Source organism: Vipera ursinii (assembly GCF_947247035.1).
Source record: "Vipera ursinii genome assembly, chromosome: 2".
Lineage (NCBI taxonomy): Eukaryota > Metazoa > Chordata > Lepidosauria > Squamata > Viperidae > Vipera > Vipera ursinii.
This window is the reverse complement of record NC_139513.1, coordinates 252687009-252759097: the sequence shown is the minus strand read 5'-3', so window position 1 is coordinate 252759097 and position 72089 is coordinate 252687009. Positions and strand designations below refer to the sequence as shown.

General features: G+C 37.5%; 1 protein-coding gene across 1 annotated transcript; it reads right to left on the bottom strand.

Annotated features, from left to right (window-relative positions):
• Positions 1 to 28307: 28307 nt before the first annotated feature.
• PCSK1 (proprotein convertase subtilisin/kexin type 1) lies at positions 28308 to 67018 on the bottom strand (the record flags this gene model as incomplete). The annotated part of the gene is made up of 14 exons (XM_083354561.1): positions 28308 to 28667; positions 29323 to 29484; positions 32020 to 32153; positions 34229 to 34386; positions 35043 to 35276; positions 36703 to 36803; positions 41262 to 41474; positions 47599 to 47771; positions 49339 to 49427; positions 51736 to 51812; positions 52276 to 52422; positions 53808 to 53918; positions 59584 to 59688; positions 66839 to 67018. 14 exons carry the CDS (start codon positions 67016 to 67018, stop codon positions 28308 to 28310), a joined length of 2244 nt encoding a protein of 747 aa, XP_083210687.1.
• Between the last annotated feature and the right edge of the window lie 5071 nt (positions 67019 to 72089).

The following is a 72089-nucleotide window of genomic DNA, read 5'->3' as shown; positions in this document are numbered from 1 at the left end:
TAATCATTTTTGTCTTCTAAATAGAAGAAACATTTGGGCAAGAATTAAGAACGCTTGCAATATAAGCCAAATATTTCCTCACCAAATGTACTCTAATTTAAGAATCTGCAATTAGTCTTGGGAACAGAGACTACCAGTTTTAACTGGCTTCTCAGTTAAAAAAAAGCAATCCAGAGTATCTGAAATGAAGTAGTGCACATGTCATGACTCAGCAAACTGGAAACAGTGACTCAGCATTCCACATCACTGTGCAATGCAGAGACACAGTCAGCTTGGTGTATAGATAATCACCACCCCACTCCCCAAAATACATTGCTGAAAATGGTATCAGGACCATAATTTAGGGGAAAAATTGCTAGCAAAACAGAAGGCCTACATTAGTTCAGTTAAATAAAGAAAGGGAGTGGCAAAATGGAGACTAAGGATTGCTATAAAAATAAATATTGAGTTTGAAAAGCCACACATTGAACTGTTCCTATTATAGAACAAGATTTCTGTAGATTTTAGATTTTTTTATTCCTTTTTAAAGGTGATTTGTTTTACATTTAAGTAGACCATAAGAAGAAAGTAAAAGCCTAAACCACATGACTGAAATTGTGTGAGGGTTACCACAATAACATAAAACTTGTATTACTTGAAGCTTTATTTATATAAACTTGTATTGTTGATGTAAAAGAAATGATAAAGATTAGGCATTTGTAATACAAGATTTATTACAAATGGCCAAGATTTATGTTTGCTTTATCAATCCATATATACAGATGTATTTAGTGTGTGTTTGTGTTATTATGCATGTGTGTATGAGTTACATGCATGTGTATATGTGGGGTCCTTCGTGCTGTTTGAGCTTGCTTCTTTTCTTGCAGACACTTCATTACCCAAACTAGATAACATCATGAGGTTATCTAATTTGGGTAATGAAATGTCTGAAAGAAAACAAACAAGCTCAGAGAATACCAAGGACCCCTCATTTCAACCCTGAGCTAGAAATATTCTCCTTTATGTGTATATGTGTTTGTATCTACAATATATCTTCATCTTCTGTTGGTTAAATGACTTACTTGCATTACCAGTTCAATTGGGGGGAAAAAACCCTCCAACCAACCTCATTTCAGGCCTTCTGTGTGTATATGTACACACGTCTTCACATCACATCTTTACATATTGTGCAGACCAGTCCTATAGGTTGATTCTTTGCCTACATGGCTCCTGAGTAATGATTTTGTTGAATTAAAAACATAAACACAGCTACTTACCTGGTCACATCTAGGCTGGTCTTTTTGCAGAAAAGGAACCACTGCTGTTCCTTTAAAAGGCAAGATATAAGCTTTCCTGTCAGCATCATGAGGTAAAGTTTATTTTCTCTTAGGGTGCTGTTCTCTATACAGTGACCTAACTCTTTGAATAGAGCAGGACTTGTTTCCAGATGAACTGGACTTGGAATGAATGGCAACAAAAAAGCTTTGCCTCTTTAGTTGGTTTTTGGCAACATTATGAAGTGGTAATAGACAATAGCCCTCCAAATATCTTTCTTGCCCCTTAGTTCCTGCCTCCGTTCCTGCCCTCCCACTCCCAGTTTGATTGAAACAGTGTGTGTCTGTGGGTCAGTGTCTTTGCATGTGTTTCTGTTATCTCAGTGGCTGCTCTCAGACAAGTGTAGAGGACGGGCCTTGATCAGTCTCCTCACCCAGCTGCAAGGTTCTGATAGGCACTCCCCACAAAGTCAAAGTTGGAGCAAAGCAAAAATATATTTTGCTTTGCTCCAGCTTTGGCACAATATCACAAGATGTATGGAAATACTAATGTAGAACTAATCATTCCTCAGCTATTAAAGCATTTGCTTTAAAGCTAACGAAGTCTAGAATGTTGCTGTTGACTGGTGTCATTACAATGTCAACTTGTCTGGGTGTGTAGGTGCTGTTTTGCATGGTTGAACTTAGAAGGAGAAATAAACACCCTTTAGCAGAATAAATGGGAAGGTAAATAGAATGGGTGTGAGGTAAGGAATGCAGAGCTCCTGGCACCTTTTGGGTCTTGCTCACTCACAGACACAAGTGATTTTATTGTGGAGGGCAGTTGTCTACTGACTGTGATTTCATTTAGGGATCACTTGGGTGCTGAAACAGGACTGTGGCAGGCCAACAGGTTAACCATTTTGTCCTCTCCCAGTGAGACTAGTGGAAAAATCCTTTGACAGTCCATGTGAGAAGAAGTTGGCCTCAAAGCCTAGAAAAAGAAAAGTGAACATAAAAGAACTGTTGAAATATGATTATTATTATTATTTGGATTTATATACCGCCCCTCTCTCGAAGGACTCGGGGCGGTGTACAGGGCAATGGAAACACTATATACAACACATAATATACAAAAATTAAAATAAATTAAACCAAGTAGCCCTAAACAATAAAACACGTTCTAAAATTTAAAATTTAAAATTTAAAATTTAAAATCTAAAATCCCAGTCCCTCAGTCCAGGCCGGCAAGTTCAAATAGCCAAGTCTTCAGGTCGCGGCGAAAAGAGTGAAGGTCGGGAGCCATCCGGAGCTCAACAGGGAGCTGATTCCAGAGGGCAGGCGCACCCACAGAGAATGCTCTCCTCCTGGGGGCCACTAGTCGACATTCCCTGACTGACGGCACCCTGAGGAGGCCCTCTCTGTGGGAGCGCACAGGACGATGGGAAGTTAACGCTGGCAAAAGGTACTCCTGTAAATAATCCGGGCCCATGCCCATGATCACTACATGGGGACATTTTAGAATGAGAAAAGAGGGAGCATTATTCCATAAGGGGATAGTTTCCTCAGGGACAAGTAATTTGGGGGTTTGGGGGATAGGGGTGCCAGCACATTTATTAAGATTTTCTACCAAGGTACTTGTTATGAATTCTTGCCAGTGTAAACAGTCATTAATTACAAAAATAAAAACAACTATAATTAAATCTCTCTCATATGAGTATGTGGTGTGTGTATGTGTGTGTTTGTGTGTGTGTGTATGTATGCATGAAAATGGTGTATCATAAGCCAAAACATTTTCAATGAAGATATTTCAAATGGACTTTTATTGTCATGACTTTTGTGCACAGTATTAATCTAAGCAACTATAGCTTCCCCTCCTTTAGAAATGCATGACAATAGAGAAGTTTCTAGGAAAAGCATCATTCTACCTAGCTTCTCTTTAACTGGGGAAATGGCTGTGAGGAAGATCTGTACCTTTTTCTACTATTGAAGTAGTGAGCTACTATTCCTTTCTGAACTAATATTTCAATTTATGACAAGCCCAGCTAAACTCTGCTTCTGTTTGTTGAGTTTTTCCTATCTTCTGTCCCATTCCAGAAGCTTTTTTATTAGCTTATGAATAATGGCAGGAAATGGCAGGAAGAACAGGCTACTAATGAGATAGAGACCAAATCTAGGGCATTTACAGGCCATCACCATTTGTATCCCTCAGTCATCAGAAAGCAGCATGAAGCCAATATGCAATCATTTTCATAACCATGGAATATTTATTTATTTATTTATTTATTTATTTATTTATTTATTTATTTATTTATTTATTTATTTATTTATTTGGTTTATATACCGCCCTATTTCCAAAGGACTCAGGGCAGTTTACAAGGCAAAATTTAAAAACAATCCAATATAAAATTAAAATAAATTAAATTAAGTCTAGCCACAAAAATTAAATCACAATTTAAAAACATTAAACCCCTCAGTCCAGACCAGATAGCTCAAAGAGCCAGGTTTTTAGGTCCTGGCGAAATGAAGGTCGGGGGCAGTCCGGAGTTCCGTTGGCAGTTGATTCCACAGGGCAGGCACGCCCACAGAGAACGCCCTCCCCCTGTGGATCGCCCGTCGGCAATCCTTGACCGGCGGTACCCTGAGGAGGCGCTCCCTGTGGGAGCACACAGGATGATGGGAAATTGACGCTGGCAGCAGGTGCTCCCTTAGATAATCCGGGCCCATGCCATTTAGGGCTTTATAGGTCATCACCAGCACCTTGAATCTCACCCGGAGGGCAACTGGAAGCCAATGCAGCTCGCGGAGAAGAGGTGTTACATGGGAGTATTGGGAGACTCCCATCACAACTCGCGCGGCTGCATTCTGCCCCAGCTGAAGCCTCCGAGTCGTCCTCAGGGGCAGCCCCATGTAGAGAGCATTGCAGTAGTCTAGCTGGGAGGTCACGAGCGCATGAGTGACTGTGCATAGGGCATCTTGGTCCAGATAGGGCCGTAACTGGCGCACCAGGCGAACCTGGGCAAAAGCCCCCCTGGCCATGGCTCCTATATGATCTTCCAAACTGAGCCGTGAATCCAGGAGGACACCCAGGTTGTGGGCCCTATCAACGGGGGGTAACACCTCACCCCCTATAGTTAACGATGGAAAAGATTGGTTAGTGTTGAGATGCCGGTATGCACAGCCACTCAGTCCTGGCAGGATTGAGACGAAGCCTGTTTCTCCCCATCCAAACCTGGACCACTTGCAGGCAATGGGACATATGAAACACTGAGGTTAAAAAAGACTGGGAAAGAAAGGAAAGTTCCTGAAAAAAGGGGAATCAAAGGCAAGTTGAAGTAAAACATCCAGAAGTGGTGAATGCTCCAACACTGGAAGTTTTTAAGAAGAGACTGGCTAGCCATTTGTCTGAAATGGTATAGGGTTTCCTGCCTGAGCAGGGGGTTGGACTAGATGACTTCCAAGGTCCCTTCCAACAACAACTACTACTACTTCTTCTTCTTCTTCTTCTTCTTATTATTATTATTATTATTATTATTATTATTATTATTATTATTATTATTATTATTATTATTATTATTATTCTGTTAAGGAAGAAATTAATTCCTCCAAAACTCTTCAAAGCTGCACCATTTCAAGAAAAAGACCAATTTAGAGCTGCAGGGAGATTATTATATGCACAGAGGTGGAAAGATCTGACATTACTCACAGTGGAGGAATGGATAATTAAGATGATGAAAATTAAAATTAAAATTAAAAATTAATAGGTGGTCAAATTTACATCTTCGATTAAAGAAAAGATATTAATTAAGTTTATCGTTGACTGGAAACCATTCATAGACTTTTTGCATAAAATGAAAAAGATAAACTTATGATTTTCATAATTAAAAAATATAGAAAAAATAGAAATCATGATATAACCATAGAGTAAGAGGTAAATTTATATTTATACTTGTAATTGCTGTAAAGAACATTGCAAGCTACTTCATTATTTTTTTTGTGTACTTTTAGCTTTGTTCCCTCTTTTCCCCCCTAGTTTCTTTTCCTCTTTCTTTGTTCTATGTATCAGTTTCTGTTAGTTTTTCTTTTTTTATAAACATTAATAAAGATATATTTTATATACATAAAAGAAAAAGACCAGCTTGGCTGTGGTTTCATCAATGCAACAGTGGAGCTAGTAATAAATCAGTTTTTGAATTCTGCTGACATCATGAGAATGGGCAGATCTGAAACAGATTCCAAGCTTCCACCAAAAGTTACAGACTTGGAATCCAGATGTGGAATCACAGGGATTTTGTTTTGACCACTTCCCCAGCTGAGGTTTGATTCTTGCTGGTAATTTCAATGCCCATTTGTTATTTTTGGAGAAATTTATTTGTAGGACACAGAATATATAATTCATATGGCTACCATTGCTTGGCTGCAGAAATCTGAATGACCAGTAGATGTCAGCCAAGAGATTCAGAAAATTTTTATTCTACAGTTTTATAGTTAATGACGGATAGTCCTACAGAAAATGCAGAAAAATGGATTAATTCAATAATTCATATTAAATGAAATGGAGCTAAAAAAAATGGTAAGCATTTCATGCCAGAAAGATCAATTTTCTGTTTGACTAGTGTGGCAGCTTGCTTTCTCATAATGAGAAAAAAAATCCTGTTGAAGAAAAACCTGATTACAATGAGTAAATTATTTTATAGAGAATTTTAAAAAGTAGAATATTCGATCAGATGAGCCCACTTACAAAATATGAAGGGCTGTAGCCCAAACTCCAGTTTGCCAGCTCATCATCTGTGAGAAATAGTCCAAGCCTTTTCTTTAATTTTATCCTTGAAGTACCCATGACTCAGCAATAGTTTGGTTGTCTTCAAAGTATAGCATAAAAATTTAAAAGATATATTTAGATACCAGTTGTACTGCCTTGTTTTAACCCAATGTGCCATTTAATCTAATCTTAAATGCCAAGGTTGATGCACTGAAGACGGGGAGTATTTTGGAGCATAAAAGTTTGTGGTTGATACTAGACTTTCATTTACCATGCAATCTGGCTTTTATGACTGTTGTCTGAAATGCCCAGGCTCTTTAATTATAGAACTTGGAGGGTGGGAATAGGCAAAGACATTCAGCCCAAAATCTGATAGCAAAAACTTTCTGTGACAAACCCAGAAGAAGCAATGACATTCTGCCTAGATCAAAAGATAAAGAAAAGCCTTTTTATTATTTAAGGAAAATCTATGCTGCTCTCCTGCAAACCATTTTGACTCTTGAAAGGGCAGCAAAAAAAGTTTTATTTAAGAAATACTGCCTGCATTTGGACTAAAGCAGGCATCTCCAAACTTGGCAACTTTAAGACTTGCTGGCTGATTAATTCTGGAGGTAGAAGTTCACAAGTCTTAAAGTTGCCAAGTTTGGAGACCCCCTGAACTAAAGTGTCAATAGGGAAACAAAGCTTGACATTTTTCCTTCTTGTCTCCAGGAGTCCATTTATTTGTCTCTTCCCCAGTTGCATTCTTCCTAGGTCAGGGGTAGGCAAGCTTGGCTCTCTTATGACTCGTGGACTTCAACTCCCAGAATTCCTGAGCCAGCATACTGTAGCTCAGCATGGAAACCTCTCCCTTCCCCTCAGCATGGCTGGCTCAGGAATTCTGGGAGTTGAAGTCCATGAGTCATAAAAGAGCCAAGGTTGCCTACCCCTGTCCTAGGTCCTGCTGAATTTCAGATACTCCTGGTAAATCAATACAGAATCCAAGTTTAGAGCTATCCTGGATTACTTTAACCATGTTTATTTGATTAATTAGCATGCAATGTCATACTGAGGCATAAAGTAACCAGAGTTGTTGTGGAACATATTAGAAAAAATAGTGGATAATTTGTGTTTCATTATGTCACATAAATTCATAGACAGTCAATATGTTGAGTATTATTTAGTACAAAGCTGTATTATAGGTGCTAGATATTTTTTAGAAGCCATGACAACATCATCTACACCATGACATCATGCAAATAATGAAAATGCAAATTACCTAATAATTAAAAATGCCTATTTTCCCTTTATTGATTATACAATGGCGTTTGATTGTAGATTTCAACTAATTGTAGAGAACAGTTCATTTCACTTGCATATACAGGAATTTATACAATTTAGTTTAGTTTAGTTTATTAATATTTCTATACCGCCCTTCTCCCGAAGGACTCAGGGCGGTGAACAGGGCAAGAATAAAAATGCAAAATTACAAATATTAAAAAAAAGATTAAATACATGCCCACTAAAAACAATCAATACAATACAATTAAAAAACCCCAATAAAACAGCAATAAAAAACCCCACCAATCCCCCATCAGGCCAGGCCGGCTTGTTCAAATAAAAATGTTTTTAGATCGCGGCGAAAGGAGCGAAGATCGGGCGCCATCCAGAGCTCTACCGGTAACTGATTCCATAGTTCCGGGGTGCCCACAGAGAAGGATATCCCCCTGGGGGCCACCAATCGACATTCTCTGATCGGTGGCACCCTGAGGAGGCCCTCTCTGTGGGAACGCACAGGGCGCAGGGAGGTTGATGCCAGCAGCAGGTGGTCCCTGAGGTACTCCGGACCCCTGCCATGTAGGGCTTTACTAGTACCTTGAATCTCACCCGGAAGACAACTGGTAACCAATGCAGCTCACGGAGCAGAGGTGTAACATGGGAGTATCGGAAGACTCCCAACACAACTCTCGCGGCTGCATTCTGTACCAGTTGGAGCCTCTGGGTGGTCCTCAAGGGCAGCCCCATGTAGAGAGCGTTGCAGTAGTCCAGACGAGAGGTCACGAGCGCGTGAGTGACCGTGCATAAGTCATCCCGGCCTAGATACGGCCGCAACTGGCGCACCAGGCGAACCTGGGCGAAAGCCCCCCTAGTCACAGCCACTATATGATCTTCCAGAGTGAGCTGTGAATCTAGGAGGACTCCCAAGTTGCGAGCCCTATCTACGGGGGGTAATAGTTCACCCCCCATAGAGAGAGATGGAATATCCGAGTTGACCCGGGATGAAGGTATGCAAAGCCACTCAGTCTTGTCGGGGTTGAGTTGAAGTCTGTTCCTCCCCATCCAGACCCTAACCGCCTCCAGGCAACGGGACATCACGTTGAGGGCATCACTGGGGTGGTTTGGGGTCGAAAGAAAAAGCTGGGTATCATCAGCGTACTGATGATACCCAACTCCTGTATAGCTTTCAGTGACATGAGTGGGGAATTTCTAAATGTTACTATTATTAGACAGTTATGAATTAAACATCCTCAGTGTTCCCAGTTTTCTACAATATATAATGTAGTTGAGATGTGTGCATTATTGTGAGAGTTAGTCTTCTCTCAGTTGTTTGTTGCTTTGCACATTTTAACATATTCTGTTTGCTTGTTATGCATGATTGCTCCTCTTTTGTTTTGTGCCATGTCTTTTGAATTGAGAAATTTTTGGGGGGATAAAAACAAGTAGTAATATTAAAAAATCATGATGATGATATGCTAGATTGTGGCTGGATTGGTAATACAAACCTTTAGCGAGAACATACCGTAATGTTGCATTGTGTGCTATGAGGACAAGATGACGACAAGCCACTGAAATCTGTCAAGAGACATCTGATTGCTGGAACAGATGTTGTTGCTGTTCTCCAAATGTCCTGCACTTCCATTTTTACTGAAACTGAATAATTCAGCATGCAGAGAATTTGGCAAGAGATAATTCACAGGATAATGGAAGTAACTGATGACTGAAGCCCCTTTCAATTACAGCACCATAGGCCAAGGTTTAGTCCTTTTCAGATGTGTAAAGCTGGTTTCTTGACATATTGACTCATTAAGAGTTTCTAAAGTTTCATTAAGAAGAGATATATGCTAAAGATCAAATATTAGTCACACTTGGATTAAGGTAAAACTAGATATTTTGACTGAATAGATCATCTGTATAACAATTAGGAAAATGATTACTAATGGAATGACTGCATTCTTCTAGCATCTAATTATTATTTTATTTTGTGTGTGTGTGTGTCTTTGTAACACCTGGTGATTGCCTGGACAAATACTTCAGAAAGGGTTTGCCATTGCCTCTTTCTTAGGGCTGAGGAAGTGACTGGCCGAAGTCACCCAGTTGGCTTCATGCATAAGACAGGACTAGGATTCCCCATCTCTGTTTATAGCGTGATGCCCTAAACACCACATATGATTAGAAAACTGGCGCTCTAATTAATATTAGCAAACTTAAAAAGCCTGCTAGTAATTAGTCCTGGGAACTGACAAAAAAAGCACAGAAAAACACAAGAGCTCTGCAATTAGATACAGTAAATATACTGAATTTCCCCCTCTTTTCATTTATTTAGTAAATTTGTATAGCTATCCATCTCAACAAGTAACTCTTGGTAGCGAGCAATATCAAAATACAAACAAAAACAAGTTTAACAAAAATTAAAATATATGGCAGCCAATAAAGTATCACAGTCCATGCTGCTAACAAAGTCAAGGGATGAATCTGTTTAAGAAAATAAAATGACCAGTTCTTTTTAGGGAAACTGTACCCATTTTCCAAGGGCAAAGGCTATAAACGATGTCTTACAGGACAGTCTAGTATGGGTGGCAGATACATTGTAAAAAGAATGTTCCCTTGGATGACATTTTGTGAGAATGCCCCACAAAGTTCTCAAAAGGTTTAGGAATTCCCTGATTGTTGAAAAATTCTAGACCGTTGTAATATTCTCTGCTGTTTGCTGTTGTTTTCGCAGCTGAGTTGGCTCCATTTCTTGGCCTTAGAAATTATTGATTTTGGACATTTACTTGTCACTTCATACCACAGTAGCATTATTAGTTTCGCTAGTACACTATATACTATACACAATATATATTGTTAGCTTGAAGTATTCTATCCGCATTTGGTGTGGACAGATTTTTTTTCTATTTGACACCCATGATTCAAATGGTGTGCTATTTACAGTTGTCATCATCTGGGGATAATTGCTTGTTAGCATGAATGACATGGCTCCTTTAATGAAAAAGGCACTTCATGTGTCTTCATATGCATTATGAAGCATTTCTTTCAAAGGCTTTGCAGTCCAGGATTAGACTATATGGAAAAACTATTACTATTCATGATTTAGAAACTAAAGTTTTCTTGATGCAATCTTCAACAGTATTTGTCTATTAGCAACATCATACTGCTGTCTTGCATTCAGCTTGTGAGAAATTGAAGTGTCATTTCTTTTTCAGGCTTACTGTTTCCAAGTTAGATATTCCCCCATTCTATAACTGTCAATTTGATTTAATGTTCAAGAACACAGCATTCATTTCTATATGATTTCATCCTGTGATTTTAGCCCATGTCTTCAGCTTATCCACTTATTTTGCTTCTGTCTTTCAGGAGTATTAGCTATCCCATTCAAGGAGATGAGCAAATTCAGGAAGTATTCTTCCCACCTCTTTATACAAGTAATTAATGACAATGTTGAAGGATAATGAGCCTAAGACTTAACTTTTTGGTGTTCATTTGATAATTCATTCCCATTTGATAAGGAAACATTGGTGAGTGATTTTCAACTGAACTCCAGCTTGCTAATCAAAATTCATGAAATACCATTTCAATTACTTTGCCAATATCAAGCTGTACTATGTACATATATTGTTATAATCTACTAAGTAGTTAGCTGAAAAAAATGCGATTAGCCCAATCAACCTAACTCTTGAAAAATCCTTGCAGAGTTGTGTAATTACCACAAAAATGTAAAGTTCAATTGTTTATGTAGTACTTTAGAATCTTCTCATTGTCCTTTTTTGCTTGTTTGTTTAAGAAATGGAGTCAGCTTTTGCTCTCCTCCAATCATCTAGTACTTCACTCATTTTTTCTGGATCTCTCAGAGATAATAGATAAAGGGTAGCATTCATGTATACTTCTGAGATAAACATGGCTAATGCTTTTTTTTCAAACGTACAATATAAGTTGAATAACTATTTTAACTAATTAGTAAAGGTAAAAGGTAAAGGTTCCCCCACACATGCCTGCTAGTAGTTTCCAACTCTAGGGGCAGGTGCTCATCTCCATTTCAAAGCCGAAGAGCCAGGGCTTGTCCGAGGACGTCTCCGTGGTCATGTGGCTGGCATGACTAGACACCAAAGGCACACAGAACGCTGTTACCTTCCCACCATAGTGGTCCCTATTTTTCTACTTCCATTTTTACGTGCTTTCGAACTGCTAGGTTGGGAGAAGCTGGGACGAGTAACAGGTGCTCACTCTGTTACACGCCACTCAGGATTCGACCTGCCAAACTGCCAACCTTCTGATCGACAAGCTCAGCGTCCTAACCCACTTAGCCACCGTGTCCCTTAATTTAACTAATTACTAGTGTACAAAAAGCTTAAATCATATGAAGAACTACTTTGGATAATAAATTGCTAGCAAAGTGCATGCTGAATTTATTTTGCATTATACAGAACCAAAGATAGTTATAAAATTTCCATCATTCCTCTGAGAGTCACAGTGACTCCCTCCATTACTTCCTTCAATGGAAGTAAATTAATTACAATGCTTCTATAGTATTGTTGGACATGTTTTGCTATATGAATTTGGGTAAGAAAACAACACAAAAAGTGAAATGCAGTTGCGACTATCTTTTGTATGGAAACAAGAGCAATAATTTCTAACAGAATTTGTTAAAAGGTCTTTCCCTCACTATAGATGGTCCTCACTTGATCAGCTATTTAATGATCATTCAAACTTATGACAGAACCTACAAAAGGTACATATACCCATACCTGAAGTTATGATAGTTGCACCCTGACCTGCGATCATGCGATCATATTTTGGATCTTGACAACTGGCTTACTTTTACACCTGGCTGCAGTATCCTGTGGTCACATGACTATGATTTGTTACTTTATATAGCAGAATATGTCCTACAAAACTGTAGAAGGGTTGTAATTAATTTACTTTCATTGAAGGAATTAATGGAGGGCTATTATATTAGCTCTCATTAGTAATCATCAGAGGATAGTAACAAGAAAATACTAACAATAGCCAAGGAAATTGAATAAAATCAGATGCTGTAATGCAGGGGTCCTCAACCTTGGCAATTTTAAGACTTGTGGACTTCAACTCCCAGAATTCCTCAGCCAGCAAAGCTTGAGGACCCCTGCTGTAATGCACAGTTTATTTTTCACTTCTCATATGCATCAAAACCCAACCAAATAGAAAAAGCTTACATTTTGACTTCATTTCAAGAGGGAAGCAATATACTGTAGCTACTGAGAAGTTTCTGATTATAGCTTTGCATGTATAAAAAGTCATGAAAAACATTTTCATAGGGCAGAAGTACTTCCACATTTTATTCTTGGAATTTCTGAGTAATATCTGCAGATCCTTTAATACTCATTAGCAAAGAGTATGATAGTCTCCTCCTTAGAATGTGGTCTATGAAAGCATATTCAAAAAAACAAAGCAGTAAGTATTGAGATGATAAGCATTATGATAACACTAATAATGATAGTTTGACATTGAAACACTAATTTTGGGCATAATCTACAATAAACTCTTCCAGGAATGGATTTATGTGGGGGATTTGCTTCTGTAATTGTCATTCTATGCTTCCTTTTTTCTTTTTTTCTTTTTAATGCAAGAGAAAACAAGGGAAATATTCAGATGATCATTTATTATTATTTTTTTCAATGTATGCTTTTAGAGCAGAGCAGGCTTTACCGTGGCTCAGATCATTTATCTATCCTACCTTTGGTTTAATTTTTGTTCTTGGTGCCTGATATTGACTAATGACCCACAAGGAACAACAATTTGGGTTGGCTATAGTAATGTATTTACTTAACCAAAGAGCAACAATAGGATTTGTAGAAAGAAAAGGAAATTACAACATGTTATGAGTGCACTTTCTTCATCGGTTGGAGAACCAGTTTGGCATAGTGGTTAAGGCACCAGCCTAGAAACTGAATGATTAAGAGTTCTAGTCCCTCCTAGATGACCTTGGGCCAATCAGTCTCTCTCAGCCCTGGAAAGAAGGCAATGGCAAAACACTTCTGAAATCTTGCCAATAAAACTGCAGAATTAAGACTGACTTGAAGCGTGTGCACACACACACACACACACACACACACACACACAAATTGTCAGATAGAATTACTCCTCACTGTACAGTATGTGTCTAGTTTGGCTATTAGTGTAATATAAAATGGCAATTACAAAAAAATAAAATATAAAATAACCAATGGGAACTAGGGCAATCATGGCCGGGGGCAGGAACAGTGAGGAAAACCAAGATGATAGCTGAGACTGTGATTGAAATCTCATCCTTTTTTATGGGAGTCATAGTGGAGGAGCTTCAATTGCACAGTCTCAGTGGCTAAACAGCAAGCAAATATTCCTGTATTTGAAGGAACGTCTGTCTATTTAGAAACTTATGTTTGACTTTCACAGTAACTTAAATAGATGCTGCCAAAATAAAAATAAAAAAGCATGCTTCCCCTCACATATGTGAAGCTAAGTTTCATTTTAGTTTTATTTTCAAAAAATGAACTCACACTTAGATTCTACAGTCTGAATAATTGTGGCTTATAAATTACATTATAGAGCAGAATATCTGAAATAAGCAAAATGTAACAGAGTACAGTAAATTACCACCCAAGCATTTTTTTATTAATAGTATTTTGGACGCACTGAATCAATTTTTAATATTGCCAGAGTTGAGTCAGATCACTGAAATTAGAACTGAACAACCATTATGCTTACATTAATCATACAGTGTACAAAGAATATGTCCTTGCCTGCTGAGAATCGACAGCACTCATGGTGGTGAATGAGAGGAAACTTCTGGGGAAACATAACATTTGGGAAAATGTTCCACTTTTACTGGGTCATGAGCCAGTAATTAAAGACAGTATTTAACTAAATATATGTCTTTAAGGTGACTATCTAGAACTAAAGGGCAGAGTTTGATCCTTTCATTCATCAAAGAGTTATGTCTCCAATTTCAATATTTGCTCTTACACTCACATTCGGCGGGCTTTCTGCTATAACTGTCCTATGCTGTTCTACCAAATATTCGTAACATTGGATTAAAGTGTGCCAAACTACCTCACCTAGTGACTACCAGATAGGTGGAACTTCCATTCCCAGCCAGCATGCTATGGGAGGGCACAATATCTATGAAGGTTGTCTACTACTTTCTCAATGATGACTTCAGGCTAATAAAGAAGTTACAACAGCCTCAAAGCCTTCAGTCAGTGACATCTAACAGGAGTTGGCAGTAGTATATATAGGACATTTTGGTAATGCTTCACCAGTTGCATTTTTGTTTCTGAGTGCAGTTCAGATGGTCTGTTCTTTACCAGTTTTTCTTGTGTGTTTCTTTGTGACTTTGTGCTCTAACAAATAAATTTTCTTTAAATCAGCTTATTTTGGCTAGAAGTACGTGATGTCCTAGGGCAGAATCCAGATATAATTGTTTGCTGTATCTGGCAACCAATAATCTTCATGCTTTTGTAATATTGAAGAATGGGTATGTGGTTAAAGCTTCAGAGAGCATATCTGATTTGTATTTCAATTTGTAAAATATATTTAACTGAACTCTGTATACTGTTTTGAGATGTCTTGGATATAGAAATAATATAAAAATATTCTGTATTCCCCCCCCCCCGTTGATATGTGTTTTCTTTTAAACCACCCAGATTTGCTGTGGAGGCCAGTGGCCTTGAAATTGAAATATTACAATTAAAATAAGACACAAATTACAAAATAATAATAACATTTTCTCCTGCCCCATTCTGAACAAAATATCTTTTTGCGGTATGATTTCAAAGGAATCTTGTGTATTTCTTAAACTTTTCTTTGGGCAATCAAAGAAATGAATTGATGCCATCTAGTGGATCATTAATTTAGCTACAATTTAGATTTCATCGATCTCTTGGTATAACTATTATTCCTAAGAAAATGGTGCCGTGCCAACATGAATGTTTTGGGAAATTAAGGAATATTTACTTCATCATCATAGTGAATGCTGGCATAAATATATTACATTACTGATGTCTCACTTTATCTCTTTCTATAGGGAAGTGTATATCATGTTTCATAATAGTTTGTTCCATTTTTCAGAGAAATATTGAATTTATAACATGATTTTCAGTGGTATAAGCTACTTCAATCATATAGCTATATACTAATAACCAAATTTCTCTGGGTAGATTACAATATTATTTATAATAAATGCAATTTTTTTTAAAAAAAATCAGCACAGGAAATAAAGATATAATACAATATTAACTAAAAATCTATGCAGTATCATTATGTATACTAAACTCTAAATCCCTGCCAGGGTCTAGGAAGATGTCCTTCTCTTTCATTGCCCTCGCACTGTGGAATATGGAGGTAAAGCAGCCCCCACCATTGGTCGTCTGGAAAGGGATTAAGGAGCACATAGCCATGGAGCTAGTTGGTGCCCTGAGAGACCTCCCTTCATTTTTTAAATTGATTTTTAACAGGGTTTAATTATTCTTGCTCCTTCTACAAATAATTAATTTCAAAAATTTAATTGTTTTTATATGTATGTGTGTGTATATATACAGGGCTTTTTTTTCTCATAGAACGCTCAGAACGCCATTCTGGCACCTTTTTTTGCAAAAAAAAAAAAAGAAGAAGAAGAAGAAGCTTCCTCCATTGGCTTTCCTAAGCCTATTGCAGGGCTAGGCAATCTTGGCTCTTTTGTATGACTCGTGGACTTCAATTCCCAGAAATCCTGAGCCAGCCATGCTGAGGGGAAAGGGAGATGTTTCCAAGCTGAGCCATGCTGGCTCAGGAATTCTGGGAGTTGAAGTCCTTGAGTCATAAAAGAGCCATGGTTGCCTACCCCTGCACTAGAGGAGGACATTAAAATTATTTACAGGGTTACTTCTTTAGGAACTAAACTTTTAGAATCTAAAGCAGCTAATTCAAATAAGCCAACAGGAAAGAACCTCACATTTTTCATCTGCTTCTGTCTTTTGGAAGGTAAAATTAGATAACAAAATAATCTATTTCCTATGTTAACATCTCTGCAATGATGATTTCATAAAGATAACAGGAAAGAAATGAGAAACATTTTTCTCAATGTAATATGTCTCATTTAGCTGATGCTAGGAAAAAATAGTATTGTTTGTACTATTTTGTAATATTGAAAACTATTTTGAATCTAACCATCTATTACAACTAAACCACTTTAAATTAAACAATTCTTAAGAATGAAATATTCTTAATTTGGACTTTACTTTTACTGTTTGGACTGTTGTATGTTTTGAAAAATAGATTATTTAGAATCTAGTTATGTTGCACTTCAGTCTTTAAATAATTAACCTAGTATATACATAACAATATGTGATGTTTTCCATGGTGAGCTTAACATCAATAAGAACATTTATTAAAAAGGCTAAAATAATTTCTGGTGGTATTATCTGTACATTAAAATTTTGTTTAGTCACAATCTTTCATTTTTCACATTCTGGAAAAACAGTGGTCATGTATTCTAGCAAAAGATGTTACATATGTGCATAAGTGTAGTCAGTAGCATATGCCTTTTTAAAAATATCAAACATGCAAAGAAACAAAAATAAGTCCAAAATATCTGTGTTACATCCAGAAATGCCAACTTTGCAACCAATATTTCTCATCCATAACTATGGCACCCTAAGGATACCTGCACACATGCAAATGCTTCTCTGGGATCAGTAACGCAGCAGGGATTGCTTTTTCCTTCCAGTAGCATATACCTAAAACCAGTTTATTGCATTTGGCAATTGTACTACACAAAAAAAATCTCATTGTCAACCAATATAATTCATTTAATTTGAAATCAAGTGAAAAATTGATTTAAATTATTTTATTAAAACAAATTTATGGCAATTCTTTTATAAGAAGTTGCCTCAAACAAAATGAGTTTGACATGCCTGCTCTAGATAGTTGAATGCTCCAAAATAAATTCTAGACCAGGCCTGTACATGCAGCCTGCCAAGCACCCTTGGACAGAGCACTGACTTTTTTTTAAAAAAAAAAGTAATAAAACCACCACCACTGCCCTAAAAGTCATGTTGCCTAGTGTCTCCATGGCTTACCATGACCACAAGCTCCAACACTGTAGATGCTCCTCTAGTCACCAAATCATTGATTAGCCCACCTGCATTCCTTTGCAGACCACAAAGATTTTTAATTTATCAGTGTGGGCCTTTCCCTTCTACAAGTTGCACAGACCTCTTCTAGATTTTTCTCTTGCCCTTCCGAGTTAACTCCTTGGTCTGTCATTGAGCAAGAATTGACTTTGTAGGGAAGCATATTATCATTTGATGTATATTTAACATATGTTATACCTTTATTTACCGATTATATAATATTTGTATGCAATCCACATGGCTAGGTTTGGGGCAACTTACAATAGAAAAAAATATTTTTTAAATCATAAGATTAAAACATAAAAGCAGGGCTTTTTTTCTCATTGAACGCTCTGAATGGCGTTCCGGCACCTTTTTTTGCACACAAAAAAAAGCTTTTGCACAAGCTATGCTACTCCCTCCCTTCCACAAGCTATGCTACTCAAAAGCCAATAGGAATTTCTGCTGAGCGCGCCAAAAGACCCGGCCGCCAAACATTGCACCGGCAAGTTGTCTGCAGTGAAGGTGAGTTGGCAGGAAGTTTGCATCCCTCCCTGCTGCCCAACTACACCATCTCAACTAGGTAAGTAAGAGAGGACAAGGAGTGGGAGGTGGGTTCTGCGGAGTCCATGTGCACTCCTTCCTTGTGCTCACCCGTGTCAGCCAGGCTGGTGGCCTACCCAGTGCTGGACCTGTGCCACTGTCGCCTTGCCCTGCGTGCCTAAGTGGCCGCCTTGCATTGCCTGGCCCGCCATGCCTCTGCCACCCGCCCCACGCAGCCCCACCATATAGAGCGGGCCCCGCTGCTCCCACTGCACCAGCCGCGCCGGCTCCAGCCCCAGCCCCAGTGGGCAGCCCGCCGCCAACACCCATTGACCCGTGACCACAGCAGCACTGCCCCTACCCCCCGCCGCCTGCGCCCGCCAAGATGAGAGTTCCGGCACCACCTTTTTTTAAAGAAAAAAAAACCCTGTGTGTGTGTGTGTATGTATGTATATGTATGTATATATATATATATATATATATATATATATATATATATATATATATATATATATATATATACATATATATACATACGTGTATATATATATATATATATACATACGTGTGTGTATATATATATATATATATATATATATATATATATATATATATATATATATGTGTGTGTGTGTGTGTGTGTGTGTAAATTACTAACAAAGAATTAAAGGGAAACTGAGATGCATTTCTGACTTGTTAGTCGTCATCAGAAATGCATCTCAGTCAAGTCAGAAATGCATCTCAGTTTCCCTTTAATTCTTTGTTAGTAATTTACACAAATATATGAATTGTCCGGTGTGACTACTGCCTGTTCGATAGCCTTCAAGATAGGCTGAAAACAGGAAATAAAGATTTGCCCCATGTTTGGGGCCTAGCAAGGTAATCTAAATAGTTAACATTTGAAACATATATATATATATATATATATATATATATATATATATATATATATATATATATATATATATATATATATATATACAGGTATGTATATATATATATACATACGTGTATATATATATATATGTGTGTGTGTGTGTGCACACATACATACACACACACACACACACACACCATTCTTGTTAGAAGAGGTGAATGGGCACAAATCAGTTATCAATAAGGGATTTTTTTCCATGTAAATGGGAGGGCTTAAAAACTCTTTTTATGAAGTAAGATTGACCAGTTTGAAAGGAAGTGAAATGCTTTGAGTGATCCAATCCTCAAAGAGAAAGAAATGATGTGAATATCATAACAGGCTGTATACCATGTAGAGCAGTTTATGAACATAACGGAAGCAAAGGGGGTTTACAAAGATAGAAGAGTATCGTGGGTTATAGTGAACAATTGTGGTAAAGAGCAGATTTATGCTTATTTCCTTCTCTTTTCTTATTGTCTTCAAGTACTTTGGCTTGCTATTTCTTACTATTTTTTTACACTTTGCAAACTTTGCTTTTCCTGAAAGGAATTGCTTGATGGGTACACATGTAGGACCATGTTGTAATCCACACAATTACAGCTTGTATATCTGGACTGGAAAAATCTAGATAAATAAATGACAGAAGCAAAATGACATGGAAAATTCTCTTTTTTATTGCCTGGTCATTCAGATTTCGTAGGTTGTTAAGAGAACTGCTATATACCATGAAAGCATTTATAGCCTGTTGAGTTTATCAGACTTTATGAAGCCCAGCCAGAATTAACATTTTACATGAATATACTATTTGCTCCACAACTCACATAATCTCTCTTTTGTTATAGTTGTAATAGTATTCCCTGGACTTGCATTTGTTGTTGTTGTTGTTAGTTGTGAAGTCGTGTCCGACCCATCGTGACCCCATGGACAACGTTCCCCCAGGCCTTCCTGTCCTCTACCATCTTCTGGAGTCCATTTAAGCTTGGAGTCCACTTAAGTCTATGGACTTGCATAGAAGTAGTGTAATAGCTCCTTCTACTGGTTAACTACTTATAGTGGAAAAACGAGAGTACAAACTGCAAGTTCTGCACAAGTAAATTCATGATTTAAGGATCCTAGTAAATGTAGATGGCAGCCTCAATTTGTTTTCCTAGATTTTAGGAAATAGAAGCCTAATGAGATTGGCACTATGGCTAGACACAAATATCCATGTGTTAGAAATTAGAATGGTCAATCCCTTCATTTCAAAGCTGTATAAAAATAGGAGATCCTTCAATGTTAGACGTTTCTCTTCTTTTGAACAGGAAACCCGTTTTAATAAGTAGTTTTTAGTCTGCTTTTCAGAGTTAGAAATATTCTTGTTGGAATAGATGGGCCAACTTCTAATTTTAGTCGCTAAAGATGCTGGTAACCTTTTACCACAATTCATTTCTTTCCATAGTTTCACTGACAAAGCACTGGCAATGTGAAAAGCAATTATGAATACTGGACCAACTCCTTGGGTGATCTAGAAAATAGTAGGCAGCAAAGGAAAATGGAATGGACACGATAAAAGCCTCTTTGTGTTCAATTTGCAATGCAGTAATTAAATATCTTTCTCTGGGGCCTGAACCTCACACCCTACTACACATTGCAGAAGTAGGTACATTTGCTCCTAGGCGGGAAAATTTTCAGTGCTGCTCTGGGCAAAATTGTTAACTTATTGTGGATATAAAATGCTGAATATTTTGAGTATGGATTTCTGGGGTGACTCCATGGACCTGAAATGATGCTCAAATTGGTTACAAAATTTGGCATGATTTTTCTGCTTCAACTTTTGAACCATGAAGAATTTGACTGAGGAGGCAAGGAAGGAGAATACTAAAAATCCTGTCTCCAATTTGTAATGTATTTTGGCTGTGTTAACACAAAGCCCTGATTTACTTAATATAGTTTACTCGATAAATTATAATTGTCTGCTTTGACACAACTCATTAACTTACAGACAAGGTACATTAGGCTTAACCGTTCTGGTGAACCCAGCAAAGACCAATGGAAACCATGGTTTTCACCTTTGTTTCTTTTTTCCAGCATTTCTTTCTTTCTTTTCTCCTTGTAGCATTTCTTACTTTAAGAAGGAGGTACATGGTAATTAAAGGACATGCATGTGGAGAATGTAATTCTGGACTAATTTCTCATAGGCAATTACAAATTCTAGTGGCAAAGGGATCCTGGTCAGTGTGAAACATGAGTGCAGATATGGGTGAGAAAATAGCCATGGAGAAAGTTGCTGGGAAGATTCATTCTTAGAAGTCTGGCCTGAAGGACACTCAGTCTAAACCAAGAGTACAAAATGGAAATAGTGCTTATCCTGAGATGAAGAACCAGTACCAAGGTGTTGCTGGACAGGGATAGGTTCAATATCCCTAACATTTCCAGCTATTATCTAACATCTGTTTTTTTTAATCTTTATCACTGAGCCACTTGCTATTTGATTTGCCATTTGAATTATAGATTATGGAACATTCCTTTCTTATCAACCAGAACATTTGCTAGGTCATGGGATATAGATATCCTGGTTTCCAAATGAAAGGATGTTAAACTGGTTCACCACTTTTAATGGGACTGGCATATGGCATAGACTTTATTAGAGTTGAGTTTTTATTGCTTTATTCCACGAAGAAACACAGACCTCATTAATAAACCTGCAGCTATTTTGTTCTAAGTGCATTTTCTTATCAGGCTACAGGAGCCTGCATTACTGCCTGTTTAGCATTCAGAGCATTTTATTGAAAGCAAGCATTATTTAAAAAAAACATTGAAAGATAATGTAAAAGCAAATCCATTTATACCTGACTACCAATATTAATCAGATTGGAGTTGTGGTGGGGGAGGGGGGAGAGCACGCTTCTTTACCAGCTGTATATTCCAAGTTAAAGAAATAGTTAAATCATATCAATATTAAAACAATTTTCCACATAATCTTCTCTTTCTAGTATCTTAAGTAAAGATAAGTTCTGCCTTATTTGCTCAACTGCAAATAACTTACCATTTCAGAATAACTGTCTTTACTTAATTTCCCCTCTTCCCATATCTTTCCCCCCTTTTCTGTTATCCTATCCTTGAATCTCTAGATCTGTTGAACTTAGCATCTCTCATAATTCTTTCAATAAGAAAAGGTCATGATGGTTGGAAATTGTCTGAAATATAGCTATTTCAGACGCTGATAGAGACAACTCAAAAGCTTGTAGGTGTATTCTCCAAAATTCCCCTTGTTCCTCCTTTTTCTCTCTCATCCACCTGATTGGAATGTCACATCAAAATGTCAGACTTTTCTATATTGAGGTCTTTAGATGTGATCACTTCTCTCTCTCACCCTCCATCAATTTGGGGTGTGCATATGTATGTTTGCCTCTCTGAGGAAATGTCAGAAAAGATGCCTAGAGCACATGTAATAACTGACATTAGGGATTGCATCATTGTGATAAGTTGGTAAAACAACAACCACAACCCTTTTTTGGGTGATCACTCTCTATTGGACAGGGATGAGTCTTAGGACCATTTATTGGGCAGCTATGTGAGATGTCTCAGGACTCAATGCAGTCACCTTTCCTGTTAAACAGTTGCATGAGTTTATTGGGGGAGGTCATCTGGCAGTTTGGAGTCAGGTATCATCAGTGTGTTGATGTTACTTAGTTGTACATCCTGACACCCTGACTAGTTAAACAAAGGATTGGGGTCTCGTCCTAGTGCCTAGAGGCTAATGAGGTCTGGATGGGGAGGAATAAAGTCAGGCTAAGTGCAGCAAGATCAAGTGGTATAGGTATTTGGTTCTTCCAGTGTTGGAGATATTACATGCTCTGAATGTGGTTGCATATGCTCATTCAGGACAGGTACATAATCTGGAGAATTCGTCCTGGACTCTAAGGACTGAAGGCTAAAACACATGAAGAATGGTTGCAGGTATTGGGTATGTCTAGTTTAATGAAAAGAAGGTTAAGGGGTGACATGATAGCAGTGTTCTAATATCTAAGGGGCTGCCACAAAGAAGAGGGAGTCAAGCTGTTCTCCAAGGTACCTGAAGGCAGAACAAGAAGCAACAGGTGGAAACTAATCAAAGAGAGAAGCAACCTAGAACTAAGGAGAATTTTCCTGACAGTTAGAACAATTAATCAGTGGAACAACTTCCCTCCAGAAGTTGCGGGTCCTCCAAAACTAGAGGTTATTAAGAGGAGATTGGACAACTATTTGTCTCAAATGGTATAGGGGTTCCTGCTTAAGCAAGGGGTTGGATTAGAAGACCTCTAATGTGCCTTACAAATCTGTTATTTTATTATTCTGATGTTTGAGTAGGTGGCAGTTATGACCAGGAAGATCTTTGCAAAGGTTCATCCTCATTTATGCTTGTTCCTGAATCAAGAGGCCATCCATACCTTAACCCATGTTCTGATCACTTCACAGTTGCTCTTAGATGCTTCACCTGGGCTGTCCTTGTAGACCACTCAGTAATCACAGCTAGTCTAGAATGCAGCAGCATGAGCAGCATAGGGTAAAGGTGCACTATGTAATACCCTTGCTAAATGAACTTACCAGTTGGCATCTGGGTACAGTTCAAGGTGATGGTTATTACCTATAAATAGCATTGGGCGTGGCTAATTAAAGGACTACCTGTTTTGTAGTTTCAAACTCTGCTGACCTGCTTCTGATCCTGTTGATTAAGCAATACCATTTAATATGACTGAAGAAGTGGGCCTTTTATGTAACAGCATTACAATATAGTCCTCACCTCATTTGCCTTTAGGTAAAGGTAAAGGTTCCCCCGCACATGCGTGCTAGTCATTTCCAACTCTAGGGGCCGGTGCTCATCTCCGTTTCAAAGCCAAAGAGCCAGCACTTGTCCGAGGACGTCTCCGTGGTCATGTGGCCGGCATGACTAGACACCAAAGGCACACGGAATGCTGTTACCTTCCCACCGTAGTGTTCCCTATTTTTCTACTTGCATTTTTACGTGCTTTTGAACTGCTAGGTTGGCAGAAGCTGGGACGAGTAACAGGCGCTCACTCTGTTACGCGGCACTCAGGATTCAACCCGCCAAACTGCCGACCAACTGATTGACAAGCTCAGCATCCTAACCCACTGAGCCACTGTGTCCCTTATTTGCCTTTAGGTGGCCTTTAAAAAGCTCCCCCACTACTCCAGGCCTTAAATTGGTATGTTGGTCTGTTCCCCTTTGAGAGTATATAATGTTATTCCTTTTCACTTGTGAAGCCATTCAGAGCCGCTTTGGACCTGGGTGGCCTAGAAATTCAACAAATATATCACAAAATTTGGAAGCTGATTCTTGTAACAATAGCTGGCATTTTTTTATTTATAAGAAAAATAAACATTAATTATCTCACCTCTCTAAGTATTGTAATACAAAACAAATTTTTTACTCTCCTGATTCTGTTCGTTAACACAGTATGCTCCCCCAAAAGCTAAATGTGCCTCTGATGCTGAAGAAAATAAGGTTATTGTACTTTTATAAGTCTTCTTTAGCTTATAGGTATTGGTGCCTGCATTTGGACAACCTGATTTTTTCACTATGATGAAGGTGAATTAATCTAAATATGTACCAGGAAGAAGCTATCCTTCAAGTTTCCTAAGAAATTCTAGACATTTATTATGAACAGCTCTGAAAAGAGTCCAGTTGGGAGAGACTCTAAGCAGTGCAGTAACAAATCACACACACACACACACACACACACACACACACACACCATATAACTGTACCAACTGTTGGCTTCTTGCATTATAGTAGAGAGCAAGATGGCCTACCTTATTATCAGCAAATTCATGTACTGAGAACAGGCACCAAAGTTGCTATAAATGCTGTCTCTATTATAATAGTTTCTGTAGTCTGTTTAGCTCTTCTGTAGTCTTTGTTCAGCAATTAAATTAATGTTCCTAATATCTCTCATTTAATTTGTCTTGGGAGTTGCTATGGTGTTGTGTTGCTTTACAAATGGTAAGACCACACAGGCTGGGCTCTGCTAACACATAATGTTGTATTATGTATAATGTACGATTAGACAAATGTAAATTTTAACATTACATCACATACATGTGGCTGTTGTAATTACAACATGCCATCCAAAAATCTTTATTGGACAAAACGGTTTTGCTCAAATAAAAAATTGTTTGTTATTTATTTTTAAAGTTTCTCATAATTTATTTTTCTTAAATTATATCTGATAAAAGCTTTAATACTTTATAAATACCTGTAAAGAAAATATAATGTTCATTTTCTTTGACATAAAACATTTTTGTCTTTCATTTTACATTTTACATTGTCACAAACACATACTGGCACCAAGAAAAGACTTAACCAAAATAGTTTAGCATTCTGGGGATTAAGTCTAGGTTGGAAACATTCACATTATCAGAATTTGCACAAGATTAATTTAGATTTCATTTAATTTTGGCTACAATATGGATACTCACTTAATCAAAGAATAAAGTATAATCCATATCTATAAAGGAGCATGACAATCTTATACTAACTATACTAATAACTGCTGACATTGAATGGCAATTTACACTATAATACTATTGCTGTTCCCTCTGGACAGAAATTTGTAAACTTCACAGGTTAAGTTAGAAATGAGAATTCAAATCTTGACTGGATCCACACATCACATTAAGAATTTTAGCAACATTTGGAATCATAGCATAAAACCAAACAAAAGCTATATTAAGGAGATGTATGAATCCAGCCAAAGTTATATGTGTAATATATGTTCCTTTTTTTGACTATTTAGTAAAGGAAATGCCCTGTAATTTGTTGTATGTTTTTCATAAAATCATAGGCTGGAAAGTTCCTTGCAAATCTTCTAATCCAACCTCTGCTTAAGGCAGGAAATCTTAGATTATAGCAGACAAATGATTGACCTTGTTTGAAGACTTCCAGGATCAGAGGCAACTTAACTATTCTCACACTCAGGACTTTCCTCCTAATTTTAAGTTTAAATGTCTTTCTCTATAAAACTTCCATCTATTGCTTCTTGTCCTACCCTTTTTCATTGTGGAGAATAAAACCACATCCTCTTCCTTGTGATAGCCTTGTAGTAATACGCAAATCTTGAAATCTATTAGTGCTTTCTATTTAGATGATTCTCTGTCTGAACTTTCTGCTGCTCTTATTGTAAATACAGAATAATGGTGAAAATACTAATGAAATTTATACAGCATAAAAATAATACCATGTTTAAATTAAGGGGAAAAGGGATAATTATAATTCTTTTATTATAATTCCATTCCGTTAATAGAATTTATCAGGACTGCAGCATCAAAACTACATTATCATAAAAACCTCTTCCCAAAATATCAAAATGTTAAAAAAATAAGATTTTTGCCTTCCTTGAAAGGAATCAGTAGCTGCAGCTAAGAAGTGTGTCTGATTTCATGCTGCTGATGGCTGCTGTCCTTTCCATGCTGATCATGCTGGACCACATAGACCATGATCAGAATGTATACTGGTGTCTTCCCATGCAATTGATGGAGAGATGACATCCCTGTTGCTCCACTTTTGTAGCACACAACTAGTAAAATAAATGGAGAATAAGCTTGTCCCCAAATGAGATAATCTTTTCCTCTGAGTTCTTAAGCCATGTATTGGCTAACTATGGACTGCGTGAACCCCCCAGCCCATTTTTGCAGCAACCAAAACCAGTAAGATCAACTTGCTAAAATTCAAGAAGCCTTGATTAATCTAAGGCATGGTGGTAACCTATGTGCCTAGTCTAATGTTTGTGGCCCCACATGTAATTCTGAGGCAAAAATAGAGCATTTTGTAATATGATTGTTTTGATTTCAATAACTTGACTGCATGTACTAAAGGCATGCACTCTGGGGGGTTAAAACCTGCATGATTTATATGTTATTTTGAATACTATTGATGATTTTTCTCATAGTTAAATAAGAAAGTGATTTTTCAAGTATAGCTTGAAATCTGTAATCTGCTTTACACCCCTTCTTTTTTTCTTCTGATCTTGCAGCCTTTTTGTGCCTATTTTTTCCTTCATTTGCTTCATGATTTCTTTTCCATATTTTTATCTATTTCAGTCTCTGACATTCAGTATTCAGTACAATAAGTATACAGCCTAATACATTCTCTGTAAATGCTGCCATGTCTAATGTAACAACTAAAAAAAGGAATATTTTATTACTTTAAAAAGCCTCTCTGCCCTTTGGTTATTGGCTTCTCATATCAGAAAAGTGTCATCAATGGCTGAAAAATAGAATATCAATAATAGTGCTATTCAGTGTTTTCACATTTATATTTAGAATTTCTTTCTTTTTTAAAAAACAAACAAACAAATCTCTCTCTCTTCTGAGAACTCTATTAATTGAAATGTGTGAATCTTGACAGCCTAACAGTGCTGATATTCATTCATACAAGTGAAGGAGAAGATCTAATGGTTTTCCATTAGGACCCAATTCCACTTGCCACAGACTGTTTTTGCTAGCAAACTCTTCTTGACTTATCCTCTGAAATAAACAGGACAGACATTTCCCAAAATCTGTGCCTGACTTGGCTGATGTAATAAGGAGTTTCCCTGATGAAAGGAACACGGTGAAGAGGTGCCCTTTTGTTGAAAATTTGTTGAAATTTACCAAACAAAAGGGGAAAGTATGTTTTTTAAAAGGAGCCTATGAGAGAAAAGGAACTAAAAGCTGGATATATGGTAAATTACATTTCAATATTTGGGCTGAAAGAAATTGGCAGGGTATTATGAGGACACTGCCTTGTTTTTTCTGCAAGTCTTCCCCATGAGTTCAATAGAGTTGTAATCCTATGCATATTTCTCTGAGTATCAGATCCACTGAAATCAATGGGATTTACTTAGTACTAGTAAACATGTATAGGATGGTGCACTCTAAATCAGTGGGAAGATATATATTTTCCAGTTTTTCTTCTACCTGAAATACTATTGATTGTACATTTAGCTTGGGGCCCTTTCAATCTCATCTGATCTATCTTTAAATATATGATATACCTAAAGCATGGGTGTGGCTTTCTAATTTAAAAATTGAGATGAGAGCCACCAAGGAGAGGGGCAATGCACTATGCTATTTTGTGCCCCGGGACCATATTAGAAAGACAAACGTCTCCTAGTATCTCCAAACAATGTCACATTTTGAGATAGGTGAGCAGAAATAAAATCTAAAATATTTATAGTTTCTACAGAAAAGATAATAAACACAACTGTTGCAGTGACATTGTGCTATTTCCTTGGGAAACTGATTTTATTCATTCCTGAAGGAGGCTGCCTATCTGAAAAGATTATAGATTGCTTTGAATAAACTAGTTGCCATTTCATATCTAACCAACTTTTTGTTTTGCTTATTCTTGAGGCAATTGATAAATATGGAATAATACCAATTGTATTCCTGGAAAGATGCCAATTACTTGAAATTAGGAGTGCAATGGAGATGTGAATATTTCCAATCTAGCTTTCTGTCAAGGACTGTTTTTAATTTTCCTCATTTAGAATATCAATCAAAGCTTGTAGTAGTCTGTCATCCCTGTGTTTATATGATTTTGAATTGTAAAAAAGGTCAACATAGTCACTATACAGAGACTCTTCTGAGTGTCTGAGCTCGGGGCCTTGGTTTAGTTTCTCGAGAGCTTGATAGAAATGTTCATATGGAATATCTCTGTTTTCATTTAGCATCTTCTTTGGTAAATTATTCCCAACCAACTGAGCATGGAATGCATTTTGAAGTAGACGGAGCATTGCATCAGAGAGAACCACATCTTGGTTTTGCTGTTTGCTGCTAGTGCTTCCTCTCACTTTGTATTTGTCACTTGGGTTTTCTTGGGTCGGATGGTCCTGAAAAATAGATGTGAGGGTACCAAACATCAGGAGCTATTGATTGTTATCAAAAGTAGGTCACAAATTTCCTGCAAAAGCTGTTTGAGCTGGAAATTCTGAGAACAAAATTACAGAATTCTTTGTGTGGTGTTAAACATGTGTAGCTAGTTATACATGTTTGAGATTCAGCACACTTAAGATGTTCTTGAGACCTGTGGAGAAATTTTGCAATGGCTTGGGGAATCAGCATATTCAGGAAGTTTATGTATTAATCCTACATGAACTAGAACATAAGGAGTTTTTTTCAACCATATGCATTACTAACTATTGACCAGATGAAGAGCTAATAAGCAGAGGAGTAAGGTAATAATAAATTTTCTAGTGTTGCTTCTCCAATTTTTTTGCAACTAGTGCTTTTGCATAGTATATTGGCACTACACCAGGAATTTCTTGAACTGCAACACCTTGCTATAGTTTTTATGCTAGTCTTTCATAAATTTCTCTTTAAAATCCATCTAATCAAGTAGTCATCATCATATGTAATGTTGGGAAATACCAATCCACCCGAGAGGGGAAAACAATGTTGATTTAGAACATGCTAATTTAGAATAAAAACCATTCTCACTTATTTCACATTTTATGATCATAGATCAGAATAGATTTAGAAGGGTACCTCCATGGAGTCTATCATCTTTTCCACCCCTCTCCTGTCATTTTGGACAGTGTTGTATGATGTATAGATGCGAGGTTGCTTCATATGTTCAGGTCGTGTGGAAGTGCCATGCAGAATCAATTTCCAATTCACAATTCTGCCTTCATTTTGCATTCTTTTAGACTGAAAAGAGTAATTGTCAATCTTTTATAGTCCATCAGTTGAAAAGATAAAAATACAAGCATATTACAAAAAAAATTAAATTTAAAACTATTTAAATCTGAAGATATTTATATACTCATATTGACTATGTATGTATATTTACTTCTATTAAATGTACAGAGATCAAACATATTTTATTTAAAAGAGTAACAACCATTTGTAATAAAGGGAGTGGGAATCTTATTAATGTGGTACTATCCCATTCACTTTCTGAATATATATGTAAATCAGAACACATTAATGTCTCCAAACATACTATATTATCAAATGTACAATAGAGCTTACAGCTCAAAAATTGGTACATAAGAATGCATATATGTTATAAATGCCTACTATATAATCTAGGGTGAAGTATGTACAAAACTGGATTATGTTCAGATAACATATTAAAGATCGGATAAAATGTACATTTTGAGAACCATAATTACGCATACAAATATTTATGCATAAATGAGCTGACCATAAGTTAGTTTTTTTTAAATATATATATACATTGAGCGGAATGAAATGGATACATCACCACATTCCTATCTTGGGAGCATCCCCATTCATTTCTATCTAAATTGAGTTATAGGTTGTGGGAATGGCCAGAATTTGGTCTCTCAAGAATTTGGTTTTTCACCTTTCAGCCTTTCCGTTCCTCTCTAGTTGGGCGTCTCTGTTAGCTTCAGTGAGGGCACACTCTCCTGGCTGGCAGGGAGCCTGGCATGTGGGAGGTTTGGGAAACGCTGTGATAAGGCCTTCACATACATCTTATGGTACCTTGTTTTGTGTGATCTCATAAGCACCTGAGTAATCCAATTATTTCTATGTATCCTATTTTGTGTGAGACTGATGTAACTTTTTGTAATGATGGAGGTGAATAAAAGTTCAGCGGGCAGTGCTCTCCAGAGTTCTTTTTGGAGACGAGGCTGCCTGGCTGGTTCAGGACAACTCTATCGACCCGGGTCTGAATTCCTTTCCCTTCGTCTGAATTTCTTTTCCCTTCAATAGGTGATGAGCCACTGAATAACATTCCTAAAGTATTTTAATTGTTATGCAATTCTCTATTTGAAGTTCACAATTTTCACACTTGGCATTTCAGGAGACAAATGTGATTTTAAAAAATAAAAATCATAGTTATTATGTTTCTTAAATAGGCCCCAAAAGTACCAGTTCACCTAAAAACTGTTATAAAATCCTAAGAATAAATTCTATTCATTATCAGCAGTGACTCTTAGTAAAAATCCCTTTGGTAGCAGTGATTAAAGTTAAGGCTCATTGGCGCAAGAATTGCTTTCTAGAGAAGCAAGATGCCGTGAATTCAGAAATGCTGCTTTATCTATTTGTCAATTTGCATTGAAATGCTATATTCTTTAATCTTTTAAGTCATCAGGGTATTCTGTTTTTAAATAAGTAAATAAATAAATTGTCCATATTGATAATTCTCTTATTCTATGGAATCACTAATACTAATACTCCCACCCACCAGTGATCAACTAACTAGATATTTTTCACTGTGAATGTTTGTTATCAACACATTCATTGGGATCACTTTTAGAATAATCAGTTCTAACATTATAAATCAAATTTGAGTTAAACACATTTTCAATAAAGGAAAAAAGCTAACACCACGAGGAAAACATTTTGACTCTGTGATTAATTTCTCAACAAAATATTTAATTTTTTCTGAAACAGTTAGCTGTAAGAAATATATTTACTAGTTGACCAAAACTGGCAAATAGAGCTATCCAGTATGAATTGCCATTCAAAGAAAATTTCTTTTTTGCCTGTAGTATGAGTACCAGGTAATTGCTGCAAAATTTTGTCTTACTCTAACTGATATACCAATCCACAATTGCAGTTCTTCCCTCTTAAAGATCTCAGGCAGTATTAAAATATTTGGCTGGAATTTTTCAAAGCTACGTAAGTCTCCAGTTCCTACTGAGGTATCAAGGAAAAGGCAAAAAAGAAGTTATTTAATTAGAGGAGCAAGCTGTCACATAATTTCAGTATCTGGCTTTAGTTGTGAAACATTTGATCATTTATTCATTGCTAATATTATTTTATGCCTATTCCATCCACAGCTCAATAAGGGTTTTTTTTTGTGGGAAACTAGTTTTATAGGTTAGTGCTAAGGGAGTAAGGGAAATTATAGTTCAATTCGAAGTCAGTACAAACTTTTCATCTTGAAATTAAAGGTCATGTTTTAGAATAAAATCAAAGGAAGGAAGGAAGGAAGGAAGGAAGGAAGGAAGGAAGGAAGGAAGGAAGGAAGGAAGGAAGGTTTTCCAACTGAAGCACTAATATTATTTGACAAGAGAATACACAAGTAGGAACATGATACATTTAATTTTATATTCAGTAGTTGACCGCAGATGCACCTATGCACTGAAGCTGCAAAAAAAAGTTTTCATTAACCTATTTCCTAACTACATTTACTTGAGCTAATCATGATTATGTTTTGCTCCATCTTACTTTAAGTTTGCATCCACACATACAATTTTTCCTACTCACCATATCAACTATTTTTAAAACCCAGGTTCCTGTTGGATCCTCGCCCCAGGTGTGAACAGACATAAAATCCCAGTCCTTAAAACCATAAGGTGATTTATCTCTTTGCCGTTCAGCCAGTAAGACTGTTTTGGTCCCTGAATCAGAGAAAAATGTGACATTCCAGTATGGGATAATATAAAATGCAACCTCAGGCAAAAGACACACAACCTCAGTTTCATCCTCTGTACCCTCAGAATCATCTTTGCGTGCTCATTGCTGCCATCTTCACAATGCTGAGAACTCACCATGAACCAGACAGGAATCTCTCTAGCTCAGAGGTCCCCAACCTTTTGGGCACCAGGGTCCGGTTCCATGGAGAGAGGTTCTTCTGCAGACCGGAAAGTGCGTGGTTTTGTGTGCTGCCTGAATCTCATGTATGGGGCTTTGCTTGTTTGTGCGGCCCAGTTGCTAGCAGGCTGTGGCCCGGTACTGGTGCATGGGCTGAGGATTGGGGGCCCCTGCTCTAGCTGACCAATAATGCGGTACTGTCCAGCAACAGCCACCTCTCTGTTCAGTTTAGGAAGCCTGAGAAAAAAGTGTCAAGGTATTGATTCTTGAGCTTGAGATGAGCCAGAAGTCAAACAGCTCAGCTGCAGAAAAAGTACTGAAAACCTGGGCACCTAGAAGCATGGGGTTGAACCAGATCAATGTGAAACACTAGCTGAAAAGGGCCATATATAAATCCCAAATAGATAATCTGGTGTACTTAGCACAAGATATCTCTTTATATTAAAATAAATGATGGGATTGACTTCAGGTTGATAGGAGTAGTACCTAAAATACTTGTTTCATATACAGAAATATGAATTTCAGTGAACATACTAAACTGCCAAAATTTTCAGGCAGGAGACTTTCCCATCTTTCTTCTACCTGGAGACACCACTAACAGAAACCTGCACGCAAAGTTTCTATGTGCAAAACAGTCATTCCTTTGCTAATCATCAACCTTCCTAATTTCAACTTATTTTGCAATTAGCAACCTATTTTCTTCAAAGCACTTCTGATCAGAACTGTAAGAACAAATAGAAGATGTTAAATGAAAAAGAAGGAAGAAAGGAGGAGGAGGAAAATTGCTGTTTGGCCATGTGTCATTCTAACTTTAACAGAGAAATGTTAAAGCAAAAATGCTATAATATGTGGCTTGCAACGTATGAAATTAAGAATGCTGTCTTATTCTAATAAGCTAAACAACAATGGCTGGATATCTATGTTCAGTGTCATTCCATAAGAGAGATGCATAGTTTTGTTAGAACTACTTTACAGTAACAGTATTGGCATTAGTATTTTAAGAGCATACTGAATCAAACTGCATGGAGACCAATTTAATAGGACCATTAAAAAAGTCAAATTATGGAATTTGCTGTTACCAGATAAAATAAGACCATCTGGTTAGGCTTCTAAAAAGATGAAACAAATCCCAGAGGAGAGGACTATCAATAGCCAATAATCTTCACCTCCAGCAATAAAAGAAATCTCAATTCTAATGAACTACAGTGTAAGAGAACTATCAGCCTCCTGTCTGATTTATGAAATGCATTGGGCTGGGACAAGGTAGATTCATTAATGCTGAACAGGTAATCTGAAACTTTAGAGAACCTATTAAAAAAGGTAAAGGTTCCCCTGCACATGCGTGCTAGTCGTTTCCGACTCTAGGGGCCGGTGTTCATCTCCGTTTCAAAGCCGAAGAGCCAGCGCTTGTCCGAGGACGTCTCCGTGGCGATGTGGCCGGCATGACTAGACACCAAAGGCGCACGGAACGCTGTTACCTTCCCACCGTAGTGGTCCCTATTTTTCTACTTGCATTTTTACGTGCTTTCGAACTGCTATAGAAACAGCTAAAGCACTCTTCTGAAATGCTACTGATTTGTTGCTCTCTCTCTTCCATTTTAATACAGCAAAGATGCATGATTTAGCTAGATAACACAAATGAAGTGCATGGTTTAGATAGCATCAGTTGCTATTTGACTGATTCACACTATCCAAAATGTTCTCATGAATAAATATTTTTATTTGAAATTTCAGGATATTATTTTCTTTATTTCCATTCTAATATGTTGGCAAGTATTCCTTTCCTCAATGTATTCTTCATTTTTGTATCTGTAAAGGTATTAAAACAAAACTGTGCCACAATTACTAGCTAGTACACAAATAGATAATGTTATGTTCTTACCTGATGGGGAAGTCAGGGTCACGTGAAGGTCACCCCTGCGGGAATATTCAATTGTTGCTTCAAACTGTACATGTTCCAAGGATTTAATGGCATTTTCTTGGCCTTCACAAGCTGTGGTAGGAATTTCAATGGTAACTTCACCACTAGCTTTTAATAACCTGCCAGCAAGATTAGAAACTTAATTTACTTCACGAAGTCCTGATGCAGTTTTAAAAATCTGCAAAGTTTATTTATTTACTTATTTCTCATATATAAGAACTGCCCATCTCTCTCACAGCGGGATTCTGGGCAGTGTACAATGACAACATTAAAAACAAAAAGAGTAAAACTTTGCTTTTAAAGAAAAGTTTACATAGTTGTTTTTTTTACTAATACAGAAGTCCTTCAAAGCAATTTTAAATTCCCATAAAGCTCTGAAGCGCAATTCAGGTTTACTGAGGAAAAATACCAAGATAATATATTGTTGCAGGGAAACACTGTTCAAAACAAATATAGATGGTGGTGGGCCCCAGCTCAAGGATGATTGGGCTGTCAGATTTTACATGCTACCTGTTGTTTGGGTAGACTGAAGCTGGTTCCTTTTGTATGCAAAGTGTATGCCATAGTCCCCATTCATTCCCTCCCCCATTCGTCTTGCAACTGTTGCTATAAGGATTTTTATTATTCAATTAGATAATAGAAACACTGCCAGATGGAAGCAGTCGCCTAGGGACAGTTGAAAAAATGTTATATGGGAAGGCTATGGGTTTCCATATGTTTCTGGATCAGAGTTCAGCTAAAAACTAAGCTAAAATACCAAAGTGTCAGCTCTTACCTCGGCTGAAAGTCATTGTCTTTAACTATGCATTCTTTCTTCTCTGGCACTCCTTTCCAGCTTTTGGGATCAGCCAAATCTACCAGTGCTTTAGCATTAAGTAATCCAAATCCAAATCGGCTGTTCACCATCAGTCCAGCTCCGTTCTTCTTCCATCCTGGATTGTTGGCCAGTGGATCGAATTCAGATGTCCAGACTACCAAATGTTGCATATCCCTCCAGGTAAGATTAGGACTGTCACAAACAAAATTCTGGTTAATTTTGATCTTAAGGCATTGTAGTCTTTGCCCATAATCCACTATTTTAATAGGCACAGAATATGTTTCACACACACACACCCAGTGAGTCAGTTAGTTAAAGCATAAGCGCTCAGTTAAGAAGCTCCAGTAATCAGCATCTCTCTACTGAATTTCCACCAGTATTTTGTTTTTAACGTCATAAAAGATTCATACTAAATGCAGAAACCTACTTAGAGTTAAAGGAACTCTGTTCTTTGCTGGGAAAATAGATCAGCTAATCGGGTTACCTTATACAATATTTATTATTCTATTCTATTTGAAGAGTCCTAGGTGATCTCTGAACTTGGTTGTTTTCTTGCAGACATTTCATTACCCAAACTAGATAACATCATCAGTGCTAGTAACATCATCATAGCATTGAGATTCAAGGTGCTGATGATGACCTATAAAGCCCTACATGGCTTGGGTCCGGGATATCTGAGGGAACACCTGCTGCCGGCATCAAGTTCCATTCGTCCAGTGCGCTCCCACAGGGAGGGTCTTCTCAGGGTGCCACCGGTAAGAGATTGCCGGCGGACGACACCCAGGGATAGGGCCTTCTCAGTGGGGGCGCCTGCCCTTTGGAACCAGCTGCCAGTGGAGCTGAGGACTGCCCCTGACCTCCGTTCATTCCGCCAGGACCTGAAGACCTGGCTCTTCGAGCTCTCTGGCCCAGGCTGAGGATTAATCTTTTTAACTGGGGTTTTACTTATACAGGGATAAATTTAATTCTTTTTTAAACTTGTTTTTAACTTTTGTATTTTGGTTTTTAATTACCCTGTAAACCGCCCTGAGTCCTTCGGGAAAGGGTGGTATATAAATGTAATAAAATAAATAAATAAATATAGAATTAGATTGAACATTCTCTTTACAATCCCATATCAGTTTGTCTGTGGTCGTTCAGGTATACGTATCCAAGAAGAAAATTTTACTTCAGGTTTTAATGTCTGTTTGAATATAGTTTTGTTATTCTGCTGCAGATGTTTATGCTAGTAATATGGAACAGGTCAGTTGCTTGAAATGTGAATTAAATCAAAGTTTCAAGCATGTCTTGGTGGAGCAGTGGGCTAATGCCTCCTTAAGTAACACCAGCTGCCTGCAATTAGTGCAGGTTCAAGTCCCACCAGGCTCAAGGTTGACTCAGCCTTCCATCCTTCCGAGGTAGGTAAAATGAGGACCCAGATTGTTGGGGGCAATTAAGCTGACTTTGTAATAATGCCGCTGGTGTGTGTGTGAAAGCCCTAATAAGCAGGCATATACATAGAATGAAGGCTACTGTTAAGCACATTGGTTTGTGCTTAAATTGTAAGCCGCCCTGAGTCTTCGGAGAAGGGCGGGATATAAATGGGATTAAAAAAAAAAGTCTAACTAGGAAGACTTACTTGGCTTCTAGAGCTAGAGCAAAAATCCCTGCGGCTAAAGGAGCAGAAGCAGAGGTCCCCGTGTGAGTGGCTGTACATTCATTGTGTAGATCCGCACTTATCTGAAGGAAATAAACATCATATAAAGGTTACGCATGGCCATGCACAAAAGCATTCTTCTCCATCATTGCCTTGGAACATGTTATTCTCTTCCAGATAAAATAAGAGTTGAAAACCTTCCCCATTTATTTTGCCTACAATTTTTAATTGAAATAGCTCATTTTGAATGAACGTAATGCTATGTAAAAGGCACTCATCTTATTATGAAATCCTAGTAAGATAAAAATAAATGTTTCAGAATGACTGTTGAATCATAAAATGCATCACTGTAAAATGATTGCCAGATTAAAAATCACATAGGAGCTAATAGCCAATACTTTTGTTTCCCTTCTTCTCAGTCTAATAATGCACAGCACTGTAATTTGGAAAATGAAACAGATGATTTATTAGAAAATGAAGTGCTCTGCTTGGAAAAAGTGCCTCACACTACTGCCTGCAAGATTTCAATATGTGGAAGTGCAGTATTGAAATGTGTACACATATATATGTGAATGTACAATAGTAAAATCTGTAGACCTTAGATGAAAAAAATTGAAGTTTTTGATCAATCATACTGGTTATTTTTATCCTTTCTTCTCTATTTCTCAACAAAACACTAGAATTTATTGGAAAGGGGTTACATCCAGCTTCATTTTTCATGTATCTTGACCCCAAGAGATCAGATGGAAGGATCAATAGTATTGATACTTCCTATATCATTATCTCCCTTGCCCTTTCATGAATCCAGGTAATTGTTTTGCATTTCCCAAAGGTACCTGACACTCCCATTTGGGGAAATGAAGCAGCCATTTTGAACAGTGGACCATGGTTAGATGATGAATTGGGGACAAATCCTTACCTTCTACTCAATTTCTTGACTATTGCTCAGAGAAGCTGGTTCATTGCTTTGCTGGCACATAGGTCTTTAGAGAAACCTGCCACTCTAGCCAATTAGTCCATGGATGGTGATCAGAGAAGTCCGTCAGAGCAATGCTGGGAGTTTCTGTCTATACAAATGGCTGACACAACCATTTATTGCCTGGATGACTGCTCTCTATGTGTTGCTCATAGGATGACCAAGTAGATGGCTGTTCAGAAAGTGAATAACAGTGTTGCTGTTGGGGGAAGTGTGGTTGCATGATAAATGAGTGTGATGGAGTCTCGTGTTGCCCAAGTAATATGTCTTTCTATTCTGTACAGCAAGTCTCTCTGGGGTTGCTCCTCCACTCAGAAGTAATCAATGGACATCTAATAAAATCACCAGTTACATTTCACCAAGAGTAATGAATCCAGTTTATACAGTGGCCACAGTACAATCAATTTAATAGAAGGTTTACAGGAAGTTAAAACTGTTTAAACTCGCATAATTACTTCTTAAAAATAGGTTCTGTTTCTCAGTCAAGACAACACTGTTATTCTGTATTTTCCTATTTGAATTGACTAGGTTTGCACTAACTCCTCCTTTGATTACTATTATAGGTGAGGTTGTACATCACAAAATTAAACATATCCACAATAATCTATCAGTTGGAGAATTTTTCTGCTATTAGTTATAGTTATAGTTATAGTTTATTTGATTTATATACCGCCCTTCTCCTTGGTGGGACTCAGGGCGGTTCACAGGGCATACATAAGAAACACTATACAAAAATTAAAAAGAATTAAATCCATGCCCAATTAAAAACAGAAGTACAGATTAAAAACAATTAAAAGCCCATAATCCCCCATCAGGCCAGACCAGCTAATTCGAACAGATGGGTCTTCAGGCCCCGACGGAAAGTTCGAAGGTCTGGTGCCATCCGGAGCTCCACCGGCAATTGATTCCATAAAGCCGGAGCCCCCACAGAGAAGGCCCTCCCCCTGGAGTATTGAGAAAAACTTCCTAATTTTTAATCTTGACAGTGAAAGCAAATTCAGCTCACGTTTTTTTTTCTCCATAGAGCTACAGTCCTTTGCATATTAGCTTTGAGTTTCCTTTATATAGAAGTTGCATTATTTTTGCAGGCAAGAAATATGGAATCCCATTTGAACAAAAGGTGACTGTATGTTATTTTAGCAATATGTTTGTGGTGTGCTTTTGATGGCTTTTTCTTGAAATATTTACAAACTAAATTTATCTTTTAAAATTCCTGCAGCTCTCCTCCCAAAATACCTCCCAATGTCACCAAACACCAACCACATTTTTTCCAGAAGCTTATTTAAAAAATAAAGTTTAATCCTGAATAAAAATGCTCACCATATTTGAATTATGATTGTTAGAGCATTAAGATTAGTATCTATGAGTTTACCATCCCTGCTGTCCAAATTGCTTTGTGGTTGCCCCCCCCCAAATGTTGGTTAAATCTGGTAAAAACAGGCTTCCGGTTTGCCACCACCACCATTATGGATGCTTGGAGGATGGCTGTCATCTTCCATATCCAGTTTTGCATCGCTGGGGGGTCCTAAAAGGGCTGAAGAGTCGCCCTGGAGGGGCGACCAGCAAGAAGGGGCTTTTGCAGAAATGCGGGGGAGCTGCAACTCTCCCATTAGTGCCTGCATTCCCTTCGAACCGGCAGACAAAAGACTGGCTATAGCAACATGGCCGGTCACTAGGCTGCAGACAGCCAAAGTCACACTTACCACCAGGCAACATTAAAGCAGTGTGGAAGAGACCAGGTAAGATCAACCTCTCTTATACTCCAATCTTCTACTTTCCACCTAAATAAGCTGCTAAGTACCTTCCCCCCTGCGGAGAAGGAGGGGGGATTTTAATCCTCCCTTCAGAAACAGTGGCGATTGAACCTCCAGGGGTGATTTAAAAAGAAATGTTGAAAAAACAAATTGGACCTCAACTAGAACTTTGTTCCTTTAAAAAAACTTGTGGACTAAAAGCTTTTGACTATTTATTCCTTACTTCCTATCCTTATTTGAAAATTTGGCTCTGTTCTTCTAAAACAGAAGAAACAACTGAAAAGAGATTAACAGGCAGTTCCCTAAAAGAAAAGAAAAGAATTTTCTAAGCACTTGGGGGACACCGTCTGGCTAAACCTGAAATTGCAATCTGACACCCTAAAAAAAAAAAAGAGAGAGAGAGAGACTTGGCTGACACTTTAGAAAACAAGTTAAGACTAACCTTGAACACCAGATGTGAGAGTCCACCATGGAAGAAATACAAAAACAAATCTATGCTATCATGAAAATAACCTGCCAAACGTATCAGTTCCTTTCTACAGCTGATGATGAAATAAGAACTTTTGGAGGGAAAACTAGAAAGCGTCTTGGATAAGCAAACTCAAATTGTGACTATAACTAATAATTTATCGGGACAGAACATAACAGAAGAAATTGAACAATCAAATACTCTGACAGAAGATTTAACTACTCAACAAGCACAGACAAGAGAAAACTCAGAGAAAAACCTGACAAAATGGATTAAGGAAAAAAATAGTTACATAAAGCAGAAGGAATTTAAAGATCAAAATGAGAAACAGATGGAAGAAAAAATAGACAGTCCAGGACAATTGCGCCAAGAGGAGAAAATAATGATAAGATTTGGTATGTCTATCAGACCCCTCAACTCTTCAAAAATGGAGATTAGAGGGTCACTTCAATACAATACTACAACACAAGAACTCCTTGATGACTCTGAAGCAAAAAAACGGAAAATGACATGGCAAAGGAAAAAAGCCAGAATAAGATTGAAGAAGAATGGACATATTTAAGAGGAAATATGAAACAGAAAATATCTAAATAGACAGGATTGTACTTGGATTATGAGAGACTGTTTTGATGTGCAGATAAAAATACTGGCTAATTAAAAAACTTAGATGTGTGGATCTCAACAGTTAAATTGAAATATTGAACCATTTAAATGAAATTGACTAAGATGTATTTATGTTAAGAGTAATATAATGTAACTAATATACTTGGATTTAGTGATAAGAATAAGATTATAAGTCTAAATTTTGGTTATTAAATTTACAGTATGTGGAAATTATAATGAAAACAAGAATATTATATTGTATTATTAACCTGTTGATATGAGATAAGATAGGATGTGTATCTAGATTATTAGGCATTGGAGAGAAATGTGATAAAGGGAAGTGGGGTCACCTAGAAATATGAAAATGAGAATTTCAAACATTTAACTTTCATATTAATGCAAATTAAAGCTGGGAAAATTTATAAGGTGATTGATTCCTTAAAGATGAAATGTTAAAATAAATAAAATATATAAAAGTATTGACAAATGCAAGGAAACCATTAAATAACTGATAGATAAAATAAGAAGTATGTTAATTTAGATAAGAGACAATATGTATTAAAGGAAAAAAGAGAGGAAATATTGGCTACAACAAATTGGAGATTTGTAATAACATGTACCTGTATGAAATGGAACTATTGTAACTCAGACACCACGTTGCTTTTCAAAGATATAAATGTAATATCGGAAAATCAATAAAAAAAATTTATATTAAAAAAATCTGGTAAAAACAACCTACAATTTTTTGATCAGAATAGTCCCCACTGCTGTATGCTGTGGCCAGTGTTGAGGAACACTTCTCTGCATACCAAGGAGAATGGCCTTGCTGTGAAGCACTGCTGATGGAGATTGTGTAGATGCTGTCTGTGTAACCATCACAGTCACAGTTATCTCCTTGACGGCCACCGTTCCCTGAAGCCCAGACAAAAAGGGAACCTTTCCCTTTTCTTCCCTAAAGGAAATGAAAGGAAAGAGATGATTATTGTGAGTAAAGATGTGTGAACTTTCCCCCAGATGTAATTTTTATGCTCATTTTGTCACTACGCCTTAACATGAGAATCAGAGTAAGGATCTCCCTTATTTTGTTTGACAGATCCATATCTTTAATTGGTTTAAAGGTAAGCAGTAGATCTACATATCATAGAATTTTTTTTTGAATGATCTGAAGGGAATGATCGGCCATAGAACAATGTAAGCAAGGACATTTTCCCTGCATGAATAAAAGCTTCATTTATCTAAAGAGATCCTAAGATAAGGTCTAATGATAAAAATAAGATAATGGACTGAAATGTTTGAAGGGCTAACAACTAAGTAAGAAAGCTGAGGGAACAAAGGAAATGAGGACACAATAAGGAGGTCACACAGAGTTTGGTGTGAAAACTATAATCAGTGGACAGAAACAACAAAATGAGCCTTTCTCAGGTCTTTGGCTGTCCTGATGCTTCTGTCTGAGAGTTGTTGCTGGATAGGCAATACATTTTAATAGGGAAAGAGGGAGCATTATAATCTATTGGTGCAAAAGTCCACAAGAATTTCTCATAGAATGAAATGTTGGCCAGTCTCTAAGCTGGTAAAGATAAAAATAGACATTGCACACCCCAAAATGTAGAAGGCCTCTTGTGGGGTTCAGACTAATTCATATCCAACAAAAAATTAAGAGAGGTCTACTTCAGATGTCCAAACACTTTTTTATAAGTGAAGACTGAGGGTTCACTGGGGTAAAATTCACTGCATTGACAAAAGTCTGTTTTTGTTTGAGATTCTCCTTTTCTAATAATTGGCATGCAAATTATATTATGGGGAAAATAATTCACGATCCATGATGTCATACTTATTGTTTGCAATAAGCCAAATCATTTTCTCTCTTTAAAATACAATATATTAGAAGTTAAAGTGCTGTTATTTTCCTAGCAATGATGTGTTGATGTCTACACAATCTTGGAAACATAGCTATATTCCCTAAGGAATCGGAGGTATTACGGAACTAATAAACAATGGCTGCACATTTCTTGCATTACAAATTAATATTCTGGGAAATACTAATATATATTTCATACATTGCATCTATTCCATCACAATCATTTAATAAAGTACTGAATAATTAAATGGAGTGTACACTATTTGTTGATAATTTCTTTTAAAAGGACTATTCTTAGTCTTAATGTATAGACCTCAGACATCCACAACTTTGCCCAAATCCAGCTCAGACTTTGACTGCAGTACTTATTCAATTCAAGGCCATTTGCTGCATTGAATATAAAATATATTAACCAATGATCTGCCAACTAAAAAGAAAAGAAAAGAAAGGTAAGAAAGGCAATATTGCTCAGAGAGAAGACAAATGATTTTAGCACTTCTTTTATTCCAACAGAAATAGTGATAATGCATTATCTATGTGACTAGCAAGAGTCAATAAAAGTGCACTAGCATCTTAAGACTTGGTGCTTGGCATGTCCATTTCATAGTATGAAGTAGTAAAGCCTTTAACTCTGTATTTTCCTGTTGCTTCATAACTCTTGGTTCTCCGATAATTAACAGTAATTAATGTGTAGCCTGTAATGGAACTGTATCTACATGGAGGGAAGTATGCAGTGAAGTATCCCAAGGCTCTGCTTTAGGCCCAGGACTCTTCAATATTTTCATCAATGATTTAGATGAAGAGATAAAAGGGGAACTCACCAAATCTGCAAATGACACCAAGCTAGCAGGAACAGCCAACACTCCAGAAGATAGGCTCAAGATACAGAAAGAATTAACAAAATGAAATTCAGTGGTGAATTCTTGCTTCTTTTAGGCAAGAAAAATCAAATGCACAGGTATAGTATCGTTGGCACCTGGCTCAATAGTAGTAACTGTGAGAGGGATTTTGGATTCCTAGTAGGCAACAAAAAATTAGCTACCGGTTCTGCTGAACTGGTGCAAACCAGCTGAATCCTACCACTGGTTGAGACTCTAAAAAGATGATTAGGGGACTGAAGGATATGAATAACAGTTGCAGGAATTGGGTATGTCTAGTTTAATGAAAAGGAAGACTAGGGAGTGATATGATAGCGGTGTTCCAATATCTAAGGAGCTACCACAAAGAAGAAGGGGGTCAACCTATTCTCCAAAGCACCCAAAGGCAGGACAAGAAGCAATGGATGGAAACTAATGAAGGAGAGAATGATCCTAGAACTAAGGAGAAATGTCCTGATATTTAGAACAATTAATCAGTGAAACAATTGGTCTGCAGAAGTTGTGAGTGCTCCAACACTGGAAATTTTAAGAAGAGATTGGGCAACCATTTGTCTGAGATGGTATAGGGCAGGGATAGGCAACCTCGGCTCTTTTATGACTCATGGACTTCAACTCCCAGAATTCCTGAGTCAGCTATGCTGACTCAGGAATTCTGGGAGTTGAAGTCCATGAGTCATAAAAGAGCCGAGGTTGCCTACCTATGGTATAGGGTTTCCTGCATGAGCAGAGGGTTGGGCTAGAAGACCTCCAAGTTCTGTTCCAACTCTGTTATTCTGTTAACATCAGAAATTAAATGTTCCTGCTCATCACTAGCTGCCTTTCTGAGTGATGAGCTATAAACAAAATCACACACATAGATACCCCGCAAGATTATGCAAAAAGAAAAGGCCATCTAAAAATAAAAAAAACTGTAGAGCTGGAGCTAGGAGACTATTAATATTTTATTAGAAAGTTTCTACTTAAAAAAAAGATTAATGAAAGTATATTCACTGTAAAAAGTGTCTCATTTATTAACATGCTTGAGTGAATTTTTAAAGACATAGTTCATAGATTGTAACAAGTCTAGCAGTGATAATAAAAGAACCCTTTTCTTGAATTGTTCATGTAGAAGATGTTAATAACTCTCATTAGGAAAATATGACTCCTTATTTGCCTTACTTTGGAAAATGTATAATCTCTGTCAAATTTAGCTATGCTGGCAGAAAAGCAAGGATGAAGAATTGTCCTCTGTATAGTTTGTGGTAAAAGTCCAAGATACTGACCTTCAGACTTTCTCTCAAACCTTTCTCTTGACTTCACAGGGAAAATTTAAAATTCAGAAATGAATCAGGACAGCTGTGTCCACAATGATGGATCAAGGGGCTCAAAATGATGAAGAACCCATTGTGTTGTCACAGTGCATGTCCTTCCATTTCATATGTGCGTCATGATGTTACCAGGGAATATAAAAAGGGTAGAGTTTATGGCATGCTGGTGTGTCATTTTGATGTCCCATGGTATTCCTCATGTGTATGAAGGATTTAAAAAAAAAGCTTCAAAAATTAGGAATGAACAGACTGAGAAAAAGAGAAGTAAGGGAATGATTTTCTCCAAAGACTGAAAGGAAATAAAAAAGAGAACAAGGGAAAACAGCGAAGGAAAGAAGAGAATGACAGCAAAAGAGAAATAAGAGGCAGAAGAAAGAAAAAAGGGTGATGCAAAAAGATAGGCTAAGGTTGCATAGCTTATTCAACCCTAAGCCCACATTAAATATACAATTGCTGGGTTTTAATATGCTAAAGGTAAAGGTAAAGCTTTCCCTTGCCCAGTCATGTCCAACTCTAGGAAGTGGTGCTCATCTCCGTTTTTTAGCCAAGGGAGTCAGCGTTGTCTGAAGACTTTTCTCTGGTCATGTGGCCAGCATGACTGTTCACCCGTGCTTTTACCTTCCCACCAAAGTGATACCTATTTATCTATTCGCATTTTCATGCTTTCAAACAGCTAGTTGGGCAGGAGCTGGGGCAAGTAATGGGAGCTCACCCCATAAAACAGTGCTTGGGTCTTGAACCCAGACTTGTCAGCTTTCCAGCTGACAAGCTCAGCATCTTTAATCACTGACCATTGCTCCCCCCATTTTAATGCTATGCTTAAACAAATTAAAAACATAGGGTTATTTTGATGGCAATGATAGTTTGGTTCACGCAACATGCTAAACAGCAGCAGTGCTAAACAGCATCTGTAATAACAGAATAGAACCGCAACCACCTCAAGTTATAATAGCTTAGTATAGCAGATTATTTGAACCCACATGGCTTTTATCCAGTAATTCTGTGTTACAAAAGTACATAATTAGAGGATCCTCAATTTGGACTGGGCACTTCCCCTCTTGAAAAGCACTGATTTTAAAGTAAAGTCCACAGTCTACCTCAAATGATTCTATATCTTGCCCATTTCATTTCTCAAGCCAAATAAATAAATAAAATACTATTTTGGAGAAGCACCAAGTGGCCAGCAACCTTCATGGAAGTATTATGATGGCAGCTGCAGAGTGCTATTTGTTGTTTGTACTGAATATATTTTTAATCTTAATTTCATTTTTTTAAGTGTGATTGTGTTGTAGGGGATTGACAAAAGCAAAAAACTGATGCATTTCCCAGTATTGACCTTAAATTTGATAAATTCATTTTATTTCCAGATAGAGCATCCCTTGACTTTATTCTTAGTGGAGGAAAACTCTTTTCTTCTTCCAAAATAAAATTCCAAGTTAGCAATGAAATTGTTAGAATTCAGTTTTTCCCAGTTTTGTTTTCTTCTGTCGTGTTGAACAACAACTCCCAAGGAGGAGAAGGTTAGAAATAATATGTGCAAATGTTACCAAGCTGTGTAAATTGTTTTAATATTTAGATAATTATTAAAACAATTAACTGTTAATTGTTTTATACCTTCACTTTCAGTGAAATTGGGAAATAGGAACTTAAGCTGAGTCAAGTATTGGCTGCAACTGTCAGCAAGTCCACCTCCTATCAGATTATTAGCCCTAAACATTGGTCTATCTAAATTGTGCAAGGACAGTTAATGAAAGAATAGCTTGAAAAATTGTATAAGTCAAATTACAGAAAAAAAAACATAAGTCAGGTGTCTCTGTTTATACCAGAGGTGTGTGGTAAGTGGGTTTAAATGTTGTTGTTGTTGTTGTTAGTTGCGAAGTCGTGTCCGACCCATCATGACCCCATGGACAATATTCCTCCAGGCCTTCCTGTCCTCTACCATCTTCTGGAGTCCATTTAAGCTCACGCCTACTGCTTCAGGGACTCCATCCAGCCACCTCATTCTCTGTCGTCCCCTTCTTTTCTTGCTCTCAATCTTTCCCAGCATTAGGCTCTTCTCCAGTGAGTCCTTCCTTCTCATTAGGTGGCCAAAGTATTTGAGGGTTTAAATGTAAGTGGGTTTAAATGTTATCTTAGTTTTTAGAATTAAAAAGTATAAAACACTGCCCATGAACTTCAACTACTTCCTTAACTGGATCTACAGGACCAAAAAGAGTGCTATTTTTCTCAAGTATTTAAAGGTAAAGGTAAAGGTTCCCCCGCACATGTGTGCTAGTTGTTTCCAACTCTAGGGGCCAGTGCTCATCTCCGTTTCAAAGCCGAAGAGCCAGCGCTTGTCCGAGGACATCTCCGTGGTCATGTGGCCGGCATGACTAGACGCCAAAGGCGCACGGAACGCTGTTACCTTCCCACCGTAGTGGTCCCTATTTTTCTACTTGCATTTTTACGTGCTTTCAAACTGCTAGGTTGGCAGAAGCTGGGACGAGTAACAGGCGCTCACTCTGTTACGCGGCACTCGGGATTTGACCCGCCAAACTGCCGACTTTCTGATCAACAAGCTCAGCATCCTAACCCACTGAGCCACCGTGTCCCTTTCTCAAGTATTTAGATCATCTTAATTATAACTAACTGAGCTACGTATTCTGAAATAAAATAATGCATCAAATGTTGACACTATACAAGATAATAATGCAATATTCAGGAAGTAGACCATTTCTATTAATATTTTATAGGAGCTCTTTGTATAAAATCCCATTAATATTCAAAGGAAAACAAGTAGAAAAAAGCCAGCAAAGAAAAAAAAGAAAAACAAGAAAGTGTGAGAGTGATGATAGAAAATAACCCAGTGGTTTAGATGTTAAACCCTTAAATATAAATACTGTAAAGATATTTTGCTGAGATCTTTCTAGTAGTTTCCATTTTTTGAAATTGGTGTTTCTAAATGGACTAAGCAACTCCTCAAACTAACAAAGGAACCTTTCTATTTTCTGGCACGTACTAACTGCTTTTTCACTCTGTGTTAAGAGGTCTTACCTTTTTAATTCCATATTCGAAAGCCTTTTGTGCTAATCTGCCAGGCCCCTCAACAGTTTTCCCATCATCATTTGGACCCCAACTGGCACTATAAATATCCACGTGGTCAGGATTGAAACCAATTGAACTAGCTTCAATGGCATCTGTGACTATGCCATCCAGCATTCTGATCCCTTTAGGAGAGAGAGAGAGAAAAACCCCAATCAGTCATTAATTTGTGTTCTGTCTGAATTGCCAGTACAAAACAGGGCTTTTGACCATGTCAAAATGGAAACATTTTGTGCATTTTTATAAACTGCAAGAACCTGAGAACACTGGATTGGATATAGGTGATTCAATATGTATAGAGGATATAAAAAGTCTACACATCCCTGTAAAATGCCAAGTTTTTGAGATGTAAAAAAAAATCAGACTAAGATAAATTCTTCAGATTTTTTTCCACCTTTAATAAAAGATACAAGCTGTACAATTCAAAGCTGTACAATTGGAAAGCAAATCTTTTAGGGGAAAAATAACCATTAAAAACTAGAAAAAATGTGGCTGTATTCAGAATCAGTCATATTCAAACTTATGTTAAATAGTAGCCACTACACACCTGCCATCAATTAAAGTGATCCTGATCAAGCCCATAGAAAGTTCAGCTGTTTTAGTAGTATAGTTTTGACATTTACCCAGTAAATGTCAAAAGAGATCTTACAAAGAGATCAAGTCCCTCCCCTCATCTTCACCCCACAATGCTAAACTGCATCCCTGCTTCTGTTAATCACCAAAAGGTTGGTGTACAACTTTAATATGAAATATATTAATATGAAAGACCTTATCTTTGCCAAAAGACTGTTTAATGTTGGAAGTTTGATTGATGAGAAAATGGCCTTCACTTTAGAGCAGTGTTTCTCAGTCTTGGCAAAGTTAAGACATGTGGATTTCAACTACTAGCATGCTAGCTTGGAAATTCTGTGTGTTGGTCCATACATAAGATTTTTAAGATTGAGAAACACTACTTTAGAAGTTTGATTTTTTGTGATGAGGTATATATCATTTACTTATTTGAAAAACAAAATAAAAACAACACAATGAGGGGATTGCTTACACAATTTTTAAAAATCTACACTATTGTAAATTAACTAATGGATACATACATATAAACATGCATACATACTCTTGTTGAGTTGATTATTTTGTTGACTTTCCTCTAATTTCTTAAGAAACCCCTTCCTCTCCAAACTAATAGCATATTAGTAAGTCACATTTAAAATTTAGAAAACTAAAAGGTTGTTTTTTATCAGAGTTAAAGGAAAACTAAATCTTATGTTCTGAACGTTGCTAGACTTGAATGTGATAATAGCAGTTTGAATACATAGTTGAGGCCATGACATGCTTGCATCAACATGCTTTGACAAAAACAATAATAAATAACTAAATTTCAGCCCACATTTGTAGGCCACACGAATTAAGTATATAGTAGCAACCTAATCAGCCACTAATGCTCAGGGATTATGGTACTTAACAAAAATATTATTTTCAGTGTTCTCTTGAAATTCATTAAACTGCAGCAATAAATAGCCCTTCAAATTTTTGTACAATCATAATGCATAATAGAAACAGAAAGTGTACCATCATTTCTTCTGTCCCTGCCATTCAACTTAATATTACTTTGTTCAGTACCTCTCCACTAGCATTTCAAACAGTACTCCAGCAAAGAAACTGCTAAAAAAGAATTATTGTTTATATTTTTTTTACCTCCAACTTTGGAATTGTATGCCACTCCAACTCCACATTTAACATTGTTTGCTTGCATGGCAATCTCTCCTGCACATCGTGTTCCATGTCTGCAACAAAATCAGTTTTATATGGGTCATCTTCAAATCTTATTATGTAATTATTATTCATATGAGTATATGAAATTCAGATGGAGCCAAAAGGAACTAAATTACATAGCCCTGTTTGCACAACATGATCAACAAAATTGTAGGAGAAGATTAGAGGGTTACATGAATACCACAATGTAGTTTATTTATTACGTTAATATGCCCATCTCTACTTAATTAACCTTAAACCAGGCACCCTTTCCCCCAGTCAACCATGTAATTCTTATTGAAGAATTAACCAGTTTTGAAACAGACAAAATTCTGAAGTGATTCCATAACAATGAGATTTTTCTAGGAACATTTTCTGTTTTCTTTTTACTCAGCTGCTGCAACTGCATTGCTGGTGGTTTAGAATAGGAGCAAACAAGGTTGGTGAGATGAGGCTACACTGATTCTGTCTGTTCTGTACCACCATGGATTTTTCTTCGATTTTTCCCCCCTCAACATTATCACTGATACCAATGATGGCCTTCTGATCTCAGACTGAGAGGTTGCACTGACTGAAAAATCAGCATTTTTCAGAGGTCAGTGTGTTGCACTGACTGAAAAAAACCGTCAATGCACAACCAACCCAATCATCTTGGATCTACTGTCTACTGTTCTACTGTCACACAAATTTGGCAAGTTGGGGATAAGCAAGTAAGTTACCCTAATTATGAAATCATCCTGAGTGATTATAAAACACAGAACAACTTTAGTCAAGCTGATGTCATTCTGATTTGTTGGATCTACAAGAATTCTTCAGTGAGTATGCCTATTGTTTTCCCAACACATTTTGATGCTATCATGAATTAATTCCAAGAATAAACTCAATATTCAAGAGACCAATGAAAATGCATAGCTTTAATGAATATCAGATATCAAGTTATTTATTGAGATGATTAGATTTAAATATGCAGTTTGTCCTTTTTATTTACAGAGACTAAATAGTACAATATTTTCTATTCCACATTCCAGAAACTCTTCACCTTAGTTGCATCAAATGATAGTCCTCTTGTGAAAAGCTACTTTATTTAATAGCACAGTTCGGTATGCACTGAAGCTGTTGAATGCTGCCAGTTTGAATTCCATTTACATATATTAGAAACAGTAGTTGTTATGCAGAGATGGCAGATTTCAGAGAATTTAAATCAGTGGATAATGGTCAATTATTACCAATAACTGCTCCAGCTAAGCAGAATGATACATTTTACAAAACCTGAAAATATTCATCCTTTGAAAACCTTTCATTGTCATAATATATATATTTTTCTGTTACAACAGAATCCACACAAAGAATTCAATATTATTTGCCTTCAATAGGTGGTGGTGAACCTTATTGTATCATTAAAAAATGACATTCTACCTTAATTATCTTGGGAAGTATTACATGTTTACAATTCTACACTTGAAGTGAACAGGTAAGCTGATCCTCTGCTTCTCAAACCAACATAAACCATATCAATGCAGTCCTCCACTAAAAACTAAATCTTCACTCTATTCAGGTTGCTTCTCTCAAGTAAATACGCACTGGTCTTACAACTTTTATTTCAGGAGTGTCCATGGTGTTGGTAATCAAAAAAGGCAATAAGGCAGCCTGATCATACAATTGGTCCATCCATTATTGTTATTGGGATTGTGTCATCAATTGGAAATGGGAGTGTGTGTGTGTCTGTGTGTGTACAGTTGATTTATCATATTGTTTCATCTAAATCATAACCAATCCAACATCTGAATAAAACCAGACATTTTAGATTAGTCATTTGTATAATGAAGTCCCATGCACTTTAATAATAGAATCCCAAAATTTAGGCTCACATGTTGACTGCATAAATGACTTTTGAAATTTAATTTCACATTCACTGAAACTACCTATTCAACACTATGACTACTAGACAGTGCTAACATCTACATCAGGACAAAACTAGATAAAACAAGAGATCTCGTCCCACTGTGGTGAGAGTATGGAAAAATCAGTATGGATATCTGTCTCCCTTGGCCCAGCAAATAGAAATATTTTAGAGTGCAATCCTGAGCAAAGGGAAATTATGAAAAAAAGAAAGAATTCCTGTCCCATCAATATATAAATGTGACATTTTCTGGGCTGTGCAGCAAAGGATGACAACAACAACTCTGTGGTCTAGAATTAGTTTTGTCTGCTATTGTTCTTAAAGTTTAATTCAGATACATAATATAAAGCAACAGTGAGTATCACTGAAAATCACCCAGTAATTCCAGAAAAAACTAGCAATATATATCAAAGAGTGTATTAAAGCAGATAGTTACTCACTTATTTTCATTTGTAGGATCATATCTGGGAAATGGATCATGATCATTGTCATTGAAATCATAACTTGCATCAGGATCCTAAATGTTAATCAAGAAAATAGCTGTAACAGCTGTAAACAATTGTTGAAGCAACAGAGGTAGGGATATAAGAAAAATTATAGCAAACCAGAATGGAAACTTATCTAGTCTCTCTTTCTGTTTCTTCAGTGGTCAACACAGTGTCAATCTGGGATGCCAACAATTGTACATAATTGCAGTATAACACCCTTCTTTCCTCATAAACATATTAATAGAGTATTCTTTTTTTAAAAAAAATCAATAATAGCTCATGGTTTTTTGAGTTGTCATATTTGCATTTCTCTACCCAATCATCGTGCAACGTGATTTTAACTCTTTTGAATTCTCTCCAGAGTCTACAGATTGACAAACAATTGGGTGAACACCCAATCACGTTTATTATTGAATAGGAATATTTTTAAACTCCAAGAATCTCATCATGAAATTGGAAAAATAATGATTGCTACTGAAATATTAAACTCACATAGTTAAAGTAAATGTCTGTGTGATTCCACTCCAAGCCATCATCAAGCACTGTTATGACAACCCCTTTGCCTGTGATGCCCTTTTGCCACACTGGAAGGACATGAAGATCCAATTTGCGCAAAGATCGGTTGATTCTTGTATCTTGCTAGGAGAAACAAAAGACAACTTATTTATGCATTGTGCAAATGTTACTAACTTGTTTTGCCTATAACACATTGTAAAAATTACTTTTCTTACATATGCTGCACTCAAGTCTCTTTGTACGAATGAATGAATGAATGATACCAAACTTGTTCCTGCATAGCTTTTGATTATTTAATATTACATTACAAATAGCTACCGGTACTTTTAAATATTACTTGTAGAGATAACATTATTTTATTATTTTATTTTATGTTATTTTATTATTTATTTTATTTTATTAAATTCGTTTGCCATTGCTTATATAGTTAGCATTGCTGAAAAAAACAGCCCCTCCTTTACTGAAATTTTGTGTCATGAATTGCATGGCACATTGAAAAAATATGGTTCATAAAACATAGGAATATGGTTCATAAAACATATTGATTTGGTTTTGATTTGAGTTCAGTGTAAAAATTTATACAGTTGCTTCATGATGCAAATAGTAGTTCTGTACACACTAGCCTTGCCCAACTTCTTTCGTCTAGTATGGAATATTATAAGAAATGAAATCTTAAATCAAGAGAGCACAAGATCTATATTTTATTGTCAATTTCAATCTCTTAGAATCATCTTCTTTTAATTTTTTTGATTTGTTAGTAAGAAGGGGCTGAGTCACATTGTGGCTGACTGATTAAAAAATGGCATCACTTCATCATGGCTTTTCTTTCTTTTCATTTGAGGTACTTATCTTCCCCATTAAATTTTATAAAGCTTGTGCTCTTTTTCACAAGTGCTACTTATATCAAACTGTAATATGTTATATTTGGGCAAATGCCATAAGAGAATTGTTCCACTAGAGCAGACATGTCAAACACAAGGCCCGGGGGCCAGATCTGGCCCGTGAAGTGGTTTCATGTAGCCCACGAAGCCATCCTGGAAACAGTGAGGGAACGGCCTCCGCTGCCTTGGCCCTGGCCCAGAGACCCTCCTTCTGCCAGAGACCCTCAGATCTGTCCCACTCCTGCCCAGGCCCCCATAGGCACCCTCGATGCGAACAGTGTAGAGCTGGCCACGCCCACCCAGTAGGCTATACGCACTCTAACCATGCCCACCCAGTAGGCCACACCCACCCTGGCCATACCCACCCGGCCCCCTGAGGGCAACCGCAATGCTGATGCGGCCCTCAATGAAATTGAGTTTGACACCCCTGCACTAGAGAATAGTTTTGTGACTGTACAGTTTTCATCTCAAAAACAGAAAATATGCTGCAGATGATTGTATATATCATAGTTTATAACCTAAAAGCCAACTTCTATTATCATATTTTGAGTAATCTCCCAAATGGTTTACTACACTAATGAAGCAATACTAAACATATATGTTCTACATGAAGATTCAAACTCTTACCAGATACCATTGTTGGCTCCACATTGGGTCATTAAATAGATTTTCTGCTGAGTCTCCTAATTCAGAACGCTTCGTTCGCTTTTTTTCATACTGTTGTTCTGCCCAAGTCACCTAAAATAGCATGAGATGGATGAAGAAATGCTGAGATAAGAAAATACTGGTGGTTCTTGTGTCTATAAATGCACATCAAAGTCTTCTTTCTTCCATGTATAACCCAGAGGTTTTCTAAGGAAGTCAGATCACTATTTATAGGAATTACAGTCTTTCTGTAAAACAGCATATGCTAATTTAACATTGTTACAGCTAAGAATAGCTTAAGACTGTCTCAAGTCTTAGCTATGGATGAGATGAAGATAATATCATGGAAGAATAAAGATGTAGATAAATGCTCTATCTAATGACCATATGGAGCCGGGCCATTAATGTTACTAAAGGGTAAGTTTAAATTTTAAGACCCTTTTGAAGGGAGTCTAAGGGACAAAATAGCCACTTAGAATCCCTACCTCCCTCAGTGGAAAAATGTGAGTCTCAAAAATTTATGCCCATTCATGTAATGATGCAAGGATGTGATGCATGAGCCAGAGGTTGCCCAACCCTATGCTATACTTTTGTTCTACCCCCCTCAACTATAGATATTCTGTGTTCCATAATTTTGAGGAATCAATCTCCTTCATGCTCCTTCAATCTGGGGGTAACAAAAATGTCTTATCTCTGAGTGTTTAACCAATTGCTGGAGTTTGCAGAACATATCTTCCATAGACTTAGGAGCGTGTCATGAAATTTGTTTGGTTTTTCTCACTGTGAGCACCTGTTTGGCCTATGCTCTACCAGTGAGAGAACAACTGAATTGGAAGACATATACAGAGCCTTGGTGGAGCAGTGGGCTAATGCCTCCTTAAGTAACACCAGCTGCCTGCAATTAGTGCAGGTTCGCGTCCCACCAGGCTCAAGGTTGACTCAGCCTTCCATCCTTCTTAGGTAGGTAAAATGAGGACCCAGATTGTTGGGGACAATTAAGCTGGCTTTGTAATAATGCCGCTTGGGGGTGTGTGTGAAAGCCCTAATAAGCAGGCATATACATAGAATGAAGGCTACTGCTAAGCTTGTAAGCCGCCCTGAGTCTTCGGAGAAGGGCGGGATATAAATGGAAATAAAATAAAATAAATAAATAAAATATACAGTACTAGAAGCAGAATTGTTCTTTGCAGTTGGTATGTTATCAACATGATGCTGTAGCTGCATGTGATTGCAAATAAGTCACATTCAGTGAGTTCTTACTATGAGGTCATAACCAATAATAGAATAAGTATATGTGAGAAGGATACTGCGGTCTGAATAATGGAGCATGTCTGTATACTATTTCCTCAAATTTTTAAAATCATACTGCTAATTTATTATCAGTCTTACTTTATTATTTTGGGAAACCAAAGTCCAGTTTTATAAGCCAGCCCTTGATCTTTAATTTTAAAAGGATAATAAAAACCACTGAAGCCTGACAAGAAGGCAGTATCTTTGATCCAGCAGTAATGACCCATAATCCAAGCATCAAAATGAATGATGTTTTTAATCTGCCTTGATTTTATTATAGTATGTAGAATTTATTTATTATAATTTGTTTTATTATAGTATGAGAATAAAAGTATATATTATGTATGTATGTATGTACAATCTGTGGGATTACCCATTGTCAAGAATTTTTGTCATGCGAAGTAAAGATCACTGCTTTTTGTAATAACATTGTTTGGAATACAAATTTGGTTTTTATAATATGGACCAGAAATCTAATCTGGACTTTTTGCCTCTCTCCCATGGCTTTTGCTGTCCAGGATGAAGGATAAGATAGTACCTCTTCAATCCATGTGCAGATAATGATCATATTGTTCATCAGATCATATTTCCTAAGGGCAGCAAGCTGGCTTAAGGATACAGTGTAGTTCTGACAATCCAGCAATATCCTCTAAATCCTAGCAATTACATTTTCCTCACCTGCCTTGCAGCTTCTGACATGCAAAGCAACTGCTACCTCACTCTGCCTCTTTCTAAGATCAGTCTTCAACCTTGGAAAGATCTTCTCTTTCAGGCCTTTGGCTGTTGCTGCTGTGATGGTAGGAATCAAAACTCGCTCACTATTCTGCTTGAAATGTTGCTAAGGCAGCGTTTCAAGTTTTAGCAAGGCCAAATAAGATACATTCCCCAGCACAACTGTTGCCTGAAATTTGAAATCCTAGTTTTAAATCCTAGAAAAGGACAATTAAAGATGAAGATGGCAGATAAAAGATTTTTTTAAAAAAAAGGTGAAGTAGAAAAGCACAAAGCCATATCTCTAATTGCATTAAAGAAGCAGTGGGAGAACAAGAATAATTGCATTAGCTAAGCTATTTTCATGGGGACATATAACATGACTTCAAATGGGCTTGGCTTGGGCACATGATTATTTTTCTTTTCTAGAGTAGGAATATCATTCATGTGATGTTCCCAATTATGAATTAAATGCAGCAGAATCATCAAGAAATTTCAAAGACAGTAAGGAATTTAAATGCCAGTGATGATCCTAGACCCCTCTTGCAGTGCAAAAATGCTTCACATGATTGGAAATTTGTTTTCTACAAAAGAAATGATGAAATTCATTAGGAACCCAGTGGTTAGAGAAACAGCAAAGAAAATTTAGGATAAAAAGAATAAGACATAATGTGTCTTAATGATTTCACTCACATATCTACAGTACATATTAATAATAGCTTGACATTTTTGATTAGTGCCCATTTTGCATAGTTTTCCAGCCCAGTTGAAGCAGAAATTACTGTGGCAAATTCTCAAATTCTGAAGTAATTATTTCCATAAGAACATGGTGTTTAGTAGTGAAGAGTCAAGCTAATAATAATAATAATAATAATAATAATAATAATAAGAAGAAGAAGAAGAAGAAGAAGAAGAAGAAGAAGAAGAAGAAGAAGAAGAAGAAGAAGAAGAAGAAGAAGAAGAAGTTGGAAGGGACCTTGGAGTTCATCTAGTCCAACCCCCTGCTCAGGCAGGAAACCCTATACCATTTCAGACAAATGGCTGTCTAGTCTCTTCTTAAAAACTTCCAGTGTTGGAGCATTCACCACTTCTGGAGGCAGGTTGTTCCACTGGTTAATTGTTCTAACCGTCAGGAAGTTTCTCCTTAGTTCTAAGTTGCTTCTTTCCTTGATTCTATCCCTCTGCTAATGCAGCCTAGCACTGTGTTGGCCTTTTTGGCAGCTGCAGCACACTGCTGGCTCATATTTAAGTGACTATCCACTAGGACTCCGAGATCCCTCTCACAGTTACTACTGTTGAGCAAGGTACCACCTATACTATACCTGTACATTTGGTTTTTCTTGCCTAAATGTAGAATCTTACTTTTTTAACCATTGAATTTCATTTTGTTAGATAGCGCCCAGCGTTCAAGTCTGTCCAGATCCTCCTGTATCTTAAGCTTGTCTTCTGGAGTGTTGGCTATTCCTGCCAGCTTGGTGTCATTTGCAAATTTGATGAGTTCCCCATCTATCCCCTTGTCCAAATCTTTGATGAAGATGTTGAAGAGCACCGGGCCTAGAACAGAGCCCTGGGGCACCCCACTACACAATTCTCTCCATGTAGATGCGGTTCCATTGAGGAACACATGCTGAGTACGGCCGGTCAGCCAGCTACGAATCCATCTGGTGGTGATGCTGTCTAACCCATCTTATCAAGTACTAGGTTGTGATCTACTTTATAAAATGCCTTACTGAAGTCCAAGTAAATTATATCCACAGCACTCCTCTGGTCCACTAATTTTGTCACTTGGTCAAAGAATGCAATAAGATTTGTCTGGCATGATCTGTTTTTGACAAACCCATGTTGGCTTTTAGTAATGACTTTGTTTGCCTCTAGGTGTTCGCTGATTCGTTGCTTGATTATTTTTTCCAGAATTTTCCCAGGTATTGAGGTCAGGCTGATAGGTCTGTAATTTCCTGGATCCATTTCTTTCCCTTTTTTGAAGATGGGAACTACATCAGCCTTTCCCAGTCCTCTGGTAGTTCCCCAGTGCTCCAGGATATTTGAAAAATATAGTTCAGTGGTTCTGAGATCACATTTGCCAGTTCCTTGAGAACCTTGGGATGTAATCCATCTGGTCCTCATGAAGGCTTTACATTTAAAGAAAGCTTTACATTTAGAAAAGATGCTCCTAGTTTAGTTACCCTTTGCTTTTGAATTCAGCACTGTGAAATTAATTTCCTGAGATTTTGGACACCATTTGAGTGAATAGAGATGGCAATATCCCATGGAGCAAGAGACCACAGTAGGCATTCAATAACATTGTCTTCTGACTCACTGTAATGCAAATGCCCCCTACTCCAGATGTGTGAAAAACCTATAAACCAGGTTTTATGGGTTCTTTTTTGAAGGTATTCATTTTGAAACATGTATTTTCAATTGACATTGTAATGTATTGAGCCTAGTTTTACTTGAACTGTACCAGTGAGTTTTGAATGCTGTGAGATTGCTTAAGCAGGGAGTTGGGTAACAGTTGCTGGCTCCTCAGACAAGCCGTCTCCAGGACTACCATTGGTTGGCTCTAGGGCAGCAATAGGTTCCTTTGAACCTATTGGCCGCCACCTAGTGGCCAGTGTATAAATAGCTGTGTAAAAGCCTTGGTTACCAGTTCAGTTCCTGCATTCAATGAAGCATGTTCCTGCCTGAACTCTCTCGCCTCGTCTCCTGCTTTTTGCAAAGAACCCAGTACACAACAGATATGTTTTTCCAGTTAATTACTGTATATCATTTTGTTGCACCTACTATTAGAAATAAATTGACTGTTAGACGAATAGGAATGCAGCATGAAACTATTAAAAAGACACATTTTTAACTCCTTCTTAATTTTTAACTGAGCTGTTTCGAAGTTTGCAGAAGAGAAGAGAAGAGAAGAGAAGAGAAGAGAAGAGAAGAGAAGAGAAGAGAATACAAGTGTTGAAAGGGATCTTCTAGTCCAATCCCCTGCTCAGGCAGGAAACCTTATACCATTTTGGACAAATGCTTCTCCAATCTCTTCTTAAAAACAATACCAGTAAACATCAATTATCAATAGCAACTTTGAAAATAGGGGTTGTTGTTCATCTGTGAAGCATTTGTGAAATGTTTGCAAACTTCCTAATTCCTAAATTACAAGGATTTCAGTAACAAACAGAAGACAAATTTTTGAAGTCACTTTCCAGAGATATTCACATAAAAGACCCAGAGAGAAATACGAACAAATTCATAAATGAAGAAATACTTTGTACTTGATTGTGCCTTTTGGAATTTCATTTCATTCCACAGTCAACTATTACAATTTCTTTGTTTTAAGATGCCACTTTTCAAATACAATTTCTCAATGTGGTCTAGATTAAGATTTGATCAGTCTCAGAGTCAAAACAGGGAACCATATACACATATTTTAAGATCTTTGGAGAAAAAATATGAAATATAAATATTATAATAATTGCCAGAAATCATTCAACTATTAAAGGATTATATCACATCATTTCCCAATGAACGGAATTGGTGACTTAATAGCACACTGGCAGGCAATCTCACATGTAGTTTATTCAGAGGTGAAAGCTTCTATATTTTTATTTTTATTTTATTTTATTTTAATTCCATTTATATCCCGCCCTTCTCCGAAGACTCAGGGTGGCTTACAAGCTTAGCAGTAGCTAAGAAAAGTTTACTCACTTAGAAGGGGGTTTAGAATGGCCGTCTAAGAGAAGCTATAAAGCATACATTTACTACTTACACGATCATCATCTGTGAGTTGCCTAGTGATATGAGAAGCACTTCGTCGAGATCTTCTAGGGTGATTCTTATGTCTAAGTAGATAATGATCTTCTAGTAACCCAATCTGTAAAAAAACAGAACAATTTTAAGATATTTTTCCCATAATGCACAACAGCAAGAAACAATGAAAACTACCCAGAACACTATTTAGTTTAAGAGCTGAAACCATGCAACAATACCTAAATGCCTAATAAAACGTCTTTTAAAAATAAAGGATCAGAAAGCAGAATTATGTTCCACTAGTAGTTTTAAATCTTGTATATGTTTGTGTAGAAATGAAAGTGCATTGCTTTTATTTAATGGTAACATGCACCAAATAGGAACATGTGACTAAATTTATTTTAAGGATAAATAGAAACAAATAGGACAGGAGTTTGATGCTATCCTCAGACTGACAAAAGTAGCATCAGGGTATTGTATTTTATTGTAAGCTCCTTCCCTTTCATTAATTGTGCCGTGTCAGAATGCATGCAGGGACAATAGAAAACAAATTTTAACCTTTTTGTGTGGGACATTTGTTTAGGTATTTTAGAATACAATCATATTCCATCCTCTTAGCCTATTCTTAATATTAAACATATTAATTTCTCTCAATCTAACTTCACAACACTTACTTTTCTTGTCCCATTATTTTTCTCACTGCACTTCTCTGAACCTGCTCCAGTTCTCTAAATCTTTCTTCAAGTGCAGTACCCAGATCTGACCAAAGAAGAGTAAAATTATTATTTTCCATGAGTTGGAAACCACGTTTCTATTAATTCACTCTAAAACTATATTCCTCCCTTCTTTTTTCCTTTTGCAGCCATATCTGCCAATTTGGTTTTCCCCATCCAGACACTACCAGCTTCTAGACACCAAATCTGGATTTCTACTAAGTTCTACCATAAATTAAAATGTATTCACTTTTTAATTTACTGTAGAACTTAGTAGAAATCCAGATTTGGTGTCTAGAAGCTGGTAGTGTCTGGATGGGGAAAACCAAATTCAGACTCAGCCCAAGCTAGACAGAATGACTAAATGTAGAAGTCTATTAGGCATATGATTAAGCCTACCTGGTTGGGTTGGAAATATATAAGCCATGATGTATGATATCACTTTAAATGTGATGATAGGCCAAGGGTGTGTTTGCCTCCCAAAGGCCATAAAGAGGGAGCTAGGGACGTAGTTTCTCTCTCTCTGCTCTCGCTGTTTTTTCACTGTTAGTTACTCTGTTACTGCTATTGTTGGTTTGCTACTGTGTTAAACCTGAATAACTGTGTTTTTGACCTTTGGACTGGTAAGAAGTCTTTTTATTTGGAATACTCCTTGGACTGTTACTATTGTTTATCTGTTCTTTACATGTGTATGACCTGGACTGTTTATTTTTGACTGTGCTTTGTATTACACCACAAAGTAAAGTATTTTGTTTTTCACACCTCAGTGTATCTGTGTGGTTACTGTGTGTACTTTGCTGCTCTCAGTACCTATTTTGTCTGTGCAACTTATTTATTTATTTATTTATTTATTTATTTATTTATTTATTTATTTATTTATTTACTTATTTACTTATTTATTTACTTATTTTATTAGCTTCTTGTTAGCTCTAGGAGATCTCTGCACGATTCCTGACAAAATCTATTAATTCAGGGACATTATTACCAAATTTGGCTGTGGATGGGGTCAGCCCCAGGGAAAACAAACTTGCATCTTGAAAGTCTTCCTGGAACAGCAGGTAGAAGCCATGGTCATGAAGGCCTTTGCCCAACTGGACAGAAGGCACTGAAGAGGGTTATTCATGTGCTTGCCATTTGTCATTTGGATCCCTCTAATATACTTTGCTTGGAACTGCCCATAAAAAAACTCAGAAACTTCAATTAGATCAACAAATGCTGGTCTTTCTGTTTATGGGAGAGCTTCCTTATTGTATTTTCTACCGTTGTAATTCAAATTAACATTATCACCTATGCAGCTAAGCATCTTGGTATCCATGAAATTGAGATAAATTCCATATGGCTGCTGAAGGTCCCCATCTACGGGGGGGGGGGGGAGGGGAGAGAAGCATTCTCTGGGTGGACTCTGTTCTTCTGAAAATTCTCCTTTCCCACTCCTTGCCCTAAGTGAGCATTCACTTCCCTTCTTCTGGCTTTCCCAAAGCTTGTTAAAACATGCCTATTTTAGAGACTGGTCAACTATGGCTCTTTGTAAAATGTAAATGATATGATATTTTAGAATGATGGGTTTGTGTACTGTAATTGAAGGCATTCTTGCATTGATATCGTATTACTGTTCCTTTTAATGTTCTATTATCTATCTTTTTCTGTCTCTGTCTTCTATCATCTATCTTTATCAATGTCTATTTATCTGTGTACTATTATTTATCTCTGTCCATCCATCCATCCACCCAAACTTTGAGTCAGTCTTAATGGCTGGTGTCCACATGGGTGAGTTCATGATATTTTCTGGATAACCTTTTTTAAAAATGCTTTGCTACTGTTGCCTTTTTCTTAGGGTTGAGAGAGTAACTGCCAAAAGTCAACCATCTGTATCACATTTATGGCAGGACTAAAACTCAAGAGTCTCTTGGCTTTTAGCTCTGTACTTTAACCTCTGCATCAAACTCGCTATCAAACTAATATTGAATAAAAGAATAACAGAGAGTTGTAAGGGACTTTGGAGGTCTTCTAATCCAAACCCCTGCTCAAGCAGGAAACCCTGTACCATTTCAGACAAATGGCTGCCCACTCTCTAATATTGAAATGTATAAATATAAAAACAAGTTTTTCTTCACATCTATTACCAAACTATGGCCTATCTCTGTGCATCTGATTTTGTTCCCTAAATTAGTAATTTTATACTAAATTCTATTAAAGTTCATTGTGCCATTTTCACTCCATTTCTCTAGCCTCCATTTCCATGGAGAGGGTTCTTCCACTTCATCTTCTGCTCCTCTTCCTCTGCACCTGTGACCCATCAGCTGGTATAGACATCTATTTAGAAATTTCCTGACTGGCAGATTACAGGTTCTGAGCAGCTCTGCACCCTACCCCACTGAAATTTAAGGAGAGCAACTAGTAGCTGTTTTTCCTACCAGAAGGTAATGCTCAGTGGGATGGGAAACAAACTTGGGGGAATCCATCATTTTTAAATTTAACTGCATCAAAATGACGAGAACAATAGCACTCCCTGCTCTAATTTCCACCATCTCCAACACATTACTGTATATCTGTGCCCTTAGTTCTTGCTTGTGAATTTCTGGTACCCTGTAATAATGTCTTCTCCTCCTTTTCCTGAATTAGTGTATTTTTAGGAAGTTTTATACTTTGTGATATTAAAAGAATAAATACGCGAATTGTGGTGTTTAGTTGAATACAATGTGTTTAGTTCCTCTCATTCTCATCACCAGTTCACAATAACTAAACCTAAGATTAGTCAAAATGTATGGCAGAATTGTCCATATTGCTATAATTAAATGGTCTGCTACTGATATTTCTCCATATATATTTTCCCATGAAATGTCTTTGTATTAATTTTTTAAGCTTTAAATAAATAAAATGGCAAAAATGGTTGCATGTTCTGAAATCTTATTTTTACTATACAACGATCAAGTCCTTAACTTTTCCAGAAGAAATTTACTTGTGGAATGTTGATTTAAAACTCGCTATTACTTAAAAACATTTCGATAAAGGAGTATGTTTTCTTTCTTCTCCTCTGTGTAAATATTTTTTATACACTAATAAAGTTACCTTGTTTGGTAATGAAATGTCTGCAAGTAAACAACCAGGTCAGAGAGCACCAAGGACCCCAAAGTTCAACCCAGAACTGCAAATAAAATAGTCTCTTCTGTCAGTTGTTTCTTTATTCAATGCTTTTTATTCAGGAAGCTTTAAAACACATATTACTGATTGAGTGATTTTTATCTTCAGTTAAATAGCAATCTGGTTAGTCTACATTCTGTTCAATATCAATCTTTTTACTGGAATTTTAATTGGGATAGGAAATGGGAGCTTCTGGAGATGCAGAAGTTGGTTGATTCAGATATTATGAAAGCAAAATAGCTGCTACTAAGAAAGAAATGCTTCTGTTTTTGTGGTAGTAAAGGTAAAGGTAAAGGTTCCCCCGCACATGCATGCTAGTCGTTTCCAACTCTAGGGGCTGGTGCTCATCTCCGTTTCAAAGCCAAAGAGCCAGCGCTTGTCCGAGGACGTCTCCGTGGTCATGTGGCCGGCATGACTAGACGCCAAAAGCGCATGGAACGCTGTTACCTTCCCACCGTAGTGGTCCCTGTTTTTCTACTTGCATTTTTTACGTGCTTTCGAACTGCTAGGTTGGCAGAAGCTGGGACGAGTAACAGGTGCTCACTCTGCTACGCAGCACTCAGGATTCGACCCGCCAAACTGCCGATCTTCTGATCGACAAGCTCAGCATCCTAACCCACTGAGCCACCGCGTCCCTTGTTTTGTGGTAGTAGTGGTATGTATATCTATGTACTATATATACTCCATGCTATAGCTACAAGTAATTCATCAACTGCATAAATCTGATTGAGTTAATAAATGGCCATGCTATACCACTTGCCCTGATAGCTCAAAGAAATATTCATCATTATTGAATTGGTTTTATTTCCTAATTAGTTTCTTCTCAGCTTAGTGTCACAATTAAGTATAATCTAGCTCCATAATGATGTGTTCCCTTCCTCTTCACGTTTTTCCACAAAATCATACTTTATTTTATTTAAAATCAAATAAAAACTATTGAACAATAACAACAACAAAGACTATTAACAATAACAACAAGAAGACTATTAAACAAATAAACACATTGGTTATGATCATAGCAGGATCATGGATATATATAGATATACATGCAGGACTATAAACACAGCTTGACACAAGTGACAAATTAGATTATATAGCATATAAGATATTGGTATGTGAGGGGAATGAGATAAAAGGCGACTTGATATGACTAAAATTGTATCAGAAATTTTATCAATAGAAAATAAGCAGATTTTATAGATTTATATTTTATTTTTTGAAATAATATTCTTTTCTATTTTTTGCTAATGCTGGAATAAATGTACAAGTACTTGCAGATTTGTGGCATTACATAAATTAAAATGCACATTTAGAGAAAGGTGTATAAAATGAGTACTACATACTTTATCTTCCTGTTTTCAAGAAAGGGGAAGAGGGAGAGGGAGAGGGAGACAATGTGTGTTTGACTGCGTAACACTTGTAATGTATACAACAAACCAAGTTTTAGAGATGAGGTCAGAATTCTAAATTCTAAATCAATTTTTATTGTGACAAGTGCTGATCACAGATTCAAATTCAGTATTTTCTATTAAATAATATTGCTGAGCTTATGAATAAATTAATTTGCTAAAGAAGAAATCTGATGATGGGAATATGCATAACTACAATGGTTCACAAGTAAGTAGATGTCTTAGGGAAGATTGCATAGTGGAATTAATTGCAATTGAGTAATTTCAACCTTTTTGTAGCAATTTATTATGCTGCATTATTTGAAAGATTAGATTTAACATGGGTGATTCCTTGGTGGAATAGATTGATAGGCTGACATATACTGAAGTTGGGATATCCATAGTTCTCCATGTATTGCTGAATTACAGCTTCCCGCTCTGGGTGTGTTGGCTTGATCTAGTTTCCCAGGAGCTCTGGAAACTAAGGTTCCCCATCTCTGGTATATAGATGAACATAGTCAGTAAATCCCTAATCTCTTTCATCTGAGTATTTTGTCTTTATCTTTTCTTCTGTTTGTCTGAGTTGTTGCTAATGCAATTTTGACAGCATCCTGTGCTATGTTACACAGTGAGCTGGTTCATCTCAGGCAGCAGTGAATCAGATCTTGCACACTTTTATTTGCCAAATAGCGATTTATAAACTGGCGAGGAGTCATTCACCATATACTTAACTCTCTCTTTCTCTCTCTCTCACACACACATCACATGTTATGCATATGCAGTACCCACACCATAAAGCTTGGCTAAACAAGCAAATCAAGATGATAAAAGAGGAAACAGATGTTAGAGAGAACTTACAGATCTACAAAAATTAGAGTATATAAAGACTAGGGGTTACTAAACGTAGCTGTGCCCTTAGCCTCCTACATCTTGATCATTATGCTTTTTTTTTTCAAGTAAAGGAGAAAATATTGTAACTTTTTTTTGCCCAGACCTGCTAATTGATCACTACTTTTTGCACAATCTCAAATGTCTGTTGCTTGGGATCTGTAAGGATAGGGATAAATCTCTATCCTTAACCCAGAAATAGTCTCTTCTTTTGCTGCTAAAGCTAAATCCACCCACTCTGCAGGAGCTCAGGAACCCCAGCATTCAGAACTTGAGCAGTGGCATTTGGGAAGCTGAAAGGGTTAAGGCCAAGCCAAGTGAAGTTCCCAGAGGGCTTTCACCTAATTCCCTGTTTTGCAATTGTCTGCTGCTGATTTTGCTCCATTCAAGCGCATGGGCTTCTTTGCAGGAGTCATTGGCATATGCAGCTCTGCTCAGCCTTGGCCCCAAACCATCCCTTGCCTCCACTGTCATGACCGGGGTGGGCTGTTTTACTTTAGGGGTTACTCCAAGTATTACTGGTTGTGGCTGTTGTTTTAATCCTTGTACGCTACTTGAAATCACAGTTACGCTGGCCAAATAAATATCTGTTCAAGGGGAAAATGCAGCCGTGGCAAAGTGGCAGACAACCAGGGGTGACAATTATAAAGAAGGAAGATGAGGCAGGACAGGAGTGGGAAAGAATTCAGAAGTTTCCCATCAGGAGCAGGGCTTTTTTTTCCCCCTCATAGAACGCTCAGAACGGAGTTCAGGCACCTTTTTTTGGATGGAACCTTGTAGGGTAGGCAAGGCGGGTTGTATGACGTGTGAGTTCCGGCACCTTTTTCTTTTACAAAAAAAAAAAAAAAAAGCACTGATCAGGAGCAACGTGGCTTCTCGTTCGTTTCAACCGCAACAACACCAACGAGGAAGAAGGCAGCCTTGAAGGCAGAGAATCTCTGGACCAGGTTGCCTGAGCCAAGGTGCGGAGCGCTCTTCCCAAATCAAAAACAGGCAACCTTTTCTTACCAATTGCATCTCTGCCAGTCATAGGATCCATCACCCATCGTTTCTTAGTTTCTTTACTTCGGGGAAAGAGGAAAGTTGCCCGACTTAGAAAAGAAAAAAAAAGAAAAGAAAAGGGAGGGGTGGGGTCGCGTCTTACCTGTCCCAGAAGTTCATAGTCCAGTTCGTCTGCTATGAGCCGGGCTGCTTCGAGACCCCCGGGGATCTCGGCTGCCCATTCATTGACGAACTGCCGCTCTGCCTTAGCCAGCAGGACCACAGTCCAGGCGCAGAGGAGAGCCGCGATCACGCCCTGCCCTGCCCGGCATCTCTTTCCCATGGCCCCGGGAGAGCGAAAGGGATACTCCGGGGGGGGGGCGGGAGGGGAGGAGGAAATGAATTCTAGATACCGAACAGCCCGGAGAAGTCGGGAACTGTCGCTGGAGAAGGCGAGGAAAGTCCCTTCGGCTCCGGTTGCTACGCGATGATCAGGCAGGGGAAAGGCAGGAGCGGGCAGTTGCTAAGAAAGTGCCCCCGCCGCCGTCGCCTCCTTCGCTCTCTGCTGCTGGTCTCATGCTGGAGCCGGGCTTGGAGCAGCCAGCCACGGCCAGAATGGGAATGAGCGCTTAACACGTCACAAGGACGAAAGCGCTCCCTGACGTCAAATCTCCCGGCCTGGATTCTTGCTGGATGTTCCCGGGGGAGAGGAGGAGGAGGAGGAGGAGCCGGAGCCTTCGCCAACGCAGGCAGGGGGCTACGGGGATGGGATCAAAATAAACCCAGATAAGACGTACGCGCAGCCGAGCGGCGGGAAAGGGCCAGGAGCTCTTCGCGGTCCCGGAGCCCCCCCCCCTCCACTCTTGCCCTTCGCCTTCCCCCCCCCCTCCAAGCCCGGTTCCCAAACCGCTCGTCCACAGCCGAGCCGAGCTCGCCCAAGGCTGGGAAACGGCTCGAGGGGGAATCCGGTGCTAGCCGCTGGCTTCCCCAACCGGCGTCATTCTCTTGCACAGGCGGTGCAAAGCCTGCCATAAAGATCTGACGAGTTGGAAACGGCGGGGTTGGTTCTGGCCGCTCTTGGTTCGGGGTGGGCGGCAGCGGGAGCGGCGGGGTAAATTTCTAGAAGGCAACAAAAAAAAAAGGGTGGGCGCGTGTGAGTAACATCTCTTGCTTAGGAGTGCGGGTGAGCTACCCAAGAGGGCTCCTGTTCCTCTCTCTCTCTCTCTCTCTCTCTCTCTCTCTCTCTCTCTCTCTCTCTCTCTCTCTCTCTGTGTGTGTGTGTGTGTGTGTGTGAATGGAGGTGCTATATCCAGAGGTCTACCGCTCCCCCACCGCCCCCCCACCCGGTTTTAGAAAGATGCAGTCATCAATCAATAGAGGTTACTCCCGCTCCCACTGCTTAGGTAGGGAGCCCTTTTCTGCAGAAGGCAAAAGCGTGGAAATGTAGCCCAATTAGAATGTATGGCTGCTATCATTCCGTTTGATGGGATAACAGGTGAAGAATCAGAGGCAGAACCTTGCACCTTGCAGCATATTGGTTGGTCAGACAAGACACCTTAGCTTGTTATGGCTTTGATTTGGTTTCTTGGTTTGCAAACATCTTGAATAGAATTTGTCTGAAAAGGCTGGCTTTGCACAGTGAAGTTAAATGTTTTCAAGTGCATTTATTCCGAATTAGTGGTATCCGTGGGGAGGGGTATGGTGGGGGGGCGGGTAGAATGATGAGTCAGTGATTGTATGGATAAGTGCTCACCATTTTGACTTTTATTTAGTGATTACTGTTATATGTTCCAAGGAAATTCTAATAAAGTTTTGTTCTTGTATATCTACCTTATACATCTATCATTGCCTTTCTTTTCTTTTACTTCCCTCACCCATGACAACCAAAGTAACTTTTTCTGTTCCATAATCCACTTCCATAAAAGCTTTTTGCTTACTGATCATAACTCCAACTTTATTTGGATCAGATTTGATTAAGTCTTCTATGTATCTTCTTTTTCTCACTCTCTGTCCAATTTTATAGAGTATATTAGCATTATGTTTCTCTTTGTTGCTGTTGAAATGACCTACTGGTTGACATAACTGCCTTTTTAGTATTCAATTTCAATTTGGATTTTTCACTTCTACTTTTAGTTTCACAATGAAGATGTCTAAGACTTTTTGAAGAAATATTTTCAGCTGAGTGATATTATTGTATCTGCATATCATTGTTGATAGTTAGGGTTAGGGTTTTTAAAGCTGTCATATTTTCCAGTCCTACCAAAATATATTTGTTGTGTATGTTAAATGGAGCCCTTTTCTAGTCTAAATCATTATTTCTCCACATTCGGTTCTTCCTGTATCTACATGTTCGCTGTTCCTCAGAAAACTCAGGTGTCCTGTATTAATATTTCCCACACTCAAGCATGATTTACAAGTCAAAGGCATCAATCATCATAGTAAGCTGAAAACACAATCAAAACTAGCTAGATTAGATGTGCAAATGAAGCTGTCCTGATTGTTGTATGAACACAGGATTTAAATACTGTGATAAAGAGCACATCTTAGTGAGGTTTAGAGTTGGTAAGGGTTAGAATTGGGTTTTAGATCCATGGCTACTTCAGCGTTACCATCATTCCACTTTTCTTATCCAACTCATCATCTAAATTCATCATCTTAGCCAAATGAATTAATATATGGGTACTGTTAAGCATGTGAACTTTGTGTGCTGTATGGGTCATACATAACTGTTATCATTCAATGCAACCTCTATTTTTTGAGATATTAGACATTTTGACATTTTCAATATGTCCCAAATGATTTCAGAAAAAGGCTTCTTCATACCATATACATATATTAAAAAATCTTTAGGAAAAGAATCAAGCCTGACTATTTCCTTTCAATGCAATCTGGTACTTGACTTTTTAGAGGTAGGTCCCATTTGATTGATGTCTGAAGAATTGCCTGTGTTTGATTAAAGCAGATCTCTGCAGGTTTTTTTATTATTATTATTTTGAGTTGAACCAGCTCCATATAGTAATTTTAAAACCGGTTTTGGTGGAGGAAAATTAAATCAAATTAAATACTATACAATACTATACAAATTAAATACCAAGATGATTAGGGGGCTGGAGGCTAAAACATATAGGGAACAGTTGCTGGAATTGGGTATGTGTAGTTTAATGAAGAGAAGGGTGAGGGGTGACATGATAGCAGTGTTCCAATATCTCAGGGGCTACCAGAAAGAAGAGGGAGTCAAGCTATTCTCCAAAGCACCTGAAAGCAGGACAAGAAGCAACGGATGGAAACTAGTCAAGGAGAGAAGCAACCTAGAACTAAGGAGAAATTTCCTGACAGTTAGAACAATTAACCAGTGGAACAACCTGCCTCCAGAGGTGGTGAATGCTCCAACACTGGAGGTTTTTAAGAAGAGACTGGACAGCCATTTGCCTGAAATGGTATAGGGTTTCCTGCCTGAGCAGGGGGTTGGACTAGATGACCTCCAAGGTCCCTTCCAACTTTATATTATTATTATTATTATTATTATTATTATTATTATTATTATTATTATTATTATTATTATTATTATTATTATTATTATATTTTCCTCTGATGTTAATTGTTCAATAGTCAAACTGAATCATTAATAGTAATCTCCATTTTCTTACATTTCTGGTGATTTTAAAATTGAATATAAAGTAAGTATCTCTGGGGGAAAAATAATTCTCATGCATATGAAGACAACTGCATCTGACTCACTCACATCTCATATGCAGAGGGCTGTGTGTGATGGTGGGCATATGGGCATGAACAAGTACTTCTAGACAGGTGGCATATAGTTCCAGGCCACTAGCTGCACAGCTATGATTTAATGAGAAGTCACATTTTCCACCAGTCCCTTCTTCTTTCCCACAACCATTATCCCCATGGGTTTTTGATTATATACCTTCCCTCATAAGAGCTCTCAAATTTTTCTCAGTTCATACAGGTCCTGTTTTTCTTTTGTTCATAGCAATGTTCAGATGAGAAGCATGCATTCCTTAAGCTCTGTTATAACTAAACATCTGTTGCATTTTTATACTGTAATGTGTTTTAGCGTATTAACTATTTTAAGTTGTCATGCATACTTCTAGACATGAATCAAGAAAAGTTATTTTTCAACACACTCAGGGACATCTTTCAAGCTTCTTTGTGAAACTGTGGTGCTTAGATATATAACTGAAGATTTATTGTTAACAGGTAAAAGGATGAGATGCTGACACTGTCGTTAGCACATAATAGGAACTGTGATCAAAAATCATTTGTGTCACAAGTAGTTGCTTTCCTATTGGATGAAGAATTTACAGCTTCATTTAATATGTGCACTCAGAAAGATAACAACTCCTTTCCTTTTTAAATTACTTCCTGCTAAATTAAGATGTGTTGGAGGATGAGTGGTGACACCTTTTCAAGAGAAACATGGCTGCTGCTATTTTTATGCATAATTTCATCTCAACTTCATACTCAGAGTAACATGGAAAAAGGACTTTCCTCACTCTAGGATAAGGTTTATTTATTTATTGTTTTTATTTGTCAAATAAATACAATCCAGGGAGGTATGTTGTCTCCCTGGAGCAAAAATCAAAGATGTGGCTGAGAACCTAACCAAAATAATTAGGCCTACAGATTACTACCCCTTCCTCCTTCTCCATATTGGGACGAATGACACAACAAAGAAACTGAGTACAATAGTGAGAGACTACAAACAACTAGGCAATAAAGTTAAGAAGTTAGGAGCACAAGTAATGTTCTCATCTATACTTCCAATGAAAGGCCAACACCCATTGGGGAAAAAGAATTCTAGAAATAAGCCATTGGCTAAAGGTTGGTGTCACCAAGAAAACTTTGGTTTCCTGGATCATGGACTCCATTTCCTTCATGAAGGACTCTTGCCAAGGCATGGGGTACAGGGAAAAATGTACTTGGAAAAAGGCTGGCCCAACTCATCAGGAGGGCTTTAAACTAAAATTGAGGGGGGTGGGTGGCCAGTCCTCAGAATCTCTAGAACCCAAAACCAATCATAAATCCCAAGAAAACAAATCAAACAATGAGGTGGGCAGAGATGAGAAAAAAGAAAAAATTAAACAACATCCAGGAGATGCAGGAAACATACCCACGGACAGGCATAAAAGCCTTAAATACTTATATACAAATGCTCAAAGCTTGGGGAACAAACAGAGAGAACTAGAAGCAGTAGTACACAAGGGAGAATATGACATAGTTGGTATTACAGAAACCTGATGGGACGAAACCCATGAATGGAATGGACTGATGGATGGATACAAATTGTTCAAAAGAAACAGGTTTACAAAAAGAGGAGGGGGAGTTGCACTATATGTAAGAGAACACTACATATCTACAGAAACACACATGATCAAAGATAAAATCTCTCCAGA